The 72,089-nt window shown below is 43.4% G+C and overlaps 1 protein-coding gene across 4 annotated transcripts; it reads right to left on the reverse strand.

The window, feature by feature from the left end:
• Positions 1-32,705: 32,705 nt before the first annotated feature.
• RNF152 (ring finger protein 152) lies at positions 32,706-54,089 on the reverse strand. 4 transcript variants are annotated; one of them, XM_044293809.1, is made up of 2 exons: positions 53,907-54,089; positions 32,706-35,567 (listed from the first exon to the last, which is right to left on the reverse strand). In XM_044293809.1, the coding sequence occupies exon 2, from the start codon at positions 35,471-35,473 to the stop codon at positions 34,862-34,864; it is 612 nt and encodes a 203-aa protein (XP_044149744.1). In that variant the 5' UTR covers positions 35,474-35,567; positions 53,907-54,089; the 3' UTR covers positions 32,706-34,861. The 4 variants fall into 4 exon arrangements, with proteins under 4 accessions (XP_044149744.1, XP_044149746.1, XP_044149745.1 ...); XM_044293811.1 differs by lacking the exon at positions 53,907-54,089 and adding an exon at positions 53,654-53,763; XM_044293810.1 differs by lacking the exon at positions 53,907-54,089 and adding an exon at positions 53,405-53,527.
• Between the last annotated feature and the right edge of the window lie 18,000 nt (positions 54,090-72,089).

Here is a 72,089-nt window from a genome sequence, read left to right on the forward strand (position 1 = left end):
CCCAACCCCCTTACCCCATAAAACAACTAAGTAATATATTTTTTGTAAATTACTGTAATTTAAGCACTTACAGTTTTTGAAGACAGCAGGCTCAGGGATCAGTGCATTGGTGGCCGGGGCCTGGCCTCAGTGTTCACGGTGACTGTGTGCAGCATCCGTTCTGCACTTGGACGGCAACGCGCGGACACAAAAGGCAGGGGAGGTCGGGAGGAAGTCTGGAGGAGGAGGAAGTAAGTCTTTCAACTCCTTCACTATGCGGCGCCGGCGATACCGCTCGCATAGTGAACGATTGGATCGGACAAGGAGCAATAAAAATATTTTGCATATTGTGTAACTATCACTAAGCAAACAAGGCATTTTGCCGCCCCATTGGCAAGTGCCGCCCTAGGCAAATGCCTTGTTTGCCTTGTGATAGATACACCCCTGGGTGCGCATGCGCGGATGCTTCGATTCACTTGCTGACTCGCTGAGTCGGCTCTTGGTACATTGTCTGAGCTCTGACTGAGTGAGTCAGGAATGAAGGGAAGTGGACAGGACGACTCAGAAGCTCTGTGCTGTGCATTGTTGTCTGTTGTGCATGCAATGCATTGTCACCCACAGTGACAGCAGTCTGACAGCAGTACAACCAAGTGAAGTGAATGCACAGGGAAAACTGTATGTGCTAAGGTGATAAGTAAGTAACACTGGCTGATAATAAAATAGTCCACACCGACATCACTCAGGAAAATAACTAGTGTGCAATCTGTGCACGATTTTCTAATAAACCTGAAGAGAGATTGTCACCCTGTCGGATCCGTCCTGCCGCCGCTCCGTCCCCTTTGACTATAATGGGGATGGGGGCGGAGCTCCGGCACAGCACGGCAGTTCGCGGTGAGAGGCCGCCGGACTAAAAAGTTGGACACACTGTTGGACCTTTCTCCATGCACTGCCGTGCTGCGCCAGAGCTCCACCCCCATAGGTGCAACAGACTGATGGGTCCTACAGGGGGTGGCCACGCTGTTACAATATATGAACCAAATTTTTCAAGGGTCGTACGACCTAAGCGTGGCTTGAACCACCCACTGACTAGTTTTTATTTTAAGTACATAACACTTGTATCTTTATTGTTACTATTTAAAAATTGAACTCTAGATTTAATTAAATTTCTCAGAATGAGCGGTGAGACTGTCTTGATATATGTCACTGAATGGGATAGCTCCTGATATACTTCTCAGGACTTGCCCAAATCCCTAAATCTTTATGGCAACTTTATATTTAGTTGCAACTAAATCTCTACTATGAGGGCTCACTCCGCTTAGTCTGATTCTAAAATGTATGCTCCCGCTTCCCTACATGTTTCGCCGAACCTTCGGCGTCCTCAGGGGATATGCATATCCCCTGAGGACGCCGAAGGTTCGGCGAAACATGTAGGGAAGCGGGAGCATACATTTTAGAATCAGACTAAGCGGAGTGAGCCCTCATAGTAGAGATTTAGTTGCAACTAAATATAAAGTTGCCATAAAGATTTAGGGATTTGGGCAAGTCCTGAGAAGTATATCAGGAGCTATCCCATTCAGTGACATATATCAAGACAGTCTCACCGCTCATTCTGAGAAATTTTAATTAAATCTAGAGTTCAATTTTTAAATAGTAACAATAAAGATACAAGTGTTATGTACTTAAAATAAAAACTAGTCAGTGGGTGGTTCAAGCCACGCTTAGGTCGTACGACCCTTGAAAAATTTAGAGCTCCACCCCCGTCCCCATTATAGTCGGATCCGTCCTGCCGCTAGTGTGAAAGTAGCCTTACAATCTCATGGCTTCTGAGCAACAGATCGCGTGGTCTTTACAGTCATCTGTCACTTCTCTTATCTCTCTGCTCCTGTCCCTTAATCTTATCACTGCTGCAACAAAAGCATCAGCCTCAGTGTAAACTGTTCTAGAGTCTGACTCACGGCTCTTTTAACTCAAAGAATCGAATGAGTCTCTAACTAAGTCGGATCTTTAGATTATTTTAATCTGTGACTCATTCCATTCTTTCTTAGACTCCATGTACTTGTGTCAGTGACTCAGACTCAGAGCTGCTAGTGCTTGCATTGCCTCAGCTCTGATTGGTTGGTGGGCGGGGAGGGGAGGGGCTGGCAGAAGCTGGGCCCCCCCCCCCAGGGTCCGGGCCCCTTACTGGGGTATCGGCTGTACCCCCCTGATGGCGGCCCTGCTTCTGGAAATGTATTATTTAAAATCTGACGCCAGCTTTTACTGCTTTCTTGTATGCTTTAACTGTATAATAGTTTCCAGAATATATCCTGTATTGCATATAATTTTTCTTTGATCTGGTATTCCTTTTAATCTGGAACTGTAACTCATTGCTGAGTTTGTTTCCCTTGTATTACCATCAGTGACCCACAAATTATCCTTTGAAGTAATGAATTTCAGAGTTTACATATGAAAGAAAACAAAAGTGCTTTGTGATTTTTAATAAATACTGTACATTATGTATCTAAAAGAAGAGCGATTTGAGCAAAATGGCACAAATCAATTATATTGTGTAATGTAGTTTTCAAGAAGTCGATGAATAAGGAATTCCCAACTACTATTTAAAGTAAGACTATCATGAAATACTAGCTGCAGTACAGGAGATGCAGTATCAGATAGCATGGACCGATTGCTAAGATGACCATATCTCACTCAAATGAGCAGCTTCAGCCATCCTCTGTAGTAGAGACTTCAGCACAATATGCTTTTCTTGGCAACCCAACCACCCAGTCTGATGTTCTGCCAACATTTGCACTTTGGCAGAGGTTCCCGTCTTCTCACTAATTTGGGATCTGAATTTTTTATTTGTTTGTGTTTTTAGAATTATTTTTGCAATTATTTATCTATTTATGATTATATACCACCAACATGATTTGCAGCAGTGTAACACTGACGTTTTCAAGTCACATCATTCTTTGTCCCCTACAGGCTCAAAACACAACTTCTTACAACTTTTTGGAAAATCCTGTTGATTTCAATTGGATCAATCAGTCCAAAGATCAGTCATCTTTAACTTGGCATATATCAAACAGTGACAATACATAGACTCATCATATAAAGCTGGCAAACAGATAAATCCAACACATGACATTAAAGCCCACATACAGTAGGTCTACTTTAAAAAGTCATACCAATGTGTTCAGTGTTAAAATTTTAATTATTTGTTGTCACTAGATGTCACTGTTGTTTTAGAACTAGGGAGATTATTTAAAGAGCCCTTAGTAAGAAGTCAGTGCGTGACTGAAGGCACATGGCTGGCAAAGCTCTTCTGTTACTGAGGAGAGCAAAGAACTAGTCATGGATTAGTTCCCGAGTGGGCCTAACAAAGGAGGTCTTCAGAGGGGTCTGTAAAGTGTGCTGTTGCTGCAGCGAGACATATTAGTGGTGAAGTGATTATTACAGCAAGTTTATTCAGCCCTGAGATGTCCCTGAGAAAATGGAAGCTTATGGTGTGGAAAGACAACCACTGTGAGGACAGTGGGCTGCTTTGTGTGACACAGACTCAGATTTTGTGATTATGGTAGAGAGAATGCCTTCTGTCATCATGGAGAACAGTGCCTGGCAGTGGTGTTTTGTCCTTACTGTGGTTACTGACAGTGGATATAACTTGCTGGCTGGCAAATTGAAGGAGGTCCTGGAATCAGCTCAGCTTGGGTGGAAGGGACAAATAGAAATGTTTTTATGTGAGAAAGGGGAGTGTGCAAAATGCATGGAGAATCATTTTTTTTAGTTTATGGAACTGTTTGGCTTGTCAGAGAAGCATGACGGTCTCAAGGCCAGAGTAAGTGACAGTTTGCTAACTAAAAGCTCTAAGTGGGTTCCTAACCTTTATTCTTAGAGATTTCCTAGACCAGGGGTATCAAATTAGAGTGGAACAGCTTAGCCAGATGATGAGTTGGCTGGGATAAAGTATGCGAGTGTTGCATGAGATCTTGACCCTGTGGTGAGCCTTCAGTCCAGAAGGAGGCAGTGGTGGATGCTGTGGAGGCTGTCCCTATGGGATGCCAAGTCCACAGGGGCTGTGTAAGATTTCAGCCTTGGAAGAGTTAGTAAGCAGCAGATAGTAAGAGATTGGCTTCCATGTGGCCAATGACATCTTTTAGGATTGTGGCACTGATAGACTGGTATAAGTTAGAGGGATGTTGGGCTATTTGTAATAAAAAAATCAAGTGTTTCTCATCCAGTTATGAGCTAAGGTTGACTTGAGTAAAGGTCTGTTGAAGTCAGCTTGTAGAATGTTCTAGTGTTTGTACCACAAACTGTGTCCATCAACCATCTGTGCCCCCTAAAGTGTATTGTAACCGCCAAGTATATTGTGCCTCTGAAAGTGAACTTTAACCATCAAGCATAATATGCCACTGCCACATTAAAAAAGGAAAATTAAGTTGTTTGTTCTACCATCCCAATTTGCAGTAATTTATTTCAATGGAAACAATCTCTCACCGTCAAACACTTTTTATATTTTAGTAAAAACTCTATAGGCCCATGTCCAAATATGTGTTATATACCTGTGGAGCTAAGTTCTTCAATGGACCTCACTGCAGCAGAAATCAGAAATGATTGCAGCTCTTTCCTTAGGCATACCCACAAAAAAAGTTACTGAGATGTCAGAAAACTTGGATATCTTATGTCTATGTCCAGTTCATGTCTGCTTACTCTGAATAAATGCAGATATGTAAATGTGCCTGCACTGATTTACATATGATAGAGAAGTTCCAAAACAGTCGTATGAAATCCCATTTCATATACATAGAATGTAATAAATTAGTTTATTTTTCTGTTCTTGTCAGCACATGCCATCATGTCAAACATAATAACATGTTGGAGAGGGTATACAAAATGTTAGGGCGAGTTTATTAGCGTTCTAGGAAGGTTAGCTAGGGTTTGGTAAAATAAATAGCTTGTAATAAAGACAATAGTAGTATAAAAATGCCCATACTTGTTGAATACTGCTGGTGTGAATGAGAGCACTTTTGACCCTATTGTTATTTGCTTTGGAATTATATATTGGAACACTGTATCAACGTATGCACCTTAATCATTTATAACATCAGTTGTATTGTAGTTTTCATGTAACACATTTTACACATGGCAAATACTTTTATAGCTAAATTTATATTTTATGCAAGTGCAGAACAGTTGGTATAAAAACAAACATTCTAAATAATTAAGCATGTGACACTAGTCTGAGTCAAGATATTGTAGTAGATGTAAAGTCTAACTATTGAAATGCCTTCGTACATGTACACCTTTGGAGGCAATTATTGTTTATGATTGGCTTTTACTCTTTTTTGGCCATTATTATAAATATTGAGCCGTTCTGTCGCAAAGGGTTAACTGTTTTTACTAACTGTGTGACTGCTAGCTTTCACTTTCACTTTGTGCCGGTCATCTAATACAGTAAACCTCATCTCTCATCTAAAGTACTAAGGGGTCATAAACACTTATTTAAGCCACATTCTTATTAGTAAGATAAGAACTGAGCTATATCGAGTGTTTATAATATCAAAGAGCAGAGATAAGAAGCCTGTCAGCTCCCTAACTGATGGAAAAGAGAGAAAATGATTTTCAGCTCAAAATAAGTACAATGCAATAATAATTTTTAAAAAATGGACCCAAAGGTGTGCATAGTGTAAGAAGGTACAAGGAATCATCGTTGATGATAGATATGTCACTGAGGTTCCTGGCCTCAGTGGAGTAGGAGCAGTTTTTTGTATGTGTCAGCAGCAGTTGCTGTTTGACACCTTGATACTTAGTATGGCTATAATAGCTGTGAACCAGGACGGCTCTTACTGGGACTAATCAAAGTGCTGGGTGGGTGACTACTCCCCATGTTCCAGGCTGGGTTTTGCCAGGCATAAAAACCAGCCAGCACTGCCAGGTGGAGGGGATTAGCTTTGTCTGACAGTGGAGCTCAGGAGGTCTGTGTGCTGTGATCTGAGGGCTGTGTTGGGATCCACGGCTTGAGCCAGACTGGAGGGCTCAGACCACTGTGAAGGCGAACAGGCCGCCTAATGCCTGTCTGTGAACTTAAGAAAGCAGAACTTCCAACAGGGTGTGAAGTAACACCCAGGAGAATAGGCAACTGTTTTGTATATGAACTTTTAAGATCCCTGAATCAACGACCTGTATCCAAAATTCTAGTAAGGCTACTTTCACACTAGCGTTTTGGCTTTCTGTTTGTGAGATCTGTTCAGAGCTCTCAAAAGTGGTCCAAAACGGATCAATTTTGCCCTAATGCATTCTTAATAGAAAAGGATCTGCTCAGAATGCATCAGTTTGCTTCCGTTCAGTCACCATTCGGCTCTGGAGGCGGACACCAAACCACTGCCTGCATCGTTTTGGTGTCCGCCTGATGAAGCGGAGCCAAACGGATCCGTCCTGGCACACAATGTAAGTCAATGGGACAGATCCGTTTTCTCCAACACAATCTGACACAATAGAAAACGGCTCCGTCCCCCATTGACTTTCAATGGTGTTCAAAATGGATCCGTCATGGCTATAGAAGACATAATACAACCGGATCAGTTCATGACGGATGCATGCGGTTGTATTATTGTAACAGAAGTGTTTTTGCAGATCCATGACGGATCCGCAAAAAACTCTAGTGTGAAAGTAGCCTAACAAAAACATCAGAAATGCATTTAGGCCCCTTTGGAACTCTTTAAAAGAGGTTGCCTGAAACTGGAAATATCCAGTTTTTTACCCAGGCAGATATGAGCATCCGAGAATTTTATACTCAGAATGTCCTGCTCTCCCATGCCCTGTACTGTATCACGTAGGGCAAGGCCTGTTTGTTTATATTTTTTGCACTGCTAGGCAGAGGCTTTTGCCTAGCAGTGTTGGCGGTGACATCACCAGATCTAATGAAAAAGCCCTTGCCCTGCGCTGAAATGCTCTGATGCTCATATTAGAGGGATTCCTGGTTGAAGGGCAACTCTGAACTTGGACAACCCCTTTAATGAGTTCCAAAGTCTCATTGCTCTTACAGTTAAGGCTACTTTCACACTAGCGTTCGGCTGTCCGCTCGTGAGCTCCGTTTGAATGGGCTCACGAGCGGACCCGAACGCTTCCGTCCAGCCCTGATGCAGTCTGAATGGATGCGGATCCGCTCAGACTGCATCAGTCTGGCGGCGTTCAGCCTCCGCTCCGCTCGCCTCCGCACGGACAGGCGGACAGCTGAACGCTGCTTGCAGCGTTCGGGTGTCCGCCTGGCCGTGCGGAGGCGTGCGGATCCGTCCAGACTTACAATGTAAGTCAATGGGGACGGATCCGTTTGAAGATGCCACAATATGGCTCAATCTTCAAGCGGATCCGTCCCCCATTGACTTTACATTGAAAGTCTGGACGGATCCGTCCGAGGCTATTTTCACACTTAGCTTTTATATGCCAATATAATGCAGACGGATCCGTTCTGAACGGAGCCTCCGTCTGCATTATGATGATCGGATCCGTTCAGAACGGATCCGATCGAACGCTAGTGTGAAAGTAGCCTAAGACCCCCCCTCCCTCAATATTAGTATACAAACCTTCATTCCCCTAGAGCAGGGGTACTTAAGTACTTTTTGTAAAGGTCCACATACCTAAGTCTACTGCCGGGTGAAGGTCAGAGCCGCAAAAAAAATAATGTAAGGAGGGACAACAGTGGCATGTAGTGCTCTATGGAAAGTTGTTTTTTTTCCTCTAAAAATAACAACACCTTTAATTCCACCCAATCCTCTCAGGTCCCCAGCACAATGCGAATGTACTCTTAGTGCCACCTCACAATAGTGATGCCCCGTAATGACTCTTAGACAGTATGATGCCCCTTTAGTGCCCCCTACAGAGATGTGCCTCCTCTCAAAATATGATGGTACCATAGTGCCTCCTCTCATAATTGGATGCCTTCTTAGTACCTCCCCTCACAATATGATGGCTCATTAATGCTACCCCTCCATCTATGATGCCCCTTTAGTGTCTCCTCTCACAATACGATGACCCCTTATTGACTTCCCTCACAGTATGTTGCACCTTTAAGTGCCTCCTCTCACAATATGATGCCCTCTTAGTACCTCCCGTAACAGTATGATGCCCCCAATGGTGCCTCCTCTCACAGTATGATGCCCCCTTACTGCTTCCCCTCACAGTACAATATCCCCTTAGTGCCTCCCTTCAAAGTACAATGCCCACTTAATGCCTCCTCTCACAGTACAATGCCTCGTTAGTGCCTCCGCTCACAGAACGATGCCCCTTTACAGCCTCTCGTCACAGTATGATACCCCTTTGAGTGCATCTTCTCACAATATGATGCTTTCTTAGTACCTTCCCTCACTGTATTATGCCCCCTTAGTGCCTCGTCTCACAGTATGATGCCCCCTTAGTGCCTCCCCTCACAGTATGAAGCCTCTTAGTGACACGTCTCATAATACGATGGCTCCTTAGTTCCTCCTCTCACAATATGATGCCCTCTTAGTGCCTCCCCTCATAGTATAATGCACATTTGGTGCTTCTTCTCACAGTATTATGCCCCCTCAATGTCTCCTCCAACAATATGATGCCCACTTAGTACTTCCCCTCACAATATTATGTCTTCTATAATGTCCTGATGCAGTATGATACCCTTTTGACTTCCATAGAATGATGCCCCACATTGCCTCCACTTTAAATACTTTCCCAACCATCAGTTGTCTGCTCCTTCATCAGTGATTCAGCGCTGGAACGCTTGATGCGATGATGTAATAATGTCTGCTGTACTGAGCCACAGACAACACAGTGCGGAGCAGACCTTCACTCTGTGCTTTGTTGCCCTAAGTGCCTTTCCTCACAGTACGATGCCCCCTTAGTGCTTCACCTTACAATATGATGCTCCTTTATTACCTACCCTCCTACCCTAACAGTATGATGTCCCCTTTAGTGACTCCCCTCACAGTACTATGCCCCCTTAGTGCCTCCCCTCAGAGTATGATGCTACCTTAATGCCTCCCTCATAGTACAATGCCCGATTAGTGCCTCTCCTCACAGTATGATGCCCCCTTAGTGCCTCCTCTCACAATATGATGCCCTTATAGTATCTCCCCTCACAGTATTACGCCTCCTTTAGTACCTCCTCTCACAGTATGATGTCCCCTTTAGTCCCTCCTCTCACAGTATGATGCCACTTTTTGTACCAGCACAAAAATACCCCCATATAATGTGTATCGCCCTGAGGACGGCAATACAGTTGAATATGGAGAGATGAGCACTTCAACAATGGAAGTGCTCATTGCCCACTGTCCTGGTGCTGCTCCCCACTTGTCTCTAGGCGTCGCCGCCTGAGGCAATGGCTTCACCTCACCTCACTGGCAGTGCAAAACAGCAGGGACAGGTGGTCAGGACAGGCGGAGTATGTGCAATCCGATAAACAGTCTGAGGTCAAGTTACATCAGGTAGAAAAGGATAAAATTCAGGAAACAGGCAGAAGTTGGTACACAAGCAAGCTTATGTAAATAGCACACCTTTGCAAAAAAGTAGCGGACTAGAAGCTATTGCTAAGGCACCTTCCCACAATACCCCAAGGTTGCTATCCATTGGCTGGTGAGGATTAGGGTGCACATATGCTCTGGTCCCTTGAAAGCAAGAAGGAGAACATGTGTGCCCAGAGCGAGAGAGGCTTAGCTGGCAAGTAGGTCACAGTGTGCCTGGAGGGACAGACTTATCCCAGTGGCTGCTGGAAAAGCGAGGAGGTCCACACTGCCTGGAACTAGAACGCTGTAACATTCCCAGGTCAGTATAGAGTGCTCTGGAAGCTATGTTGTTGAATGCACTTTCAATTCTGTATAGCATGCCAACAGTGTAGCAAGCAAAGCAACCCAACTCTATCACACAACCTTTGCACGCTTTACTATGGGCACCACAAATCCAGAATCATTTGATTACTTTCTCTTAATCATTTACATTTCAGTTAGATTTGGAAATCTCAAATTTCTCCAATTCCTCAATTCTACCAGAAGGTTCAAGACAGCAAGCGTAGCATTTTCTTATTATTTAGTAATGAACCACTGCCTTTTAAAAAGTTGCATTCCCCATTAAACACTGGATTACTGTTTTGTAGTTTTTTTTTTGCCAGTGCACTTGAATAAAGTTCTAGCAATTTTTTTGCAATGATTGACCTGTATCTCTTAGACTAATTATGACTTGTCATTTGTCTCTGCATAGTTCAGCTGTTCTAGAGATTGTGGACTAATACAAACAGAAAGAATCAAATAGGGCTATTCTTCACACATAACCCAGTTTACCAACATTACTGAAGAAAAGCTTTGAACCTTAATTTCCAAATCACACCTCACCACCTGTGCCCTTGATCCAATCCCATCCCACTTTATCCCTAACCTCACCACTATACTTATCCCCGCCCTAATCCACCCGTTCAGCCAAACACTAACCATTGGCATCTTTCCTTCCTCTTTTAAGCATGCAACCATCACACCAATACTCAAGAAGCAATCCCTGGACCCTCTTTATCCAACAATCTCCCTATATCACTACTTCCATTCGCATCAAATCTCCTAGGATAACATGTCCATCTTGAACTGTCTTCACACCTCTCATCCCACTCACTGTTTGATCCGCTGCAATATGACTGCAGACCCAATCACTTCATTGAAACTGTCTTAACGAAAGTCGCCAATGATCTGTTAGCTGCCAAAGCTAATTGGCATTACTCTGTTCTCCACCTTCTTGACCTTTCCTCTGCCTTTGACAAAGTCGACCACTGTCTCCTTTTGCAAACCCTCCTATCCCTTGGCATCAGAGACCCTGTCATCTCCTGGATCTCCTTTTACCTCACCAACAGAACCTTCAGCATTTCCCATTCATACAAAACCTCCTTACCATGCCCCCTCTCTGTTGGTGTCCCTCAAGGCTCTGTCCTGGGTCCTCTACTTTTCTCCATTTATACTGTACATTCTGCCTATGGCAGCTCATAGACACTCAAATCTACCTCTCTAACCCAGATGTCACTTTTCTGTTATCCAAAATCCTAGCGTGTCTGTCAGCTATATCTTCATTCTTCTCCTCCCACTTCTTAAAAATCTTTCCCCCATGTCACTCAGTCCCCCTACCTGACCTATACATCACAGTTAATAGCACCACTCTTTCTCCAGTCTCACAGGTCTGCTGCCTGGGGATAACTTTTTATTCTGCCCTGTCCTAAAGGCCACATATCCAAATCCTTACCTCCACTGGCAGATTTCAACTCAAGAACATCTCTCATATTCGCTTCTTCCTCACCCCTGAGTCAACTAAAATGCTAGTGCATGCCCTCATCATCTCCTGCCTGGACTACTGCAACATCCTACTCTGTGGCCTCCCATCTAGTACTATTGCACCCCTCCAATCTATTCTCAACTTTGCTGCCTGGTTAATCCACCTCTACACTTGTTTCTCCATCGTCTGTCGCCTCTACCGATCCCTTCACTGGTTCCCCATTCAGTTTAAAATATTTACGGCAATCCTCTTCTTCCTCTTCCCTTGTAGACTGTAAACTCTTGCAGGCAGTGTCCCCCTCCCTCTGTACCAGTTTGTTAAAAGTTTCATGTTTTTCATATTTGTATTTTTTATACTGTATTTTGTATGTGTAACCCCTCTGGATGTGCTTTCAAATTAATAATAAGAATAATTTGAGACCTACCCTACCTTAGTGACAGTGCTGATTGGCATTAGGCATGTATGCAAACCTTTTATAATGACAAAGGGTGGTTACTTTAAAGAATCTAGTTTTGTTTTGCTTCACATATTCTTCCTTTCTGCCATGAAGTCTTTGCTTCAAAACTTTTAACTAGTACTGCACATGAAATGGATTTGAAATGAGTCTTTAGCATTTCCTAAAAGGTTAACATGTATTAAAGATTAGCAGCATAATGGTGTGTTTATGGAATGACTAAAAGAATTCAGAATGCAAACTTAATCCTTGTGTTAGGAAATTTGCCAAGGAGGACCTAATCTCAGTCAGGCATATGCAGGAAAGTAGAATTTCACTGCTAATGCAAGTAAATCTAGCACAGCCTGGTCTGGATTTCTGTGGTTGCATGCAGATGGTGGGGTGAGCATTTGGTATAAACCACAGAAATGTATGGATTCATCTTATTTTATGCTTTACTTAACCTCTTCCCCCAAAAGGAAGTTACAGCCTAACTTTGGTGTTGTAACCACAACAGTATGTAATCGTACTTCCAGGAAATCTTAAGGGTAAAAGAGTTGTGCCCATGCCATCATTAGTTGATACCAGCTGTAGTACAAAGCTGACATCCTGCTGTAATGGCTAGGATTTTCATTATCTCAGATTCCAGTCATCTAATCTTCTGTCGGCTCTTCAGCACCCCATGAGATGATTGTGGGATGCTGATGGGTGATTATGGCAGCCAAGAGCCTAACAAAGACCAGTAATGCATGGGGTAAGAATCCCATATCTAAACCTATGTGCGCCCCCAAAAGCTATATAGTTGGACATTATCCAGAATCAGAAGAAATCTCTATCTGTGTTTTGTGGCAGCCTATTCTAATTGATGAATTCACACAGAACCTGGTATCACATTTGGATAATATTTTGGCTCCACTACTGTATGGTTGACTAATGACTACACAACTGTGAGTAGCCACAATAGTGGCAACAAAACCCCCTCATAATACTGACCCTCCTACTACATATACTGTACTGGTATCTCATTGCCATCCATATGTACCAGATTATTGTTATATGTATTAATGTTTAGTGGGTCTTTTTTTTTTGTAATATCTGATTAAAAGTTATGTTTTAAGTAGGTTCATTACAGTGAATCTTTATAAAGAAAAAATGTAAATGTTTGCTTTATATAGCCAATTACATCCACACATTTGGCTCCCCTGTGTAGGATGTTTCTGTGGTACATGTGGTCCACTGCCGGCATTCTCCATTGTATGCATTATTGCTGGGGATTGCTGTTAGCAACGGATCACATGTGCAGGATTTGCTCCCCCGATTATATATGAGCAACAGCATATGGGGGTTTTGAGCATCTTTCTGCCTTTTATGGCCACGTTATTGTGTTCTTTTTGTCATTACAGTGAATCCCCAAATAATCTACCTACAATAGTAATTGGTCAGTTTTCACTGATTTCTCAACTTTGTACCATGCTTTGAGTGTACTCAGAATTTTCCATGATCCCACTTTCTTATATAGCAAATCATACTATTGTTGAGTGCACATCCACATAAGCTTTAAAGGATATGGACACCTTTGTAAAAAAAAAAAAATGTTTACACTAATTTATTTATTTTGTGGATCAAATCATTTCTCCAATTGGTTCTATTTATCTATCTTCTTTGGTTTTTGTTCTACAGCCACCGGAGCGCGCACTCTCTCCCCCCCCCCCCCCCCCCCCCCCCCCCCCCCCCCCAGGATGCCAGAGCAGTGCAGACTGTCAGCCAGAGGTCGCAATAACGCCTGTACAAGCGTTATAGACGCCTGTTCAGGCCATTTTACTCCCTGTAAAAAGACTCAGCGTATTTTTACGCATGGTCTTTTTCTAGCCAGGAGCGCTGTATCAGAAGCTGCCAGGTCCAGCACACATGAAGCCACGCCCATCTCCCAAGAAGCACCGCCACTCACGAACATCTCTCTCACCAGGAACAGCGCCAGAGTCTGGACTAAACACTACATTGTTGTTAAAGGACCTGTGGTGATGTCTCAGTCATGTGATCAGCCATGTGTGTGGGAGAAGTTAGGGGAACACAGGCTCCCTGTAGGACTGTGCTGGTTGAAAATGCAGAAGTACTTTATGTATGGAAGGTTTGTATAAAGCAGGGCTATGTCAGAGTAACCAGTCTATAGTACAGTTTTCTCTGTGCAATGTGTATATAGTAAACTATCTGCACAAAGGTGTCCATAGCCTTTAATAGTATTTTTTTTTTATTATTGTACACAGTCCCCTGCTCTAGGGCAAATTTGTAAAAAAAAAAAAAAATATTACTTTAAAACGGTTGTCGGTGTAAAAAAAAAGTTCCAAGACAAAAAATGCTACCCAGGTCAAATCACCTGCTCCTTCGCACTGCTGCTCAAGTCTTCTTAGCCAGGCTTTGTTTATTAGTGATGAGCGGTATAGGCAATATTCGTTTTCGCAATGTTTTGCAAATATTTCGCAAAATATTCACAATAAATTAGTGCATTCTAGAAATTGTGATCTCCAGTCATTATTTTTACGATTGCGCAAATTGGCACTAATGATCCGCATATTTTTTGCGCAATATATGCAACTTCACATTTTATCAGGTCTGAGTAGATATTACTGATTGGTGCACTAAGTATTCTTGTGACATCACAGCACTATGTCTGTAGCATGTATGTATGGACAGCAGAGAAACAGTAATTCCTATCACACTACCTAACACCCTGCACTGGAACCTATCAGCTACACTATGTCACTATATAACCTACACTGACTATCTCCCACCAACTATCTGTATTATATATATATGAGCTAACTAACTATCTAATGTAATTGGATAAGGAATAGGATCCAGATGAAAGCACAGAGCACAGCAATGTCACTGCTCTCTCTCTCTCAGAACTGGAAAAAAAACTGTAGAAAATGGCGGCTGGGGAGGTTCTAATATAGTAAGGGGTAGGCAACTTTCCTATTGGTTGCTAGGGATGTTGCTAAGCTCTGACAAAGACATTGGAGCCTTCTCATTGGCCCACAAGCAAGAAGCGAGGTTACTGATGAAAAAAAAATCATCACGATTACGACTATATAGCACTAAATTCTACATCTTTGCAAATTCTCGAAGTGACGATATTCGTGATAAAAATTTGCAATCAACACTATTGTTTATATGTGCAGTGATTGGGTTTGAGATGGCCCCAACACTAAGCTGGATACATCGTTAAGGTGTTACCACGTGTTACTGCTCTCTGGAGGAGATGGTAAGGAATGGTGCCTCCCAATGGGAAATAAGTCCAGAAAGTCAGGGTTTGCAGTAAACCAGTGTGCTTCTTTACTTGAGTAACCCCAGGACAAAACAATATAGGAAACACACTCAGCTTGGCTTCTCCGTTCTCCTCTCTGATATCAGAAGGTTCTGTGCTGAAGAAAGGCCTGACCTGTCTGTGCCACAGTTCCCCCACCCCGCTCTCTCTCAGAAGGCTGATACCCTGGCCAAAGGGTTTGTGACCCAGTCGTAGAGCAGAATATCCCTGTCTCAGTGTCTTCTTCTGGTCATTTGTGCAATGTGACAGAGTCTCTCCTAATAAACACTGGTCCCTATCTATAGACAGCTAGGGGCTCTAACTAGTGTGAAGGGTGAAGTTGGAGAAGCACAGCCTAATAGAAACAATGTTGCAGTTCACAGCTGCCATAAACTTGTATTGTTCCTCAATACAAATCAATGGAAGTGACTAAGCAGTTTCCAGACATAAGCAACTGTATGACAGGGCTAAACCAGATAATCAAACGTTCACTGTGTCTGTTTTTTCCCTCCAAAACATAGCTCTACATAATCTCTTATGGTAACTGGAAAATTTCACACAGGCTACTTTCACACTTGCGGCAGAGTAATCCGGCAAGCAGTTCTGTCGCCGGAACTGCCTGCCTGATCCGGCAAAACGTATGCCAACTGAAAAGAACTGATCAGTTTTATTCCTATGCATTCTGAATGGATAGTAATCCGTTCAGGATGCATCAGGATGTCTTCAGTTCAGTCATTTTGACTAATCCGGCATTTTTTCCATAGGAATGTATTAGTGCCGGATCCGGCATTCAAAATACCGGAATGCCGGATCCGTCCTTCCAGTCTGACCTTTTGGCATGTTTTGGTTTTCTCGTTTTCCTCTGGCGTAGTTGTACTGTGTTGACCATCTTCCTTTTGACCCTTCTTCCATGCAACTACTCTTATTGTGTTTGTACATCTGCTTGTGTGTCCCCCTTCACATATCTCAGTACAGGGACTGTCGTCCAGTTGTTGTTCACTGCCTAAGGTGATTGTGCAAGTAGGTAGGGATAGTGGGTCTGGGCAGTTTAGGGCTGTGCTATCCCTCTTTGTGTGTGACGGTAGTCATTATCCTGACACTAGCATTGTGAATGGAACAGGAAGAACAGTTCAGACTGAAGTGTAGTGGCCTTGCCAGGTTAGTGCAGCTCAGCTCCCATGTAGGAAATGCGCTGCAGTAAACCAGCACACCCATTACACTTAGAACGGAGCTGTGCTTCCTGCTCTTTTCACATTGCTAGTTCCAGCACCAGAGGCTGTAGGGAACAGAAGATAGTTCGGGGAGCAGCATGTCAGACCCTCACTGATCAGATATTAATGACCTCTCCTGAGGATAGGTCATCAATATCAGGAGTCTGAAAAATTGCTTTAATTGTAGATAATGGAAGGATTTTTTTCTCAATAAAAACCTCATTAGTATTCTTCCCATGCAATACCCCTGTTAAAATGTCATGTTTCTGTGATGTAAATAAATGATAAAAGATAAATAATTTCAGAACTTTTTCCACCTTTAATGTGACCTATAAACTGTACAACTCAATTGAAAAACAAACTGAAATCTTTTAGGTAGAGGGAAGAAAAAATGTAAAAATAAAATAATATGGTTGCATAAGTGTGCACACCCTTAAACTAATACTTTGTTGAAGCACCGTTTGATTGTATTACAGCACTTAGTCTTTTTGGGTATGAGTCTATCAGCATGGCACATTTTGACTTGTCAAGATTTGCCCACTCTTCTTTGCAAAAACACTCCAAATGTCAGATTGCAAAGGCATCTCCTGTACACAGCCCTCTTCAGATCACCCCACAGATTTTTAATCGGATTCGGGTCTGGGCTCTGGCTGGGCCATTCCAAAACTTTAATCTTCTTCTGGTGAAGCCATTCCTTTGTTGATTTGGATGTATGCTTTGGGTCATTGTCATGCTGAAAGATGAAGTTCCTCTTAATGTTCTGCTTTCTAGCAGAAGCCTGAAGGTTTTGTGCCAATATTGACTGGTATTTGGAACTGTTCATAATTCCCTCTAGCTTAACTAAGGCCCCAGTTCCAGCTAAAGAAAAACAGTCCCAAAGCATGATGCTGCCACCACCATGCTTCACTGTGGGTAAGGTGTTCTTTTGGTGATGTGCAGTGTTGTTTTTGCGCCAAACATATCTTTTGGAATTATGGCCAAAAAGTTCAACCTTGGTTTCATCAGACCATAACACCTTTTCCCACATGCTTTTGGGAGACTTCAGATGTGTTTTTGCAAAATTTAGCCTGGCTTGGAAGAAAAGGCTTTCGTTGTGACACTCTACCCCAAAGCCCAGACATATGAAAAATACGGGAGATTGTTGTCACATGTACCACACAGCCAGTACTTGCCAGATATTCCTGCAGCTCCTTTAATGTTGCTGTAAGCCTCTTGGTAGCCATCCAAGCCAGTTTTCTTCTCGTCTTTTCATCAATTTTGGAGGGACGCCCAGTTCTTGGTAATGTCACTGTTGTGCCACAGTCTTTACTGTGTTTCATGGTATATCTAATGTCTTGGAAATTCTTTTGTACCCTTCTCCTGACTGATACCTTTTAACAATGAGATCCCTCTGATGCTTTGGAAGTTCTCTGTGAACCATGGCTTTTGCTGTGGAAAGACCAACTAGAGCAGCTGAACTTTATTTGGGGTTAATCAGAGGCACTTTAAATGATTGCAGGTGTATGCTGGCTCCTATTTAACATGATTTTGAATGTGATTGCTTAATTATGAACACAGCTACATCCCCAGTTATAGGAGGGTGTGCACACTTATGCAACCTTGTTTTAGTTTTTTGGGTTTTCTTCCCTCCACCTAAAAGATTTCAGTTTGTTTTTTAATTGAATGGTACAGTTTATAGGTCACATTAAAGGTGGAAAAAGTTCTGAAATGATTTATCTTTGTCTCATTTTTTTTTACATCACAGAAACCTGACATTTTAACAGGGGTGTGTAGACTTTTTATATCCACTGTATATATACGGTGTGTATATATATATATATATATATATCAATAAATACAGTACCCTGCCCCTTTAACAGTGACCTTCACAGCAGCCACCCCTTTATTAGTGACCTCCACAGTACCCTGTCTCATTAACATTGATTTTCATAATAACCCGCCCCTTAACAGTGACCTCCACATAGCTCCGTTCCCTTAAAATGTGACCTCCACAACACCCCGCCCTCTTAACAGTGACTTCTACAGCACCCCACACCTTAACACTGACCTTCACAGCAGGCCGTCCCCTTAACGCTGACCTCCACCATTCCCTGCCCCCTTAACAGGGACCTCCCCTTTAACAGTAACCTCCATAGCATCTTGCCCCTTTAACAGTGACCTCCACAGCATCCCGCCCCCTTAACAGTGACCTCAACAGCAGCCGTTCCTTTATTAGTGACCTCCACAGTACCCCATCTCCTTAACAGTGATTTCCACAACACCCCGTCCCCTTAACACTGACCTCCATAGTGGACCGTCCCCTTAACTGTGACCTCCACAGCAGCCTGCCCCTAGGGGGGGCCAGAGGTCCGGTTTTAGGCCGGACAGTACGGCTTTCAGACTCCCTGTCCCCCGTATATATATAGGGGAGCTCAATTCTGAACATGATTTACCTTCCTACCAATTAAATTTATGGATCTGTTAAAAGAGTTGTGTGATATAAAAATATGTAGCCTGGGCAGCATACTGCAGTGTTATGTCATAGTTGGAATAAGTCTTAATGCCAGTCAGCTCCAGATAGACATGACAAACAATGAAACAAGTTAAATTTATTCTCTGTCTGCACCTGTATAGCAAGTATTTACCTGTCCCAATGACCCAAGGTGTTTCAAAGAATGTGACATTATCTAGGAATATATACTGTACAGTAGCAACCTTATGCATTGGTTTGGAAGTATATGCAGAAAACAATTGGTACCACCATTAACCAAAACTATTTTGCATTTTGTACAAATGCAAGCACATTACTGTGACTAGCTCACAGTTGTCAAATATCATGACTTTCATGCAATTTCTGCTTAGTTTCACTCTACATATTAAGTGATTATTTCTTGTGCTTGTGTGCCGCAGATGCACATACTGTGACTGCACCCTTATAGTTTGTTGCATTCAATATAAATTCATAGAGCATATTAATAAACACATTTTCATACTAGCAAAGTGGGATCCCTTAGATATGTAGAAACTAATCTTCCCATATTCAGTGATAAAAGCAAAGTGTCTCATACGGAAAAAAATATTCATGTAAAAGAACCCTAAGGCTCAATGTCATCCAACTCCATCGCAAAACATCACGTATCCATATTTTCCCATAACTAAATATTTCTCATATTTTTTTATGGTTTTGGCTCATTCAGCTAAAACATTCATTGCTTTTTATTTATACACATAACCTAATGGAATGTTGACACATATCTGGATTTCACATTAACTTTAAGTTTAGTTTTAGCACTGGAAAACCCACTGGGAATCAGTTGGAACACAGCTGAAGCCCAGAGGCCCCACTTCTTTATTCTGACTACATTTGAGATATGCAGCAGATGGTGAATGCATGACCTAAATTATCAGCAGTTTTACTTGTTTTATTAAAACAAAAACAAAAAATTCAAGCAAATAAAAAATATTTATACCTAATAACAGTAAGATAAAAACATAAAAACAGTTATTCATGGCATTAAAAACACACTGCACTGTGTAGTAGAAAGATGTGTATTGCTAGATGGAAAACATGGGAATTGCGGTACCTAAAAAAAACAATATGCAGAGAATATGCATACAAAATAAAAAAAAATCTTATGTAGGATGGGTTACTGGTCAGAAAAGTTTGACTAAACCATTGATGCACAACCCTCCAGCTGTTGCAAAACTACAATTATCAACATGCCCTGATAGCTGTAGGGGCATCCTTGGAATTATAGTTTTTCAACAGCTGGAGGACCGCAAGTTGGGCATCCCTGGACTAGACCAATACAAACACCAGGGAAGTAGCAAAAGAGCTGCATACAGAGGATAGAATTGCGTGTATTGTGTAATGTTTTTATGCCTTATCTAAAGCTTTAATCAGCCCTTTATGGACATAAGAATGACCCTATTGACATTGCAGAAAGCAATAGTTATGAAGCAGGAGGAACACATTTGCACAAAGAGTGTAAAATTATTTTACTTGTCTATGCAAAAAATACAAAAGATCATCCTCTGTTTTTTTTACCTAGTGTATATGTATTATTTAATTTTGTTCATTTTGTTCATGTTGGCATTTATAAAGTGAACTGAAAGGTGACAGGTATGATAAGACACTAGATGCTGTTTTACGGTGGATTCTAAGGTACAGGAATAGGTAGTGCTCTCACATAAGTCTTCCTTGAAGCCTAATTCTCTATTACATGCATAAAACGTTATACCGTCTAGCCCAGTGGCCACTCCTAAAAGGTCTCCAATGTGCAGTATGTTCAGTGACCTCAACCCTTAGGAATTTGGCCTAGTACCAGATACCCATCCTTGTAACTGTAGAACAATAGGGTCCTATATCTGCTCACTATACTAACAAGTAATAATTAAAGGTAAAGAACCACTGAAATAAAACCTTACAACACATTCCACCCCTGGTTATATCAGTTTAATTAATTTCAAGCCATCTTAAAATATCCAAAGTAAAAAGAAATACACTATTAAATTATAACTATTCTACCTGAAGACGTAATGTAATACCACCACTAATGGTTTAACATAAAACCACTTTGGCACCATTGGGAATCTTAACCACTTCACATCCGAGCCATTTGCCCCTTTCCTGACGAGGCCTAATTTAGCAAATCTGACATATGTCACTTTATGTGGTAATAGCTTTGGAACACTTTTACTTATCCAAGCCATTCAGAGATTGTTTTCTCATGACACATTGTACTTCATTATAGTCATAAATTTGAGTCAATATATATTACCTTTATTTTAATTTTTTTTTAAATCCCAAATTTACCAAAAATTTTGAAAAATTAGCAATTTTCAAAATCTCGATTTCTCTGCTTTTATAACAGAAAGTGATACCTCATAAAACATGTATTACTTAACAATCCCCATATGTCTACTTTATGTTGGCATTATTTTGTAAATGTCTTTTTATTTTTTAGAACGTTAGAAGGATTAGAATTTTAGAAGCAATTCTTAAAATTTAAAAGAAAATTGCCAAACCCCACTTTTTAAGGACCAATTCAGGTTATAGGCTTACCCCCATAAATGACCCCATTGTAGAAACTACACCCCTCAAATTACTAAAAACTGATTTTACAAACTTTGTTAACCCTTTATGTGTTCCACAAGAATTTAAGGAAAATGGAGATCAAATTTTTTAATTTCACTTTTTTGGCAGATTTTCCATTTTAATCCATTTTTTTCTTTAACACATTGAGGGTTAACAGCCAAACAAAACGCTATATTTATTACCCTGACTCTGCGGTTTACAGAAACACCCCACATGTGGTCGTAAACTGATGTAAGGGCACACGGTAGGGCGCAGAAGAAAAGAAGCGCCATATGGTTTTTTGAAGGCAGATTTTGCTGAACTGGTTTTTAGATGCCATGTCCCATTTGAAGCCCTTACAGTAGAAACTCCCAAAAAGTGACCCCATTTTGGAAACTACGGGATAAGGTGCCAGTTGTATTGGTACCATTTTGGGGTACATATGATTTTTAATTGCTCTATATTAAGTTTTTTGTGAGGTAAGGTAACCAAAAAATGGCTGTTTTGGCACGGTTTTTATCTGACATGGTAGATCATGTGCTATTTTGAATATGTCTACTTTCTTTGTTTGTTTGTTTTCAGTTTTACATAATGAGGCATTTTGGAAAAAAAATTATGCTTTTGTGTCTCCATTTTCTGAACGCCATATTTTTTTATTTTTCTGTCGATCATCTTGTGCAGGGGCTATTTTTTTGCAAGAAGAGTTGACGTTTTTATTGGTACCATTTTTGGGTACATATGATTTTTTGATCATTCATTAAAACACTTTATGGGACAAGGCGACCAAAAAATTGGTTGTTTTAGCAATTTTTATTTATTTTTAAAGCGTTCACCTGAGGGCTTAGGTCATGTGACATTTTTATAGAGCAGATAGTTATGGACGTGGCGATACCTAATATGTACAGTCAGGTCCATAAATATTGGCACATCAACACAATTCTAACATTTTTGGCTCTATACACCACCATAATGGATTTGAAATGAAACAAACAAGATGCGCTTTAACTGAAGACTGTCAGCTCTAATTTGAGGGTATTTACATCCAAATCAGGTGAATGGTGTAGGAATTACAGCAGTTTGCATATGTGCCTCCCACTTGTTAAGGAACCAAAAGTAATGGGACAATTGGCTTCTCAACTGTTCCATGGCCAGGTGTGTGTTATTCCCTCATTATCCCAATTACAATGAGTAGATACAAAGTCCAGAGTTCATTTCAAGTGTGCTATTTGCATTTGGAATCTGTTGCTGTCAACTCTCAAGATGAGATCCAAAGAGCTGTTGCTATCAGTGAAGCAAGCCATCATTAGGCTGAAAAAACACAACAAACCCATCAGACAGATAGCATGGCCAAAACAACTGTTTGGAACATTCTTAAAAAGAAGGAACGCACCAGTGAGCTCAGCAACACCAAAAGACCCGAAAGACCACGGAAAACAACTGTGGTGGATGACCGAGGAATTCTTTCCCTGGTGAAGAAAACACCCTTCACAACAGTTGGCCAGATCAAGAACACTCTCCAGGAGGTAGGTGTATGTGTGTCAAAGTCAACAATTAAGAGAAGACTTCACTAGAGTGAATACAGAGGGTTCACCACAAGATGTAAACCATTGGTGAGCCTCAAAAACAGGAAGGCCAGATTAGAGTTTCCCAAACGACATCTAAAAAAGCCTTCACAGTTCTGGAATAACATCCTATGGACAGATGAGACCAAGATCAACTTGTAAAAGAGTGATGGGAAGAGAAGAGTATAGAGAAGGAAAGGAACTGCTCATGATCCTAAGCATACCACCTCATCAGTGAAGCATGGTGGTGGTAGTGTCATGGCGTGGGCATGTATGGCTGCCAATTGAACTGGTTATCTTGTATTTATTGATGATGTGACTGCTGACAAAAGCAGCAGGATGAATTCTGAAGTGTTTTGGGCAATATTATCAGCTTATATTCAGCCAAATGCTTCAGAACTCATTGCACGGCGCTTCACAGTGCAGATGGACAATGACCCAAAGCATACTGAAAAAGCAACCAAAGAGTTTTTTAAAGGGAAAGAAGTGGAATGTTATGCAATGGCCAAGTCAATCACCTGACCTGAATCCGACTGAGCATGCATTTCACTTGCTGAAGACAAAAGTGAAGGGAAAATGCCTCAAGAACAAGCAGGAACTGAAGACAGTTGCAGTAGAGGCCTGGCAGAGCATCACCAGGGATGAAACCCAGCGTCTGGTGATGTCTATGCGTTCCAGACTTCAGGCTGTAATTGACCCATTATTTTTGGTTCCTTAACAAGTGGGAGGCACATATGCAAACTGTTGTAATTCCTACACCGTTCACCTGATTTGGATGTAAATACCCTCAAATTAAAGCTGACAGTCTGCAGTTAAAGGGATTCTGTCACCAGGTTTGGGGCTATAGAGCTGCAGACATGCACGGTTAGATCGCCGCTAGCATGTCCGCAATATATGTGTCCTATAGGGCTGTGTGGTTTTAATTTCTTTAAAAAAGGATTGTATAGATATGTAAATGAGTGTTGAATGTGTCCAATGGGCTGTACGAATCTTACTTGTGCCCAGCTATGCCCAGCCATGCCCGTCAGTGAAGGAGCCAAGCACCGCCTATGTCTCCTCCTTTCATCAACGCATGTGCAGTTCTTTCCCTGAGGCTGATGCCAGCACAGGGAAGGAACACTATACCGACACTGCGCATCGCGAGATTACAGCTATCGTTGATGAAAGGAGGAGACATAGGCGGTGCTGGGCTCCTTCACAGGCGGGCATGGCTGGGCACAAGTAAGATTCGTACAGCCCCTTGGACACATTCAACACTCATTTACATATCTATAAAATCCTTTTTTAAAGAAATTAAAACCACACAGCCCTATGGGACACATATTTTGCGGACATGCTAGCGGCGATCTAGCCGTGCATGTCCGCAGCTCTATAGCCCCAAACCTGGTGATAGAATCCCTTTAAAGCACATCTTGTTCATTTCATTTCATATCCATTGTGGTGGTGTATAGAGCAAAAAATGTTACAATTCTGTCGATGCTCCAATATTTATGGACCTGACTGTATACTTTTTCTTATTTAAGTTTTACACAATAATAGCATTTTTGAAACCAAAAAAATTATGTTTTATGGTCTCCATAGTCTAAGAGCCATAGCTTTTTTATTTTTTGACCGATTGTCTAGGGTCTCATTTTTTGCGGAATGAGGTGACAGTTTGATTGGTACTATTTTGGGGGACATACACCTTTTTGATCGCTTGGTGTTGCACTTTATGTGACAAAAATGGCTTTTTTGGCACAGTTTTTTTTTTTTTATGGTGTTCACCCGATGGGTTAGGCCATGTGATTTTTTTATAGAGCTGGTTGTTACGGACGCGACGATACCTAATATGTATACTTTTTATTTATTTATTTCACCTTAACACAATAATAGCATTTTTGAAACCAAAAAAATTGTGTTTTAATGTATCCATGTTCTGAGAGTTATATTTTTTTTAGTTTTTGAGCGATTTTCTTATGTAGGGGCTGATTTTTTGCGAGATGAGCTGACAGTTTTATTGGTACTTTTTGTGGCACATTCGCCTTTTTGATCATTTGGTGTTGCACTTTTTGTGATGTAAGGTGACAAAAATGGCTTTTTTTGACAGTTTTTTTTTAATGGTGTTTATCAGATTGGGTGGATCATGTGATATGTTTATAGAGCTGACCATCACGGAAGCGGCAATACCAAATTTGTCTATTTTATTTATTCTTTTCTAATTAAAAAAACTAATAAATCTCCTTAGGGCTCTTTCACACTTGCGTTCTTGTCTTCCAGCATAGAGTTCCGTCGTCGGGGCTCTATGCCGGAAGAATCCTGATCAGTTTTATCCTAATGCATTCTGAATGGAGTGAAATCCGTTCAGGATGCATCAGGATGTCTTCAGTTCCAGAACGGAATGTTTTTTGGCCGGAGAAAATACCGCAGCATGCTGCGCTTTTTGCTCCAGCCAAAAATCCTGAAGACTTGCCGCAAGGCCGGATCCGGAATTAATGCCCATTGAAAGGCATTGATCCAGATCCGGCCTTAAGCTAAACGTCGTTTCGGCGCATTGCCATTTCCGACGTTTAGCTTTTTTAGAGTGGTTACCATCCCCGGGAGCCGCGCGGACTGTAAGTATACCGCTCCCCCGCTCCTACTATGGCAACCAGGACTTTAATAGCGTCCTGGCTGCCATAGTAAGACTGAAAGCATTTTGAAGACGGATCCGTCTTCAAATGCTTTCAGTACACTTCCATTTCTCTGGATCCGGCGTGTAATTCCGGCAAGTGGAGTACACGCCGGATCCGGACAACGCAAGTGTGAAAGAGGCCTTACTTGGGGATTTTTTTTTTTTTACATGTGAAACCTTCTTTTTTTTCTATTTTAACACTTTATTTTTTTTATTTTACACTTTGCGTCCCCCATAAAGTCATACAAGACCTTTGGGGGACATTAACTTCACTCCCCCCCCCCCCCCCCCTATTGATTTCTCCTGTAACTGGAGCTGACATAGTAGCCCCAGTTACAGGGGAAATACAACCCCCAGAGAGGCTGTACAGCACTATACAACGCTGTACAGCCTCAGTGCAGGGCTGATCGAGGTTTGTAGAAGACCCGTCAGCTCCTGCACTCTCCTGGCCAGGAAGCGCATAGCGCTCGTTGAGCGCTGTGTCTGACAGCAGGCAACCCGCTCTGCAGCTGCCTGATTAGCGTGCAGCTGCCATCTCTGAATGGACGTTCAGAAACGTCCATTCAGAGATAGAGATCCACCTGCCAGACGTTTATAGTCCAAGGGCAGACGGGAGGTGGTTACAAACAAATAATAAAGAAACTGTGTGTGTCAGACTAACAATATGCAGAAATATACAAGGTCCTTTTCTAGAGATCTTTTTTTCTTCTTATCATCTTGCATCCTAAAATTACAAAATCTCTGGTGCTGTAAAACATAGGGATCTGTGTGATCTACTTGAGGGGATTACAGGTGTATTCAATATCCAAAGTGCAGGTTTTAGAGTCTCTTTTCTGTGGTGGCTATGATTTAAGACAGTCCATAACCTTGTCTGAGGGACTTTGACACTCAGTGATTTCAAGGATTTAAACATATTGATGGTCTGTTCTCAGGATAGGCCAACAACATCAGGATTGGCGATAGGTCAGACTACCAGCACCCCCATTGATCAGCTGATTTGGGCAAGCTAGATAATTGCTTAGACACTGTTGTCTAGTGTAGTATACTGAAGGAAGAGGTGGCAGATGTGCGGTTCTCTCCATTCTGCTCTGTAGGAGTTTAGGAAACTTTACAGCATATGTACCAACTTACCATTCATTTTCATTAAATGTCTGATGGGAATATTTCTTTAAGGTAACAAGCAAACCATTAAATGTCAATAGTTGTATGTGTTTGGAATCCTTTTTGATCCAGTATTGGCCCATCCTTTCTATTCAATGCCACATATTTAACACATTGGTTCATTCACCAGCGGTCTCCGATACCCAACTCTAATGTTAAGATTCAGATGGAACCAAACTTCAAGACACATGTATGACATTCTCTAGCTGTCGTCAACATAGACAATGGGTTATCTGCCACTGCATTACTTTCATAATGATGTTGAAACTGGCTAAAGAGTATCTGCAGCTATTTTACATTAGCCTGAATAGTCAGAATGGTAAAAGCGTTCTTTAACTGTGACAGAAAGGAGTACGCATGAATGTGTGAACTAGCATCCATGTAAATCTAGGCATCGTCTCAAAGCAGGAAATTGTACTGCAATGTAAATTTGTTCTTTTTGCAGAAATATTACAACGCAATAAATAAAATCACTGCCATTATTCTATTTTTGTGTATTTTATTTTTTTAATGTAATGGAAATTGGGCAGTATAATTTGTTACAAACACCCCCAGAAATGAGAACTGTATAGCAGAAATCAATGCCAACATTACAAAGCATCAAACAGGCATGTGTTGTGTACAACAAAATCCTGAAAAAGACAATTTATCAGGTATGGTGGCAGGCCCGAAATGCTAAATAACAAGGTTACACTTACAAATAACATTATGGAACCTTAATACCATGGGAAAATGTTCGCATAGACAACAGGAAAAACAACATATGCTGAGCACCAAGGAGTAGAAGAAGAGCAGTAACATGCCAACGATCAATGTCAGGGACAGACACAGACAGCATAAAATCCCTGTGCAAGAGCAATGTATGGACCCTTTGCTATTAAAGAGGACATCACCACACAATACAGTGTAATCTGCAGGCAGCATGTTATAGAGCAGGAGGAGCTGAGCAGATTGAGATATTGTTTTTGTGGGATAAGATTTAGCATCACTTGTAATTTAATAAAATCTCTGCTTTCTGCGCTCAGTAGACATGTGGGTGGTCTTATCAGTGATTGATAACTGTCTCTGTTTTACATTTATACAGGGAAGGCGCCAATTACTAATAAGACCACCCACGTGTCTATTGAGCTCAGAAATGGCAGAGATTTGAATGCTTAAAGGGGTTGTCCAGGTTCAGAGCTGAACCTGGACATACCTCCATTTTCACCCCGGCAGCCCCCCTGACATGAGCATCGGAGCAGTTCATGCTCCGATGCTCTCCTTTGCCCTGCGCTAAATCGCGCAGGGCAAAGGCATTTTTCTGAGTTCCGGTGACGTACCGGGCTCTCTATGGGGCTGACAGGCAGCCCAGGTGACGTCACCGGCACTGATGGGCGGGATTTGGCTCTGCCCTAGCCAGTAAAACGGCTAGGGCAGAGCTAAAGCCCGCCCCTCAGAGCCGGTGACAGTCACCGAACACACTGCTGGGCGGAAGTTACCGCCCGGCAGTGTGTTATTGAAAACACAAGAGCCTGTGCCCTGCGCGATCTAGCGCAGGGCACGGGAGCGCATCGGAGCATGAGATGCTCCGATGCCAGGCTCAGGAGGGCTGCCGGGTGAAAATAAGGGTATGTCCGGGTTCAGCTCTGAACCCGGACAACCCCTTTAAATTACGTTAAGTTAAATTAAGTTTTATTAAAGGGGTTATTCAGGCAAAGATAATGATACTATAATAATAGCAAAGACAGGTGCACTCTGCAGACTTACTAAGCCCTCAAACTGATGATAAAACTGAGAATATGTCCTACTAGGACATTGGTGGGGGTCCCAGTTCCCGCTCCCCCTGGTGATAAGCTGTTTCAGGGAGCCAATGCGCTCACCAGAGCTATGGTGAGCAATACAGCACAGCATCTTAAAGTGGCAGTGCTTGGTATTGCAGCTAAGCCGCATTGACTTGAAAGTGGCTGAGCTGCAACTAGGCCAAGCAACCGATGCAGAGGGATGTCACATGGCCTAGGAAGAGACTGCGGCGCTCACAGAAAGCCAGATCTCTCCTAACAGCTGATCGTGGCTGATCAGGGGTCATGGGTGTCGGACCCCCGCCAATCTCATATTGATGACCTTTCCACAGGATAATTTTCCGACAAAGTTATATATCAATCTACTCAGCTTCTTCTACTCTACAATATGCTACCTGCAGATTTCGGATTTGGTTCGCTTTATATGGAATTTGTCACCACGCTCTTAGACTGTTATCTGCAGTAATAAGTGTGTAGTACTGCAGATAAGGAGCCCAGAATTGTGGTGACAGACTCAAAAATTTCTCTAATAATCCACCTGAAATAGTGAGCAGCTCATACAAGCAATCTAAGAGGTGAAATGTGCTTCCTTACCTGCTGGGCCCCTATACAACTCCACAGGTTTCACATATGGTATGTCTGTCCCTGGAAGATGTACAAGTCTGCTACTGTTGGAAATGTTGATGAATACTGCTAGATGTTGTAGGATATATGGTTGGATATAGTCTAATACAAGTAACCTGATGGTGGATGCATAAAGTAAAATTAGCTAATCATAACCAACAAGTCATGATCTAAAGAGAAAGGTGGGATTATATCCACAAATAGGGATAGCTCCTATGACCCAGCGAGTGCCCTGGTTTAAAGGGTTTCAAATAACTGAGACTGGCATACAAAGTGACTAAAGCCATCCTTTAAGTTCAGGGAACCAAAGCTGCAGCTGTGTAATGGAAGAGAGGGAATCCACATCCTGCACCCACCAGCACTGGTTCTTTATTTGCAAAAGGGCGCAGTGAAATGTAGATAAGAGGACAGAAAATGGCTGGCTCTTCTAAATTCCATCAGCAGGTGAAACATGATGCGGAAATGGGAACATTGGTAAGAGTAGTGAATAAAAGATCTCAACGGCACTCCATTCACGGTCTATGGAGCTGACAGAAACAGCCAAGCTCTAGTATTTTCATACTTCACCAGCACAATGTGGTTTCCATCTGCACCACCTGAGCTTTATATGTACATGTGATCCCCCAAGATTTGTGGGATCTCTTTAACAACAGATCATTCATAACTATCATGGATCTTATGAGTAAAGGCCATATAGGCGGCGTGAACAGAAGTTGGGAGACACTCCAGACTGGACGCTCTGATTCAGAATATGACTCTTGAGCGATGAACTAAATGTTGGAGTCACCTTCTATCAATGAAAAGAAATATAAAAAAAGGAAATGTCCAGCAACTTGTCATTCCTTTGAAGCATTACATAAAATCAAGAAGTTTGGACATACTCATTGAGAACATTTTTAAAGCAGTTCTGCATACTGGCTAATAGAGTGTCAAGACCCCTCCGTCTAGTCTAGGGCACCTGGAAAGGGGGTTTCTACTTTAAATGGTCCTATCAAATACCAGTCCAAAATGTTCATTATACAGATTTCAAACAATGCTAGAAAACTTGAAAACACACGTTTCATATAAATCGTAACTTTTCCAAGTATCTGCAGCTTAAACTAAGAGAGAGCTACAATTTCCCAGTAATGTGATGTTCTGCAACACTGCAATATCGCCCCATCACCCCTTGGGAATTAAGAATTTTTAGAATTCTGTTTACAGTGTTTACAAGTACTGAAAAGATTCCTCTTGGTACTGCCTTAGGAAATGCTTAACATATTTCAAGAACCACATTTTGCTAAAAATATAGCACTCATAAATGAGCTCGGTTTACTATTCAAACAAAAATTTATGCTAAAATGTGCATTTTTAAACAAGATATTTTCTATCAAGTAGGTAATGAAGTATTGTGTTTAAACTGCCCATATAACATCTATCAACAGAGGATTAAATGGAATGTGTAGAAACAGGCTTGATGTTTATATCAAGTTTTTTTATGTTAAACATAGAGTTTTTGGGTGGATTTTTTTCCCATGTCACCATCTATATTAAAAAAAAAAACTAATAATACAATCCAGCAGTTTTCACACCAGCCACTAAGACTGATAATATGCAGACACTTCCTCTTCTATAGAGGTCTCTACTCAGCAGTCACCTCATTATCATCACAGGCAGGAGTACAATGATAGATACAACTTCTATATTATACACAGGAACATCCACAATAGTTCACAACAGCTTATCTACTCCCCCTCCCTGCACATCAATGAACTTCTCCTGTCTTTTGTGTTTATAGTTCATGTGGCTACTGTAAATGATACCTATAAATGCTCAGATAGCTTATATACTCCCCTTCACTCCACAGTGACCTCTGCACAGGTGACAAAACATGCCTAGAAAACTCTCTCAAACGTGCCAATGAACATTTCCTGTCTATTGCGTCAATGGTCCTTTGTGGCTGCTGTAAAGCATATCCATAAATGCTGTTAGCAGCCCAGACAAGGCTGCCCACCATCATTATAACTGAGAGCAGTGCTACAGTAACCAGCTGTGGTGCTCCAGTGCCTGGTTCCAGCCACAGTAGCTCCTTAAAAACAACTAATCCTTATACAGGTCCTTCTAAAAAAATTAGCATATTGTGATAAAGTTCATTATTTTCTGTCATGTACTGATAAACATTAGACTTTCATATATTTTAGATTCATTACACACCAACTGAAGTAGTTCAAGCCTTTTATTGTTTTAATATTGATGATTTTGGCATACAGCTCATGAAAACCCAAAATTCCTATCTCAAAAAATTAGCATATCATGAAAAGGTTCTCTAAACGAGCTATTAACCTAATCATCTGAATCAACTAATTAACTCTAAACACCTGCAAAAGATTCCTGAGGCTTTTAAAAACTCCCAGCCTGGTTCATTACTCAAAACCGCAATCATGGGTAAGACTGCCGACCTGACTGCTGTCCAGAAGGCCATCATTGACACCCTCAAGCAAGAGGGTAAGACACAGAAAGAAATTTCTGAACAAATAGGCTGTTCCCAGAGTGCTGTATCAAGGCACCTCAGTGGGAAGTCTGTGGGAAGGAAAAAGTGTGGCAGAAAACGCTGCACAACGAGAAGAGGTGACCGGACCCTGAGGAAGATTGTGGAGAAGGACCGATTCCAGACCTTGGGGGACCTGCGGAAGCAGTGGACTGAGTCTGGAGTAGAAACATCCAGAGCCCCCGTGTACAGGCGTGTGCAGGAAATTGGCTACAGGTGCCGCATTCCCCAGGTCAAGCCACTTTTGAACCAGAAACAGCGGCAGAAGCGCCTGACCTGGGCTACAGAGAAGCAGCACTGGACTGTTGCTCAGTGGTCCAAAATACTTTTTTTGGATGAAAGCAAATTTTGCATGTCATTCGGAAATCAAGGTGCCAGAGTCTGGAGGAAGACTTGGGAGAGGGAAATGCCAAAATGCCTGAAGTCCAGTGTCAAGTACCCACAGTCAGTGATGGTCTGGGGTGCCATGTCAGCTGCTGGTGTTGGTCCACTGTGTTTTATCAAGGGCAGTGTCAATGCAGCTAGCTATCAGGAGATTTTGGAGCACTTCATGCTTCCATCTGCTGAAAAGCTTTATGGAGATGAAGATTTCATTTTTCAGCACGACCTGGCACCTGCTCACAGTGCCAAAACCACTGGTAAATGGTTTACTGACCATGGTATTACTGGGCTCAATTGGCCTGCCAACTCTCCTGACCTGAACCCCATAGAGAATCTGTGGGATATTGGGAAGAGAAAGTTGAGAGACGCAAGACCCAACACTCTGGATGAGCTTAAGGCCGCTATCGAAGCATCCTGGGCCTCCATAACACCTCAGCAGTGCCACAGGCTGATTGCCTCCATGCCACGCCGCATTGAAGCAGTCATTTCTGCTAAAGGATTCCCGACCAAGTATTGAGTGCATAACTGAACATAATTATTTGAAGGTTGACTTTTTTTGTATTAAAAACACTTTTCTTTTATTGGTCGGATGAAATATGCTAATTTTTTGAGATAGGAAATTTGGGTTTTCATGAGCTGTATGCCAAAATCATCAGTATTAAAACAATAAAAGGCTTGAACTACTTCAGTTGGTGTGTAATGAATCTAAAATATATAAAAGTCTAATGTTTATCAGTACATTACAGAAAATAATGAACTTTATCACAATATGCTAATTTTTTTAGAAGGACCTGTAGTTGCCGGGAGCTGGACCCCGACAATCTGACATTGATGACCTATCCTATGTATAGTTCATTAAATCGTACACTCCCAGAAAACCCCTCCCAGGAATTGATTCAAGACAAAAATAAATAAATCTCTATTGGAACAATCAACACATTTCTCCAGGTATTGCAGAGCAAATACCCTCTTCGTGAGCAGCTCTTTAGAATGGCCAATAGTGGGGGTCCTACCCAGGAGACATGCCTCTATGACACCCATATGACCTAGCAAGACATATTTAAAGAGGTTATCATTTTGGGGCAATCCCTTTTATTATAAACAGTTCATCGTCTTCCGTAATCATTGTGCCTGTACATACGTAGTAAGACTGTGTACCATTCATTTTTTACTTTATATTTAATGCAACAAAAAGAAATAAATGTAGATAATACGAAAGTAAATCCACTCAGAGAAGGTTTCATGTATTTGGGTTTAATGTATACTTGGAAAATAAAAATTATAATAATAAAAAAATCTCACCTTTATGATGCCTATTGGACCATTAGCAACTTTTATTGTAACAAATGGTTAACTGTATCTCTTATAACATTATCCATACATAGCAATTGTATATGCAAACCCACATATCACTGACCAAGCAACAAAACATGTTGGATATCATAAGCTTCATTAGAAATATAAAAAGATAGTCTATGTGAAAAAATGTAAAATATAGAAAAACAAATCCTTTTAAAACTGTATTGATTTCATTGCTATATATAGACATATATGAAACGCAATTAAAAAAATGAAACATAAAACATCACAATAAAATGTTAAACTTAAAAATTCAAAGAAATAACCTATCATCCACAATGGCAATGTACCGGTATACCCTGAACATGAGTCGCAATCAGAAGAGAGGTGAATAAAAAAAAAAAAGTTTAATTTGAAATAATTTTATTTTGGGGCGGATCATCATTTTATATGCTCACGGTTATCCATAAAAAAAAAAAAAAAAAATGTATGTCCATCGTGCTCATGTAATAATATAGAACTTCTGATAATCTAAATTTATGGGATGTCAGATTGAATATCTACCTAAAAAAAAACAGGTATTTGTGATTAAAGGAACCTATGTGGTCGCATAATTTTTTTTCTAACGCAGACTATTCTATTGCACCCTCAAACAATTTACATGACTTGGAACCTATCAAAGTTCTCCTCAAATTTTCAATAGTGTACACAATGTTAAAATATGGAAACCATGGCACCTGTAGTTTTGGCACATAAATATTGCTGGTCTAAGGATGTGACATGACATACCAGGAAAATAAATATTGCAGTTGGTGCAATTAGGAAGAGGAATGTAGAAAGTGGAAGAAGGAAACTAGAAGTAGAAATTACAGTCAACCCCTAATTCCATGTAAAATGTTGTCTCTTTTAGTACAGTGACGCACCAATAATGGTAACAGGGCTTTTTTATTGCAAGGTGGTGGGTATTTTTGCATCCATGTTTTTTACGTGCATCACCATGATACAATTCAGTGACATACATCTGCAAAAGTCAACATTGATAAATAACATTCAGTCTCACCTGCATTGTAGGCACCTAAAATATACAAGATATTGATGGACATAATATGAGACAATCAGTTTAAAGAGCAAATGAGAAAAATGCTATCTTCATACAAGAGCCATGTCATTCTAAGACCTGAGATGTATGTAGATACATGTTGGTGAAGTTCTAAAGATGCAACATAGAATGTCCTACCTGTCTGATAGCAAGACTAAAAAATACTGTTCTGCCTAAAAACCAGCTTCTATCATCTCATAGTCATTCTAAATGTGTTTCCTAAGGAAAGTACCACTTGGTCACAGTCTGGTGAATATGGCCATAGCACAATGAGCTAGAATTAAGTCATCTTACTATCCTATAGTCAAATGTACCACATAAGTCCCGTGAAGGAATGATGACCGCATGCAATCTTCATTAGTTCTAACCGCACTGTAGAAGGGTGTTCAAACAACACTTTCACAGGTCTTCCAAAATGAAGGACACTGTCAAGTTCCCACCCCTTGGCAGATGATATTTCTTATGTTTACAAGGCTGCTGTGTACATCTGCTTCTATATTTTGCCAAACATGTACATAGAAAATCCCCAGGATTCATTTCAGCCACATGAGATCACAGTGAATCGCTTTGAAATGCAAGACATGTTATGAAGGACAATTCCAAGTAGGAAGACCAAAACACATGCAACTAATATGACAGTGCAAACTCCAGACCAGGTAGAACTTTTAACAACTCCTCTTCTCTCATGTTCCTCCTCTCCAATATCTTGTGTCATTGCACCTTGCAGTGGTTGTTGTTCCATAGGCAGAGTCACTACCGTGACTGGTTTTTGCTGGCTTCCTGGTAGTAATCTGCAGCCTATATCACCAGGCAATAAAGCTCTTTCTTTGGTGACAGGAAGAGGCCACATGTAACATCCGTTGCTTGGCAATTTAATAAAGACAGGGGTGTTTTCTGAAGTGTGAGGGATTGCGATAACTGCAACAACATCTGGATCATCAGGCAATTGTGAAACAGAATATCCAGGGGGTAGCCTTGTCACACCTCGGCACCAGGGGCATCTAAGGTCTTTCTGACTAGCCCTCATTTGCTGTAGACATACTGAACAGCATGTATGTTTGCAATCAAGCAGCTTGGGTCTTCTTCGAGGACTATAGTAATTAAAACAGATTTGACATTCTAAGAGAGAATCCTGGGACAGAGTTTCCATGATGAAACTGGCCTAATTATTCGGGCAAATGGTTATTAGCCTTAATTTCTGTACGAAGATACGTTTCAGGTAATATGCAAGACGTCAAAAATATCTGTAAGAGGGTAAAAAAAGAACAATTAGAAACTGAAGCTCAGTTATTGTCAGAGAACGTATGACAGGTTAAACTGCCCCATACACATTAAAGAGGACCTTTCATCTGTTTTGACATAGGCTAATTATGGTATTACCTTGTAGGGCAGCCCCCATTGATGCCATGGGTGTATGTTTTTTCTTCAAACCCCCCCCCCCTCCCCCCTGTTCATCCGCTGTTGCCCCACCAATGATTTTTCGCGCTGTATTATGAGCATTAAACTCGCAACGGGGAGGAGAAGCAGTCTTCTGCTGTGGGTATCTCCTTCTCCCTGGCTGTGAGCGCGATCCAATCAGAGCGAACCGCTCACAGTAAAAAAAAAAAATAAAATACACCCATGGCATCAGTGGGGGCCGCTCTAAAGGTAATACCATCATGAGCCTATGTCAAAACGGATCAAAGGTCCTCTTTAACAAGGGGTTTTAACATTTTAGCAATCACCAACATGAGGCAAAAAAGGTTGCACATAACTGCTTATACTTTGACTTATGATCAAACAGCAACCATAAAGCATCTGTCATCTGACAGTGGTGTATATTTTAGGGAATCTATAAAACACCCTTGGAAAGGGTAGTGAAGGGTTGGGTCAGGGAACCGCACGCAGTCATGTGCATGGAGCATGTACTGTACCTGTCCACAGCCATATGGTCTCTGCGCACTGCTATGGAGGCTCCATTGCGCCCCTTATATACAGAGGTATTCTCCCCCAGGAAAAATGCCTTAGGTGAATATACAGTACATGTGCCATCTAAAGGAGTGCACTATTATATTTCTTACAGAATTAGACAGAAAACAATAGCCCTGTGTACCTCTATATTGTCCAAAAGTTAAAGGGGGATTTCAGTTGTTAAAAGTTAACTATTAGATTGGTGGGGCTCCTTTCACCTGTCATGTTAGTTAGGGAATAGTGCCGTCCTTCTTTCACCTACGCCACTATCCCAACCTACTTGGACAATTCTTCCTAAATGATGGCCCCCAATTGGTCGATGGTCCCCAACTTAACTGATTGAAGGGGTCTAAACAAAAAGAGTTACAAATAATGTCTGAAAACCAAAGACAGAAACTAAAGGTAAAATGTCAAAGCCAAAACAGGATATAATCACAGAGTCAAATAACAGGCAGGGTCAATACCAGAAGATAATGTCAGAAATATAATCGGCAGTCAGAGACAAGGTCAAAGTCAAGATCCAGGAGTTCCAAAATGTTCAAAGGCTAGTGTGGCAATGAAGACAAATGGTATCCTCAGGACAGTGTTGGACTGGGGTACCTAGGGCCCACCAGTAAAATTTATTTTGGGGACCCACCATACGGATACATTCAAATATAATAAATAATTAAACAAGTTTTTTATATGAACATAGACTGGTTGAGGTGCTGTACATTGAATATATGTATGTAGTGCAGTAAGTCTACTGTGTTATGTGCCACTTGTGTAGGGGGTGGGAGACTAGGGGCCCACCTTGCTCAAGGGCCCACCGGGGGATTCCCCTGTAACCCTGTGGGCCAGTCCAAGCCTTCCTCAGGATAGGTCATCAATATCTGATTGGTAGGGGTTTGACTCCCAGAACCCTGACAATCAGCTAGAATCAGTTAGATGGAGCCATGGTGGTTGGGCAATCACTGCAAATCAGTCTCATATGGTGTGCAGTGCTCTTCTTAGTACACAGAGAAGGGGCCACTTACCTGAATGATGCAGCTGCTTCAAATAGCTGATCAGTGTGGATACTGGGAGTCTGATACTGACAACTTATCTTGAGGACTATACTTCAACTTGTGTGGTCTAACTAGTCATGGGTTGAACAATCCAACTGTGTAATGAAGTGTAATACTTGAAAGTTTTCCAAACGTTATAGAAACACAGTTCAACTGAAAGCACGGGGCTTCCCATGTAAGGATAAACTAAATCCCACATTTGTCTTTTTTAACATACATTTTGAATTCCGTGACCTTTTCAATCTATCTCTATTGAATGCAAGCGACGGCAAATATGTATTTGCTTATATCTGCTTTCCTCAGATCTAGCAGGAAGTTTTGTAGGGGATCACAAAAATCTGAGTATTACTGTGAACCAAAATAATTTATAATAACTCACATTTTCAAGCTTTTTACATCTAAAGATCATGCATGAAAACACAAATGAATACATATTAATGGTCTGGAGGCCTGCAGCCCTAAAAATATACCCACTAAATATGCTTGGAATGTTACAGGAAATTCTTGAACTTAGAGATATTTGAAGACATGTTATTTTGTCCAGCAGTACTAGAGTTTCTATAAGACTTTAAAGGGAATGTGTCATTGAATTATACATATTATTTAAATGTGGGATTATGGAAAGTTTTTAAGAATGTTTGTGGATGTTATTTATAATTTTGCATGTTAATTTTTTTTTTTTTTTTTTTTTTACAAAAATCATTTTTTTAGACTGGCCGCTAAGTCTAATAATAGCTCACAATCGCTTTTCTGTACATACCACTTTTCAGCATTCATCCTACCATTTATAATATATAACACCTATACAGAGCTAACACAGAATGGGCCATTTACAATAGGTGAGGTCGCCGCCAAAAGAATAATAGAAGAGCAGTCGATAACCTGTCTCACAAATGGCAGGGTATTTTGGAACCGGTGCGGCAAGACTTTTGGGACTCGGCTATACAGGCAAAGAATAGGGTTTCAAAGAACTTCTCCTATAGAATAATCCAATTTAATATAATGTATCGTCTCTACTACTCTCCTAAAAAGTTAATGAAGTATTATGGCTCTAAAGTCTTTACTTGTCAAAAGTGTGGCGAGATAGGGGTGGACGATATACATATATTATGAACATGTATAAAAATTCAAAACTACTGGGTGAAGATAATTGAAAAAATAGAGGAATATCACCAGTTCATAGTGCCTAGACATTTTGAGGAATGTATTTTAGGGTTGCTGGATAATGTCGAAGGGCCTCAACATAGGGAAATTGCAGCTAAACTATTGTTTCAAGACAGGAAATGTATAGTTGGGCACTGGGGGTGGGATTGAGACCCCCACAGTTAAAGAATGGGAAAATCGCACAAGGATGTCGCTAGCTAGTAAGGAGTTTCACTTGACTGGGTTGAAGAAAAAACATAGATTTGCCGGGCTGTGGTGGAGGTGGTTGAGGGGATGGGGGGGGGGGAGGGGGAAGGTGAGAACAAGGAGAAACTGAGGGGTGGTGGGGGGGAGGGGCAATGGAGGGAGGACGGTATTAAGTAATTTTAATTTTTTATTTTTTTGCGACAACCGACATACCAGGGGTGGGGAGGAGGGAAAATAATGATGGGTAAATAATTTATGCTATTATGTAAAAACAAGATGTATTTGTAAGAAACAAGATGTATTTGAAATTTGTAAGAATTGAAAATTGAAAAATTGTAATAAAGATTTATAAAAAATAAAAAATACCACAGCTAAATGGATAGCAGGGCCCTGTGTCTTGACTGATAGCTATTCCTCCCAACTCCCCCATACACAGGCATGCTTGATTCAGTGGAGGAGAAAGTCGTTGCTAGAGGTGGGCTGATCTCCTGCCAGAATAAACGGATTGAGCATTCAAATTTCAACTTGTTCAATCCTTCTTTCCCTGAAAAGTCAGGTGTGCGTCTCTGGTTAGTGAGAGAACTGGGGCTGCTGCTTAGGCCTCATTCACACGACCGTTATGTGTTTTGCGGTCCGCAAAACACGGATGGCGTCCGTGTGCGTTCCACAATTTGCGAAACAGACAGCCATTAATATAACTGCCTATTCTTTTCCGCAAAACGGACAAGAATAGGACAGGATATTTTTTTTTGCGGACCACGGAACAGAGCAACAGATGCGGACAGCACACGGAGTGCTGTCCGCATCTTTTTTGGCCCCATTGAAGTGAATGGGTCCGCATCAAAGCTGCTGCGGCTCGGATGGGGACCAAAAAAACGGTTGTGTGCATTAGGCCTTAGGCAGCAAGTATTCCGAAACATAGTACACTTACTGTCAGCACTGAGCGATGCAGCCCCACATCCCTCTATCTACCCACTGTGTCTTTTTAGCTCTGTGAAGATAGAGGGGTGAGGCTAACTGTATATATGCAGGAACATGGTACACTTACTGGGAGAGCTGAACACTGGAGCCCCACCCTTTTCCCTATCTTCCCAGAGCTAAAGAGACTCAATGAGAACACAGAGGGGGGAGGGGCTGCAGTGTTAAATGCTGATATTAACCACTTCAGCCCCACTTCGGCACTACACTCCTTTCACCGTTTATCGCTCGGTCATGCAACTTACCATACAAATGAATTTTACCTCCTTTTCTTCTCACTAATAGAGCTTTCATTTGGTGGTATTTCATTGCTGCTGGCATTTTTACTTTTTTTGTTATTAATCAAAATGTAACGATTTTTTTGCAAAAAAATGACATTTTTCACTTTCAGCTGTAAAATTTAGCAAAAAAAAAACGACATCCATATATAAATTTTTTGCCAAATTTATTGTTCTACATGTCTTTGATAAAAAAAAAAATGTTTGGGCAAAAAAAAAAATGGTTTGGGTAAAAGTTATAGCATTTACAAACTATGGTACAAAAATGTGAATTTCCGCTTTTTGAAACAGCTCTGACTTTCTGAGCACCTGTCATGATTCCTGAGGTTCTACAATGCCCAGACAGTAGAAAACCCCCACAAATGACCCCATTTCGGAAAGTAACATGGCGAGTTCCTAGAATTTTTTATTTTTTGTCACAAGTTAGCGGAAAATGATGATTTTTTTTTTTTTTCTCTTTTTTCCTTACAAAGTCTCATATTCCACTAACTTGCGACAAAAAATAAAAAATTCTAGGAACTCGCCATGCCCCTCACGGAATACCTTGGGGTGTCTTCTTTCCAAAATGGGGTCACTTGTGGCGTAGTTATACTGCCCTGGCAATTTAGGGGCCCATATGTGTGAGAAGTAGTTTGCAATCAAAATCTGTAAAAAATGACCGGTGAAATCCGAAAGGTGCACTTTGGAATATGTGCCCCTTTGCCCACCTTGGCATCAAAAAAGTGTCACACATCTGGTATCAGCCGTACTCAGGAGAAGTTGGGGAATGTGTTTTGGGGTGTCATTTTACATATATCCATGCTGGGTGAGAGAAATATCTTGGCAAATGACAACTTTTCCCATTTTTTTATACAAAGTTGGCATTTGACCAAGATATTTTTCTCACCCAGCATGGGTATATGTAAAATGACACCCCGAAACACATTCCCCAACTTCTCCTGAGTACGGCGATACCAGATGTGTCGCACATTTTTGCTGCCAAGGTGGGCAAAGGGGCACATATTCCAAAGTGCACCTTTTGGATTTTGCAGGGCATTTTTTACACATTTTGATTGCAAAGTTCTTCTCACACATTTGGGCCCCTAAATTGCCAGGGCAGTATAACTACGCCACAAGTGACCCCATTTTGGAAAGAAGACACCCCAAGGTATTCTGTGAGGGGCATGGTGAGTTCCTAGAATTTTTTATTTTTTGTCGCAAGTTAGTGGAATATGATGATTTTTTTTTCTTCTCTTTTTTCCTTACAAAGTCTCATATTCCACTAACTTGCGACAAAAAATAAAAATTTCTAGGAACTCGCCATGCCCCTCACGGAATACCTTGGGGTGTCTTCTTTCCAAAATGGGGTCACTTGTGGGGTAGTTATACTGCCCTGGCAATTTAGGGGCCCAAATGTGTGAGAAGTACCTTGCAATCAAAATGTGTAAAAAATGGCCTGCGAAATCCGAAAGGTGCACTTTGGAATATGTGCCCCTTTGCCCACCTTGTCTGCAAAAAAGTGTCACACATCTGGTATCGCCGTACTCAGGAGAAGTTGGGGAATGTGTTTTGGGGTGTCATTTTACATATACCCATGCTGGGTGAGAGAAATATCCTGGCAAAAGACAACTTTTCCAATTTTTTTATACAAAGTTGGCATTTGATCAAGATGTTTATCTCACCCAGCATGGGTATATGTAAAATGACACCCCAAAACACATTGCCCAACTTCTCCTGAGTACGGCGATACCAGATGTGTGACACTTTTTTGCAGCCTAGATGCGCAAAGGGGCCCAAATTCCTTTTAGGAGGGCATTTTTAGACATTTGGATCCCAGACTTCTTCTCATGCTTTAGGGCCCCTAAAAAGCCAGGGCAGTATAAATACCCCACATGTGACCCCACTTTGGAAAGAAGACACCCCAAGGTATCCAATGAGGGGCCTGGCAAGTTCATAGAAATTTTATTTTTTTGCATAAGTTAGCGGAAATTGATTTTTTATTTTTTTTTTCTCACAAAGTCTCACTTTCCGCTAACTTAGGACAAAAATGTAAATCTTTCATGGACTCAATATGCCCCTCAGCAAATACCTTGGGGTGTCTTCTTTCCAAAATGGGGTCAGTTGTGGGGTGTTTGTACTGCCCTGGCATTTGAGGGTCTCCGCAATCATTACATGTATGGCCAGCATTAGGAGTTTCTGCTATTCTCCTTATATTGAGCATACAGGTAATGAGATTTTTTTTTCCGTTCAGCCTCTGGGCTGAAAGAAAAAAATGAACGGCACAGATTTCTTCATTCGCATCGATCAATGTGGATGAAAAAATCTCTGCCAAAAAAAAAAATGGAGGGGAAAGGCGTCTGCCAGGACATAGGAGCTCCGCCCTACATCCATACCCACTTAGCTCGTATGCCCTGGCAAACCAGATTTCTCCATTCACATCAATCGATGTGGATGAATAAATCATTGCCGGGATTTTTTTTATTTTTTTTTATATATATATACAAAGTGTTTGCCAAAGCATAGGAACGCCGCCTCCTCCTCAGCTCGTATGCCTTGGCAAACGTATCTGTCACTGCAGAGGAGAAAATCCCGTCTTGCAGCGCCGCATACACCGACTTGCGTGTAATCTGACAGCAGCGCAATGCTTCTGTCAGAATGCACATCGGTGCTGCAGCTAGTAGATCGGTTGGTCCACCTGGAAGGTAAAAAAAGAAAAAAAAGAAAAAACCAGGCCGCAACGCAATAATTTTATTAACTTTGCAACAGAACATATAAACTTTAACTTTTTTAACTGAACATTAACGTGTTTGCTTACTGGTGTGTTTTTTTTTTTTTTGTTTTTTTTTTTACCTTTATAGAACAAACCTCTCCTTCCCCATGGGTCAATGTGCAAAGCGCAAATCGCCCAAAGATGTGGCGAAGTGCGTTATGCACTTTGTCCCATGTGAAAGGAGACGTTTGCAGCAGCAGTGAGTGAATGGGCCCTAATAGCCCTGTGTGCCTGTCCTGGTGAGATGATCCCTATGCTAATAGTGTACCTGTGAGTGGTACTTCCGGAAACACTCTCCAAAGCATAGGGCAGGGTGGTCCGGACAGTCAGGACAGAAATAGCGGGTGTCACGCCTTATTCCACTCCTGCTACAGACACGACATCTTTTTCGGGGTGACTGTTGGGTTGAGGTACCAGGAACGACATTGGGGAAATGTCGCTCGTGTAGACGGCTAACTACACTGGTGGTTGGGGCCACGGAACCTCCTGGATACAGGAGGTTCTCGATGATCTCTTCCTGAAATTTGAGGAAGGATCCAGTTCTCCCAGCCTTACTGTAGAGAACAAAACTATTGTACAGAGCCAATTGAATTAAATATACAGACACCTTCTTATACCAGCGTCTGGTGCGTTGGGAAACTAAATACGGAGACAACATCTGGTCATTGAAGTCCACCCCTCCCATGTGGAGGTTATAGTCGTGGACTGAGAGGGGCTTTTCAATGACACGGGTTGCTCGCTCAATTTGTATTGTCGTGTCTGCGTGAATGGAGGAGAGCATGTAAACGTCACGCTTGTCTCTCCATTTCACCGCGAGCAGTTCTTCGTTACACAGTGCGGCCCTCTGCCCCCTTGCAAGATGGGTGGTAACGAGCCGTTGGGGGAAGCCCGCGCGACTAGTTCGCGCGGTACCACAGGCGCCAATCCGTTCTAGAAACAAATGCCTAAAGAGGGCCACACTTGTGTAAAAATTGTCCACATAAAGATGGTACCCCTTGCCGAATAAGGGTGACACCAAGTCCCAAACTGTCTTCCCACTGCTCCCCAGGTAGTCAGGGCAACCGACCAGGCTCCAGGGTCTGATCTTTTCCCTCATAGACACGAAATTTGTGGGTATAGCCTGTGGCTTGGGCTGTGGGCTTGGGCTAAAGGACCTGTGGTGATGTCAGATCACATGCTCCATCACCATGGTGATGGACCATGTGATTGGAGCATGTGATCTGACGTCACCACAGGTCATTCAGCCCAAGCCCACAGCTACCACCCAAATTAATTTTACCTCCTTTTCTTCTCACTAAGGCCCCTTTCACACGAGCGAGTATTCCGCGCGGGTGCGATGCGTGAGTTGAACGCATTGCACCCGCACTGAATCCTGACCCATTCATTTCTATGGGGCTGTTCACATGAGCGGTGATTTTCACGCAGCACTTATGCGTTGCGTGAAAATCGCAGCATGCTCTATATTGTGCATTGCGGTGCGATAATCCACGCAACGCAGGCCCCATAGAAGTGAATGGGGTTGCGTGAAAATCGCAAGCATCCGCAAGCAAGTGCGGATGCGGTGCGATTTTCACGCATTGGTTCTAGGTGACAGTCTATTCACTGTATTATTTTCCCTTATAACATGGTTATAAGGGAAAATAATAGCATTCTGAATACAGAATGCATAGTATAATAGTGCTGGAAGGGTTAAAAAAATAAAAAAGTTAACTCACCTTATCCTCTTGTTCGCGTAGTTCGTTCCCGGTCTGTTCTTTGCTAGCTGTGGGCTTGGGCTAAAGGACCTGTGGTGATGTCAGATCACATGCTCCATCACCATGGTGATGGACCATGTGATTGGAGCATGTGATCTGACGTCACCACAGGTCATTCAGCCCAAGCCCACAGCTAGCAAAGAACAGACCGGGAACGAACTACGCGAACAAGAGGATAAGATGAGTTAACTTTTTTATTTTTTTAACCCTTCCAGCACTATTATACTATGCATTCTGTAGTCAGAATGCTATTATTTTCTCTTATAACCATGTTATAAGGGAAAATAATATAATCTTCAGAACATCAATCCCAAGCCCGAACTTCTGTGAAGAAGTTCGGGTTTGGGTACCAAACATGCGCGATTTTTCTCACGCGAGTGCAAAACGCATGACAATGTTTTGCACTTGCGCGGAAAAATCGCGCATTTTCCCGCAACGCACCCGCCTCTTATCCGGGCAAAAAACATTGCGTGTGAAAGAGGCCTAATAGAGCTTTCATTTGGTGGTATTTCATTGCTGCTGACATTTTTACTTTTTTTGTTATTAATCGAAATTTACCGACATTTTTGCAAAAAAATGAAATTTTTCACTTTCAGTTGTAATTTTTTTTTTTTTTAACTACATTTTTATTTAAAAAAAATCTCTAAATTAATTGTTCTACATGTCTTTGATAAAAAAAATGTTTTGGTAAAAAAAAATGGTTTGGGTAAAAGTTATAGCGTTTACAAACTATGGTACAAAAATGTGAATTTCCGCTTTTTGACTTTCTGAGCACCTGTCATGTTTCCTGAGGTTCTACAATGCCCAGACAGTAGAAACACCCCACAAATGACCCCATTTCGGAAAGTAGACACCCTAAGGTATTCGCTGATGGGCATAGTGAGTTCATAGAACTTTTAATTTTTTTGTCACAAGTTAGCGGAAAATGATGATTTTTTTTTTTTTCTTACAAAGTCTCATATTCCACTAACTTGTGACAAAAAATAAAAACTTCCATGAACTCACTATGCCCATCACAAAATACCTTGGGGTGTCTTCTTTCCAAAATGGGGTCACTTGTGGGGTAGTTATACTGCCCTGGCATTTGAGGGGCCCTAATGCGTGAGAAGTAGTTTGAAATCAAAATGTGTAAAAAATGCCCTGTGAAATCCTAAAGGTGCTCTTTGGAATGTGTGCCCCTTTGCCCACCTAGGCTGCAAAAAAGTGTCACACATGTAGTATCGCCGTACTCAGGAGAAGTCAGGGCAATGTGTTTTGGGGTGTCTTTTTACACATGCCCATGCCCATCTCTGTCAAATGACAACTTTGTATTAAAAAATAAAAAAAAAGGGAAAAGTTGTGTTTTAGAGAGATATTTCTCTCACCCAGCATGGGTATATGTAAAAAGACACCCCAAAACACATTGCCCAACTTCTCCTGAGTCCGACGATACCACATGTGTGACACTTTTTTGCAGCCTAGATGTGCAAAGTGGCCCAAATTCCTTTTAGGAGGGCATTTTTAGACATTTGGATTCCAGACTTCTTCTCACGCTTTAGGACCCCTAAAATGCCAGGGCAGTATAAATACCCCACATGTGACCCCATTTTGGAAAGAAGACACCCCAAGGTATTCAATGAGGGGCATGGCGAGTTCATAGAAGATTTTTTTTTTTGGCACAAGTTTGTGTTTTGCGGACCCCATATAGACTCCCTGATCACCCCCCTGTCATTGATCACCCCCCCTGTAAGGCTCCATTCAGAGGTCCGTATGTGTTTTGTGGATCCACGGATCCATGGATCGGATCCGCAAAACACATACGGACGTCTGAATGGAGCCTTACAGGGGGGTGATCAGGGAGTCTATATGGGGTGATCACCCCCCTGTCATTGATCACCCCCCTGTAAGGCTCCATTAACGTCCGTATGTGTTTTGCAGATCCGCGGATCCGTGGATCCGCAAAACACGGACACCGCGGATCTGCAAAACACATACGGACATCTGAATGGAGCCTTCCAGGGGGGTAATCAATGACAGGGGGGTGATCAGGGAGTCTATATGGGGTGATCAGGGGGTTAATAACGGGTTAATAAGTGACAGGGGGGTAGTGTAGTTGTGTTTGGTGCTACTTTACAGAGCTGCCTGTGTCCTCTCGTGGTCAATCCAAGCAAAAGGGCCCACCAGAGGACCAGGTAGCAGGTATATTAGACGCTGTTATCAAAACAGCGTCTAATATACCTTTAAGGTGTTAAAAAAAAAAAAAATCGCATCTACAGCCTGCCAGCGAACGATCGCCGCTGGCAGGCTGTAGATCAGCTACTTTACCTGCACTTCCTGTGAACATGCGCGCCTGTGTGCGGGCGTTCACAGGAAATCTCGTGTCTTGCGAGATGACGCCCCGGCGCGTCCAGGAGGAATAACAGGGCCGCCGCAAAGACGCAATCCTGCATGCGGCAGTCCTGTACTGGTTAAAGGGAACCCATCACCTGGATTTTGTGTATATAGCTGAGGACATGGGTTGCTAGATGGCCGCTAGCACATCTGTAATAACCAGTCCCCATAGCTCTGTGTGCTTTTATTGTGTAAAAAAAACGATTTCATACATATGCAAATGAACCTAAGATGAGTCAGGGACAGGACTCGTCTCAGGTTCATTTGCATATGTATTAAATCGTTTTTTTACACAATACACATTATAAAGCACACAGGGCTATGGGGACTGGGTATTGTGGATGTGCTAGCGGCCATCTAGCAACCCTTGTCTTCAGCTCTATACACAAAATCCCGGTGACTGGTTCCCTTTAAAGTAGAAGGGAGAGCAGGCAGCAGATTATCTGCAGGGTCACATCAATTTTAGTAAACTCTATTACACATTTAGGGAGGAAAGGCTTAAGTAAAAAGGCTGAGGCTAGGGCAGGGAGACCAGAGGCAGGCTGAGAAGCCTCTGCATTATACAGGTATCCAGTCTCTTCAGCCTTCAGGAGCCTGCTGAAGATGGATTCTCCTTAGCAACCAGCCAGGGGGAGACTTTACATACAGTTTTCTAATAAAAATTAACATAGTTCTCTAATCAAGTCTATTACATTAACACACTCACTGGCCATGCACATTAAAAACAAAGCTGTTACACTGTAAAACAGTGGAGAGATGAAGACTAAACATAAAGTAAAACTTTCTCTTTGTAGGTGGGGTGACAGAACTCGCTCTGATCTCCCTCTGCATTCACGTCCTCTTATCAAGCACAGCAGAGCGTACCGAACCAGCTCTACATACTTCCTTCGCTTCTCTATTCATCATCCACACACCATAGAGACGTACTGTAAAGCCAAAGCCAAAAGTGCTGACAAGGCAAAAATTGATTTGGCTTCCCTTGCAGAATCATCAGATCACTCCAGATTATAAAGGGAGCTCCAGATATAGAGAATTTCTATTTAAACAATGTCCTAAAATATACTGTACGTAGATTCATCACTCAAGAGGGCTGTAGCCTCTTCAAACAGCTTAGGGAGGGGGTGCCAAAAGTCAGACCCACACCGATCAGATACTGATCACCTATCCTGAGGATACGACATCAATATTCTAGTCTTTTTTCACCTCTCATCATATGATATTAGCTAGTTTCTGCAGAATTTGAGGAACAGAGATACCGTCAGGGTCTTGTAGCTGGAAATCACTGGTATAGTTATTGTCCAGGAGCTGACTGTTAGGGTCCATTCGTTAGCAATTTGATACCGGGATTTGCCTTTTTTTATCGATACTAGACTGCGCAGCCAAGTATCACTGAACATGGCACGAGCTGCTCTTAGCGCGCGCCATGTTCCCTCAGCAGCACAGGGGAGAAGGAAGCAGTCCCTGCCACTAATGAGAGGGGAGGGACTGTGACCACTGCACCACCAATAAAGATAATTAACGTTTAATTAATACAGATACAGGAGGCGGGTGCTGGCGACAGAATTACATAGCTGGAACCTGACCTCTACGACAGGGATCTGCAATCAGCGGCAGTTAACCCCTCTGACTGCAGTTAACCCCTCTGCTGCTGATTGCAGCTCCCTGTCATAGAGTTCGGTTGCCAACTTTGTGATTCTGTTGCCAGCGGCAGAATTACATAGCTGGCACCTGCTTACTGTATCTGTATTAGACGTTAATTATATTGATTGGTGGAGCAGTGTGCCCCCCCAGTATTAAAAACATTGGTGACGCAGTGCGCCCCCCCACCCCAGTATTATAATCACTGGTGGCAGTGGCCACAGCAGTGAAGTCATGGGGCTCCGATCGGTTACCATGGCAGCCAGGATCCTACTGAATATTCAGAAAAGTCCAAACTATTAAAATATTTTAAAAATCTCCTATGCAGTAAACGCTGTAACAGAAAATAAATTAAAAAAGCGAGATTCGCAATTTTTTTGTCACCTTGTCCCCCCAAAAATAGGTTAGGACTGATCGATTATGGACCGTCCGGCCCATAAAATGCAGAATGCATGCAGCTTTTTGGGTGTTTTATTTTTTTTTGCGTGGTATTGAATGGTATTGAGTATCGAAATACTTTTTTATGGTATTGAAATCGAATCAAAATTTTGGTATCGTGACAACCCTACAAGGGACATTAATGAAAGCTGTTATATAGTACTGTAATTACAGGTCTTTTGCCAATCATTGACAGACTAACTCAGGTATACATGCATAGCTCTAATAAACTACCAAATAAAAAAATAAAAATGAGTTACACTTTAAGTACATTTTTTAGCATTGCACATTTAGGACATATTATCAATACAGTTTAATAGGATACTTGGTAGTTATGGGTTCCAATGTTTTTCATAACTCTATGCTGTGAAATTCCTCTTTTATTCCTGCTAGAAGTTTATGAATGAAATTCAATCAGTCATCAATAAAGGTTCACCTGAATGTTACCCGTTGGGAGTGTGTCCATGCACAGTCTGACAGTGGCAGCACTGATTGGATAGTGGCAGATTGTACAGGGACACACCCCCAAGTGGTAACACTCAGTTGCACCTTTATTTAATACTGCACTAGCAGTCAATCTCCGTGACATCGTGAAAACTAAGATCCGATGGTATATTCTAACCCCCTCGCATTCCCATGGTGACGGGGACGTTTGCCTGGGGGTTAGAATATACAGAGCCCCGCCGCTCACAGGAGTATACATTTATAAACTGTAATCCATAACTTTAACTTTAAATCAGCGCTCATCTCTTTACTACCTTACACTCAGCTCCGGTAACGGGCAGTGCGGGCGGCAGTGCTCACTCACTGACGTCACACGCCTGCGCCACCTAGTGGGAGGAGCTGCCGCATGACGTCAGTGAGTGAGCGCCGCCCGCACTGCCCGTTACCAGAGCTGAGTGTAAGGTAGTAAAGAGATGAGCGCTGATTATAACTTAAAGTTACTGCAGGATATGTTATGGGGAGGGGGATCTGTGGATGACACACTGTTATGGGGAGGGTGTTCTGTGGATGACACACTGTTATGGGGAGGGGGATCTGTGGATGACACACTGTTATGGGGAGGGGGATCTGTGGATGACACACTGTTATGGGGAGGGGGATCTGTGGATGACACACTGTTATGGGGAGGGGGATCTGTGGATGACACACTGTTATGGGGAGGGGGATCTGTGGATGACACACTGTTATGGGGAGGGGGATCTGTGGATGACACACTGTTATAGGGAGGGGTATCTGTGGATGACACACTGTTATAGGGAGGGGTATCTGTGGATGACACTTATGGGGAGGGGGAATCTGTGGATGACACTTATGGGGAGGGGGAATCTGTGGATGACACTTATGGGGAGGGGGAATCTGTGGATGACACTTATGGGGAGGGGGAATCTGTGGATGACACTTATGGGGAGGGGGAATCTGTGGATGACACTTATGGGGAGGGGGAATCTGTGGATGACACTTATGGGGAGGGGGAATCTGTGGATGACACTGTTATAGGGAGGGGGATCTGTGGATGACACACTGTTATAGGGAGGAGGATCTGTGGATGACACTGTTATAGGGAGGGGGATCTGTGGATGACACTTATGGGGAGGGGGAATCTGTGGATGACACTTATGGGGAGGGGGAATCTGTGGATGACACTGTTATAGGGAGGGGGATCTGTGGATGACACACTGTTATAGGGAGGAGGATCTGTGGATGCCACTGTTATAGGGAGGGGGATCTGTGGATGACACCTATGGGGAGGGGGAATCTGTGGATGACACTGTTATGGGGAGGGGGATCTGTGGATGACACTGTTATGGGGAGGGGGATCTGTGGATGACACTGTTATGGGGAGGGGGATCTGTGGATGACACTGTTATGGGGAGGGGGATCTGTGGATGACACTGTTATGGGGAGGGGGATCTGTGGATGACACTGTTATAGGGAGGAAGATCTGTGGATGACACTGTTATAGGGAGGGGGATCTGTGGATGACACATATAGACATGCCAATAAGGAGAGATGACTTCTGTATGTAAATGCAGGTCACACAAGTGAGCAACGGTCAAGGAACGAATAGTTAATTCCCAATCATCGCCTTTTGTATTGGCCCCTGTAAATGGGCCCCTAGTCACATTCTTTACTGGCCAACATTGGCAGTTTCCTGGGAACCCCAATGGCACAGGCCCTTCACCCCTACCTCTGTACACAAATAGTAAAAGGGTTGTGAGGCCTTGGAGCCAACACCTCGTTCCATAGTCAGGGGCACTGCCAAGTTCATAAGCCTGTGGGGTAATAGGAACCAAAAGGTAGGACACACCTTTTTAAGGGTCATTATGCCACCTGATGACTACTAAAACATCTTATATGTCCATACCTTGTCTTTTCTGACATTTAAAGGGAACCTGTCACCGGGATTTTGTGTATAGAGCTGAGGACATGGGTTGCTAGATGGCTGCTAGCACATCCGCAATACCCATAGCTCTGTGTGCTTTTATTGTGTAAAAAAAACAACGATTTGATACATATGCAAATGAACCTGAGTTGAGTCATGTCCCTGACTCATCTCATATACAGGACTCATCTCAGGGTGATTTGCATATGTATCAAATCAGTTTTTTTACACACTAAAAGCACACAGAGCTTTGGGGACTGGGTATTGCGGATGTGCTAGCGGCCATCTAGCAACCCATGTCCTCAGCTCTATACACAAAATCCTGGTGACAGGTTCCCTTTAAGGGTGGTTCAACACTGGTGGTCTTGGATGGCCTATGTAGGGTAAGGCTACTTTCACACTGGCGTTTTTGGCTTTCCGTTTGTGAGATCCGCTCAGGGCTCTCACAAGCGGTCCAAAACTGATCAGTTTTTCCCTAATGCATTCTGAATGGAAAAGGATCAGCTCAGAATGCATCAGTTTGCCTCCGTTCCATCTCCATTCCGCTTTGGAGGCGCACTTGGTGTTCGCCTGACGATACGGAGGCAAACTGATCCGTCCTGACACACAATGTAAGTCAATGGGGACGGATCCGTTTTCTTGGACACAATAGTGTTAAAGATAATGGCTATGTTAAAGATAATACAAACGGATTATCTGGACGGAAGCAGACGGTTGTATCCTCTGAACTGATCCGTCTGTGCAGATCCATGACGGATCCGCACCAAACGCGAGTGTGAAAGTAGCCTTAAAGGTTCACTGTCAATATTCTCATGGTCCTAGAAAGTGCAGGAGATAATTTCTACCTAGTTCTCATCGGTTACTTCTCTCTTGGTTCCTGTGTTATCCACCTATGACAGAAATCTGAATGTGACCTGCGGGCCATGTTCAGCTTCCTCTTCCTCCACTGTACTTGATTATTGAGACAGTAGGATGATTAGATCAGGAAATGATCTCTATGATCGGGTAAATCAGTTCATGGTCGCTCTGTCTGATCACTAACTGGTCTGGGGTCTCTTGCACATACATGCCCTTCAATGTTGACCTCCTGCACTAGATGTGGGTTCTGCTCAAGTGCCACCAGGGCAATACTGAAATGCCAACAGACCAATGCCCACAGCACCAAATATCCAGCTGACACAAAAACTAAACCTGTACAGACACACCTCTGTGCTTCCTTTTAGACAAATTTTAATAATCAGTATTGGCATATGGTCATTCTCCCCAGCTTTGAAGTCAGTATGAAAAACATATCAAATATGGAGTAGCCGGGTGAAAAACTACCTGTGAACACTTCACAAAAAAATTAATAAATAAAAGAACTATGTGAATGTGTAAAATACATTACATAGCTGTGTGGCGACATAGGAAAGACTAAATGTTACTGTCTGTCCTGTAACTGGGTTCATCTTGTAGCTCCTTACAATCCTATATATGTTCTCACAATGGCCTAGGGTAGGGGTTTACACTGCATTTGAATGCCAATGCAGCTGATTTAGCAAATTATTTGCACATTTGACATCCTATCTGACAAGCCAACCATGAAAAAGTAAATCTATTTAATCAATCAAGCAACTGGGCTTAATGAGCCACCAGAACTATCCGTAGATGTGAACTCAACTCTGCAGAATCAAATGAGAAAAAGGGTTAAGTATTGAGATGTTTATCCAGGTCTACATCAACATCTACACAGGTTTTAAGAAACATCTGTATGGTATGTATGGCATCTCCGCTAAGCTGTTACATTGTCACTGCCACCCACAGGCATTACTGGAAACAATAGGATAGCATTATAAAGCAGACTCTATAGTCCACCTGAAAGTAGTCCACCCTGAGCTGACATCATAGCCAGCCTACAGTATAACGACGCGTGTAATAGCCAACAACACATATGGGGATTGAGATGCCTACGGGTTTGCAATGTTACATCGACCAAGGAAAATGTGCAGAATATCTCAATGCTAGCAACAAATATAACTAAAATACATAACAAATGTGCACAGCACTGGATTCATTAGTCCACATCGCTGCCAAAATCCTCCAGCATGACATCAGGCAAGACTCTGTGCCTTGAGCTATACCTCCAGCCCCATGTGTACACCTACCTCCTCTAGACATGCAGGAGCAAGTCTTGGTTTCTAGCTCCAGATACAAGCCTCTGGATGTCCCACAGGGAGTCTAGCTGTCCATGCCAGGCTCCCCAGTGACCATTACCTGGATGCTCTCAGCTGCTGGTGCTCAGTGTTATGCAGGCAGGAGGGGACAAGCTCAGGGCTTTGTTCTGCCAGACAGGCAGCCAACCCAATCCCAACATCCCTCTCACAAACTCAATGCATTGCTTCTAAGATACCAACCAGGGTGGCATTCGGTGGCCCCAGCTCTGCTGCTCCTAAGGACAACAGGCTACAGCGGATCCCTGCTGCAACACAACAGCTGGGCACGTCCGGCAACATTGTGCCCATACGTGACAATGCAGCAGTGGCATCCTCAGCACAGGGCATGCACTCACTAGAGAGACATCCAGAGAGAAACTCACAGAGACACGGGCACACAGGGGTCCATAGTGGCAGTGCCAGCACAGCACCCTGCAGAGGACGAGCCACTCACCTGGTGATGAACACACTGCCCCGGAATCCCAGCGCTGACAGCTCCAGCACTGCGCTATGTTGTGTCTGGGCTGCTCCCTCCTCGTCACGCTGCTGAGCTGGGAAAGGAAGGGGAGTTCCTTGTGTCTCTGCCTGTTACAGAGGACTCATAGAAAGTAGTGGCTCCAAGCTTCCCCTCACCCACACAGCCCCTAAGATCCAGTGTGCCCAGTCCAGGCAGTACTGGGAAGATCACTGTGTTCATAGCCCAGTAACAAACAAGTGAAGCACCACCCCACCAGTGCCATATGGTCCTGGTTAAAGGGACCAGCCAGGATTGCTGGTAATTGTCTGGATAGCTCTCCTAATGTCAGTCACAATTTAGGGTTGAGCGAATCCAGCTTCTGATCATAGATCCAAAGTCAATTTGTCAAAAAACTTCTGGCATCATTTATCAAACCGGTGTAAAGTAGAACTGGCTTAGTTGCCCATAGCAACCAATCAGATTGCACCTTTCATTTTTCACAGCTCCTTTGCAAAATAAAAGGTGGAATCTGATTGGTTGCTATGGGCAACTAAGCCAGTTCTACTTTACACCAGTTTGATAAATGACCCTATTCGTTTGTAATGCTGTTTCCGTTCAGCATTTACAATGTATTTGCTCCGTGTAGGAAAACTTCTTCTCGTCCGAAGTTGCGTGATACCTTGGTAAATGACTTCAGTATTCCTATCTGCGGATTTCAAAACATTTTAAAATCGGAATCCAAAGTCGGCTTTGGTACAAAGGTACCCGCCAGCAGTGATGGCCAGTTCGCCGTATTCGCCCACGAACGCATGCGAGCTGCCATCTTAACTCACAAGTCCGGCGATGCACAGGTAAGTCCTTACCTGTGCCTGTGCGCGAGCCGGTCTGAAATGAAATGCGGTCTCCGGGTGCAGGCAGTTCCGAGAATAGCCCGATGAAGGCCCCCGGAGGCTGTTCTCGGAACTGCCTGCTCCCTGGACCGCATTTCATTTCAGACCGGCTCGCGCACAGGCACAGGTAAGGACTTACCTGTGCATCGCCGGACTTGTGAGTTAAGATGGCAGCTCGCATGCGTTCGCGGGCGAACACGGCAAACTGGCCATCACTGCCCGCCAGTATCGAAGCTGACTTTGGAATCTTATTTTAAAATGTTTTGAATTCCGCAGATAGGAATACTGAAGTCATTCACCGAAGTCTCGCACCACTTCAGCGGAGGGCGAAGTTTGGCTTCATGGAGCAGATACATTGTAAATGCTGTACGGAAACAGCATTACAAACAAATGGGGTCATTTATCAAACCGGTGTAAAGTAGAACAGCATCACAAACAAAGGGGCACATATATTAATACCAGTGTTTTAGTCACCGTTCTTAAAAAAGCCCTAAACTGGCGAAGGATCCGCTGAAGTTATGAAGAGGCGCAGGCCTCTCCATAACTCCAGCATGTCCAGCGTCAGCTCTAAATGTAAGACAACTTCCAAGCGGTCTCATATTTAGATGTTTTTCTGCGCCTAAAACAGGCATAGAAATTGGTGAATGAGACAGGCCTGCCATCCCGTCCCGTTCCTAGCCCATGCCACGCTCACAATTTAGCTCACAAAGTTAGTTGCGCCGCTATCTGCTCCTGAAATACGCCTAATTTAGGCGTATTTTACCATAGTAAATGACCCCCAAAGATTTTTAACAAATCAACTTCGGATCTATGATCAAAAGCTTGATTCGTTCAACTCTAACAATATGCCTAAAGGCCTTTTTCACACGGTCAGTATTTGGTCAATATTTTTGCATCAGAATTTGTAAGCCAAAACCAGGAGTGGGTCCAAAACACAAAAGAGGCACAAATATTTCTATGGCTACTTTCACATCTGCGCTTTGGTTTCCGCCCTTGAGATCTAGCAGAAGATCTCAAAACCGGACAAAAATTGTTCTGTTTGGCTTAACACATCAGGATGCTTCCGCTCCGTTAGGATGAGGTTGTATTAAATTGAGATGAAGTTGTATTAAACCATGTAAGTCAATTGGTGACAAATCAGGTTTTTTTAGGATCCGAAAAAAAACTGATCCAGCACTATTGACTTACATTTTTTTTTGTAATGGATCCACAGCTTGCAGCAGTTTTGTGTCCGGTCCCAAAATGGAATGCTACCGCAACGGAAGACATCCTGATGTATCCTGAACAGAGCATACCCCATTTACAATACAATGGCCCTAAACTGAACCATTTTGGCCCGGTTTTGAGATCCTCTGCCAGATCTCAAAACCCAGAATGCCAAAAAGTTGATGTAAAAGTAGCCTATTATAGCTTCTCTCTGTAGGTCACACTCCTGCCTTTGGCTTACAAATAGAGTTGAGCGAACACCTGGATGTTCGGGTTCGAGAAGTTCGGCCGAACATCCCGGAAATGTTCGGGTTCGGGATCCGAACCCGATCCGAACTTCGTCCCGAACCCGAACCCCATTGAAGTCAATGGGGACCCGAACTTTTCGGCACTAAAAAGGCTGTAAAACAGCCCAGGAAAGAGCTAGAGGGCTGCAAAAGGCAGCAACATGTAGGTAAATCCCCTGCAAACAAATGTGGATAGGGAAATGAATTAAAATAAAAATTAAATAAATAAAAATTAACCAAAATCAATTGGAGAGAGGTTCCATAGCAGAGAATCTGGCTTCCCGTCACCCACCACTGGAACAGTCCATTCTCAGATATTTAGGCCCCGGCACCCAGGCAGAGGAGAGAGGTCCCGTAACAGAGAATCTGTCTTCATGTCAGCAGAGAATTAGTCTGCATGTCATAGCAGAGAATGAGGCTTCACGTCAGCCACCACTGCAACAGTCCATTGGCATATATTTAGGCCCAGCACCCAGGCAGAGGAGGGAGGTCCCGTAACAGAGAATCTGTCTTCATGTCAGCAGAGAATTAGTCTGCATGTCATAGCAGAGAATGAGGCTTCACGTCAGCCACCACTGCAACAGTCCATTGGCATATATTTAGGCCCAGCACACACACAGGCAGAGGAGAGAGGTCCCGTAACAGAGAATCTGTCTTCATGTCAGCAGAGAATTAGTCTGCATGTCATAGCAGAGAATGAGGCTTCACGTCAGCCACCACTGCAACAGTCCATTGGCATATATTTAGGCCCAGCACACACACAGGCAGAGGAGAGAGGTCCCGTAACAGAGAATCTGTCTTCATGTCAGCAGAGAATTAGTCTGCATGTCATAGCAGAGAATGAGGCTTCACGTCAGCCACCACTGCAACAGTCCATTGGCATATATTTAGGCCCAGCACACACACAGGCAGAGGAGAGAGGTCCCGTAACAGACAATCTGGCTTCATGTCAGCAGAGAATTAGTCTGCATGTCATAGCAGAGAATGAGGCTTCACGTCACCCACCACTGCAACAGTCCATTGGCATATATTTAGGCCCAGCACCCAGGCAGAGGAGGGAGGTCCCGTAACAGAGAATCTGTCTTCATGTCAGCAGAGAATTAGTCTGCATGTCATAGCAGAGAATGAGGCTTCACGTCAGCCACCACTGCAACAGTCCATTGGCATATATTTAGGCCCAGCACCCAGGCAGAGGAGGGAGGTCCCGTAACAGAGAATCTGTCTTCATGTCAGCAGAGAATTAGTCTGCATGTCATAGCAGAGAATGAGGCTTCACGTCAGCCACCACTGCAACAGTCCATTGGCATATATTTAGGCCCAGCACACACACAGGCAGAGGAGAGAGGTCCCGTAACAGAGGATCTGGCTTCATGTCAGCAGAGAATCAGTCTGCATGTCATAGCAGAGAATCAGGCTTCACGTCAGCCACCACTGCAACAGTCCATTGTCATAAATTTAGGCCCAGCACCCAGGCAGAGGAGAGAGGTCCCGTAACAGAGAATCTGGCTTCATGTCAGCAGAGAATCAGTCTTCATATCATAGCAGAGAATCAGGCTTCACGTCACCCACCACTGTAAGAGTCAATTTTCATAAATTTAGGCCCAGAACCCAGGCAGAGGAGAAAGGTCCCGTAACAGACAATCTGGCTTCATGTCAGCAGAGAATCAGTCTTCATATCATAGCAGAGAATCAGGCTTCACGTCACCCACCACTGTAAGAGTCAATTTTCATAAATTTAGGCCCAGAACCCAGGCAGAGGAGAAAGGTCCCGTAACAGACAATCTGGCTTCATGTCAGCAGAGAATCAGTCTTCATATCATAGCAGAGAATCAGGCTTCACGTCACCCACCACTGCAACAGTCCATTGGCATATATTTAGGCCTAGCACACAGGCAGAGCAGAGAGGTCCCGTAACAGACAATCTGGCTTCATGACAGCAGAGAATCAGTCTGCATGTCATAGCAGAGAATCAGGCTTCACGTCAGCCACCACTGCAACAGTCCATTGTCATAAATTTAGGCCCAGCACCCAGGCAGAGGAGAGAGGTCCCGTAACAGAGGATCTGGCTTCATGTCAGCAGAGAATCAGTCTGCATGTCATAGCAGAGAATGAGGCTTCACGTCAGCCACCACTGCAACAGTCCATTGTCATAAATTTAGGCCCAGCACCCAGGCAGAGGAGAGAGGTCCCGTAAAAGAGGATCTGGCTTCATGTCAGCAGAGAATTAGTCTGCATGTCATAGCAGAGAATCAGGCTTCATGTCAGCCACCACTGCAACAGTCCATTGGCATATATTTAGGCCTAGCACACAGGCAGAGGAGAGGTTCATTCAACTTTGGGTAGCATCGCAATATAATGGTAAAATGAAAATAAAAATAGGATTGAATGAGGAAGTGCCCTGGAGTCCAATAATATATGGTTATGGGGAGGTAGTTAATGTCTAATCTGGACAAGGGACGGACAGGTCCTGTGGGATCCATGCCTGGTTCATTTTTATGAACGTCAGCTTGTCCACATTGGCTGTAGACAGGCGGCTGCGTTTGTCTGTAATGACGCCCCCTGCCGTGCTGAATACACGTTCAGACAAAACGCTGGCTGCCGGGCAGGCCAGCACCTCCAAGGCATAAAAGGCTAGCTCTGGCCACGTGGACAATTTAGAGACCCAGAAGTTGAATGGGGCCGAACCATCAGTCAGTACGTGGAGGGGTGTGCACACGTACTGTTCCACCATGTTAGTGAAATGTTGCCTCCTGCTAACACGTTGCGTATCAGGTGGTGGTGCAGTTAGCTGTGGCGTGTTGACAAAAGTTTTCCACATCTCTGCCATGCTAACCCTGCCCTCAGAGGAGCTGGCCGTGACACAGCTGCCTTGGCGACCTCTTGCTCCTCCTCTGCCTTGGCCTTGGGCTTCCACTTGTTCCCCTGTGACATTTGGGAATGCTCTCAGTAGCGCGTCTACCAACGTGCGCTTGTACTCGCGCATCTTCCTATCACGCTCCAGTGCAGGAAGTAAGGTGGGCACATTGTCTTTGTAGCGTGGATCCAGCAGGGTGGCAACCCAGTAGTCCGCACAGGTTAAAATGTGGGCAACTCTGCTGTCGTTGCGCAGGCACTGCAGCATGTAGTCGCTCATGTGTGCCAGGCTGCCCAGGGATAAGGACAAGCTGTCCTCTGTGGGAGGCGTATCGTCATCGTCCTGCCTTTCCCCCCAGCCACGCACCAGTGATGGACCCGAGCTGCGTTGGGTGCCACCCCGCTGTGACCATGCTTCATCCTCATCCTCCTCCACCTCCTCCTCATCCTCGTCCTCCTCGTCCTCCAGTAGTGGGCCCTGGCTGGCCACATTTGTACCTGGCCTCTGCTGTTGCCAAAAACCTCCCTCTGAGTCACTTCGAAGAGACTGGCCTGAAAGTGCTAAAAATGACCCCTCTTCCTCCTCCTCCTCCTCCTCCTCCTGGGCCACCTCCTCTTCCATCATCGCCCTAAGTGTTTTCTCAAGGAGACATAGAAGTGGTATTGTAACGCTGATAACGGTGTCATCGCCACTGGCCATGTTGGTGGAGTACTCGAAACAGCGCAACAGGGCACACAGGTCTCGCATGGAGGCCCAGTCATTGGTGGTGAAGTGGTGCTGTTCTGTAGTGCGACTGACCCGTGCGTGCTGCAGCTGAAACTCCACTATGGCCTGCTGCTGCTCGCACAGTCTGTCCAGCATGTGCAAGGTGGAGTTCCACCTGGTGGGCACGTCGCATATGAGGCGGTGAGCGGGAAGGCCGAAGTTACGCTGTAGCGCAGACAGGCGAGCAGCAGCAGGATGTGAACGCCGGAAGCGCGAACAGACGGCCCGCACTTTATGCAGCAGCTCTGACATGTCGGGGTAGTTGTGAATGAACTTCTGCACCACCAAATTCAGCACATGCGCCAAGCAAGGGATGTGCGTCAAATTGGCTAGTCCCAGAGCTGCAACGAGATTTCGCCCATTATCACACACCACCAGGCCGGGCTTGAGGCTCACCGGCAGCAACCACTCGTCGGTCTGTTGTTCTATACCCCGCCACAACTCCTGTGCGGTGTGGGGCCTGTCCCCCAAACATATGAGTTTCAGAATGGCCTGCTGACGTTTACCCCGGGCTGTGCTGAAGTTGGTGGTGAAGGTGTGTGGCTGACTGGATGAGCAGGTGGAAGAAGAGGAGGAGGAAGCCGAGAAGGAGGAGGTGGCAACAGGAGGCAAAGAATGTTGCCCTGCGATCCTTGGCGGCGGAAGGACGTGCGCCAAACAGCTCTCCGCCTGGGGCCCAGCTGCCACTACATTTACCCAGTGTGCAGTTAGGGAGATATAGCGTCCCTGGCCGTGCTTACTGGTCCACGTATCTGTGGTTAGGTGGACCTTGCCACAGATGGCGTTGCGCAGTGCACACTTGATTTTATCGGATACTTGGTTGTGCAGGGAAGGCACGGCTCTCTTGGAGAAGTAGTGCCGGCTGGGAACAACATACTGTGGGACAGCAAGCGACATGAGCTGTTTGAAGCTGTCTGTGTCCACCAGCCTAAATGACAGCATTTCATAGGCCAGTAGTTTAGAAATGCTGGCATTCAGGGCCAGGGATCGAGGGTGGCTAGGTGGGAATTTACGCTTTCTATCAAATGTTTGTGAGATGGAGAGCTGAACGCTGGCGTGTGACATGGTTGAGACGCTTGGTGACGGAGGTGGTGGTGGTGGTGTTGGTGGTACATCCCCTGTTTGCTGGGCGGCAGGTGCCAACGTTCCTCCAGAGGCGGAGGAAGAGGCCGAGGCGGCAGCAGCAGAATAGGCCGAGGCGGCAGCAGCAGAAGAGGTAGCAGGGGGAGCCTGAGTGACTTCCTTGGTTTTAAGGTGTTTACTCCACTGCAGTTCATGCTTTGCATGCAGGTGCCTGGTCATGCAGGTTGTGCTCAGGTTCAGAACGTTAATGCCTCGCTTCAGGCTCTGATGGCACAGCGTGCAAACCACTCGGGTCTTGTCGTCAGCACATTGTTTGAAGAAGTGCCATGCCAGGGAACTCCTTGAAGCTGCCTTTGGGGTGCTCGGTCCCAGATGGCGGCGGTCAGTAGCAGGCGGAGTCTCTTGGCGGCGGGTGTTCTGCTTTTGCCCACTGCTCCCTCTTTTGCTACGCTGTTGGCTCGGTCTCACCACTGCCTCTTCCTCCGAACTGTGAAAGTCAGTGGCACGACCTTCATTCCATGTGGGGTCTAGGACCTCATCGTCCCCTGCATCGTCTTCCACCCAGTCTTGATCCCTGACCTCCTGTTCAGTCTGCACACTGCAGAAAGACGCAGCAGTTGGCACCTGTGTTTCGTCATCATCAGAGACATGCTGAGGTGGTATTCCCATGTCCTCATCATCAGGAAACATAAGTGGTTGTGCGTCAGTGCATTCTATGTCTTTCACCGCTGGGGAAGGGCTAGGTGGATGCCCTTGGGAAACCCTGCCAGCGGAGTCTTCAAACAGCATAAGAGACTGCTGCATAACTTGAGGCTGAGACAGTTTCCCTGGTATGCATGGGGGTGATGTGACAGACTGATGGGGTTGGTTTTCAGGCGCCATCTGTGCGCTTTCTGCAGAAGACTGGGTGGGAGATAATGTGAACGTGCTGGATCCACTGTCGGCCACCCAATTGACTAATGCCTGTACCTGCTCAGGCCTTACCATCCTTAGAACGGCATTGGGCCCCACCATATATCGCTGTAAATTCTGGCGGCTACTGGGACCTGAGGTAGTTGGTACACTAGGACGTGTGGATGTGGCAGAACGGCCACGTCCTCTCCCAGCACCAGAGGGTCCACTAACACCACCACGACCATGTCCACGTCCGCGTCCCTTACTAGATGTTTTTCTCATTGTTATGGTTCACCACAACAACAAATATATTATTTGGCCCAATGTATTGTATTCAAATTCAGCGGGATATAAATTTGAGGCCTAGTATTTAGGCGCTGGGTGACCGGTATGGATTTAGTGACAGAATTAGACTTGGAAATGCACAGAAGCGTGTGTGTGAAGTTATTCTGAATGACCCAATGTGCACCTTCAATATTATATACCCTTTTTGGGATAGATTTCAAATAGCTCTGATATAGCAGGAACCACTAAATTATGAAATTGCTAAATTGGGAATTGTACTTCAACCCAGAACAAAAAATGTGCTTTGACGGACACTAAATATCTTGCCCAGCAACAACAGTACAGCGGTGGGTAACGAGAGATTTAGAGGGATTTAAATTTGAGGCCTAGTATTTAGGCGCTGGGTCACCGGTATGGATTTAGTGACAGAATTAGACTTGGAAATGCACAGAAGCGTGTGTGTGAAGTTATTCTGAATGACCCTATGTGCACCTTCAATATTATATACCCTTTTAGGGATAGATTTCAAATAGCTCTGATATAGCAGAAACCACTAAATTATGAAATTGCTAAATTGGGAATTGTACTTCAACCCAGAACAAAAAATGTGCTTTGACGGACACTAAATATCTTGCCCAGCAACAACAGTACAGCGGTGGGTAACGAGAGATTTAGAGGGATTTAAATTTGAGGCCTAGTATTTAGGCGCTGGGTCACCGGTATGGATTTAGTGACAGAATTAGACTTGGAAATGCACAGAAGCGTGTGTGTGAAGTTATTCTGAATGACCCTATGTGCACCTTCAATATTATATACCCTTTTAGGGATAGATTTCAAATAGCTCTGATATAGCAGAAACCACTAAATTATGAAATTGCTAAATTGGGAATTGTACTTCAACCCAGAACAAAAAATGTGCTTTGACGGACACTAAATATCTTGCCCAGCAACAACAGTACAGTGGTGGGTAACGAGAGATTTAGAGGGATTTAAATTTGAGGCCTAGTATTTAGGCGCTGGGTCACCGGTATGGATTTAGTGACAGAATTAGACTTGGAAATGCACAGAAGCGTGTGTGTGAAGTTATTCTGAATGACCCTATGTGCACCTTCAATATTATATACCCTTTTAGGGATAGATTTCAAATAGCTCTGATATAGCAGAAACCACTAAATTATGAAATTGCTAAATTGGGAATTGTACTTCAACCCAGAACAAAAAATGTGCTTTGACGGACACTAAATATCTTGCCCAGCAACAACAGTACAGCGGTGGGTAACGAGAGATTTAGAGGGATTTAAATTTGAGGCCTAGTATTTAGGCGCTGGGTGACAGGTATGGGTTTAGTGACAGAATTAGACTTGGAAATACACAGTAGCGGGTGTGTGTGAAGTTATTCTGAATGACCCAATGTGCACCTTCAATATTATATACCCTTTTTGGGATAGATTTCAAATAGCTCTGATATAGCAGGAACCACTAAATTATGAAATTGCTAAATTGGGAATTGTATTTCAACCCAGAACAAGAAATGTGCTTGAACGGACACTAAATAACTCGCCCAGCTACAGCACTAGGGACAGATTTAGCTGGATATAAATTTGAGGCCTAGTATTTAGGCGCTGGGTGACCGGTATGGATTTAGTGACAGAATTAGACTGGGATATGGCCAAAAAATGAACAGACTATTGCTGGTTAAATGCACTTGGTGTGACAGCTTCACCCTGATGTAGGCTTTAGCCAAAAAACAACCACACCATTGAGGGTTAAATGCACTTGGTGACAGGCGCAGCTTGCCCCTGATTTTGTATATGGCCAAAAAATGAACAGACTATTGCTGGTTAAATGCACTTGGTGTGACAGCTTCACCCTGATGTAGGCTTTAGCCAAAAAACAACCACACCATTGAGGGTTAAATGCACTTGGTGACAGGCGCAGCTTGCCCCTGATTTAGTATATGGCCAAAAAATGAACAGACTATTGCTGGTTAAATGCACTTGGTGTGACAGCTTCACCCTGATGTAGGCTTTAGCCAAAAAACAACCACACCATTGAGGGTTAAATGCACTTGGTGACAGGCGCAGCTTGCCCCTGATTTTGTATATGGCCAAAAAATGAACAGACTATTGCTGGTTAAATGCACTTGGTGTGACAGCTTCACCCTGATGTAGGCTTTAGCCAAAAAACAACCACACCATTGAGGGTTAAATGCACTTGGTCGCAGCTTGTGCTGGCGCACCACAAGACACAAAATGGCCGCCGATCACCCCAGAAAAATGAGACTGACAAACGGTCTGTGCAGCCTAAAAACAGTGAGCAATTGAGGATCAGCAGCTCAATGATCCACAGCTGCAGATCGATCAGTTAATCAAGTCCTTTGGAGGAGTTAATCTGCCTAATCTCGCCCTACTGTCGCAGCCGCAACCTCTCCCTACGCTAATCAGAGCAGAGTGACGGGCGGCGCTATGTGACTCCAGCTTAAATAGAGGCTGGGTCACATGGTGCTCTGGCCAATCACAGCCATGCCAATAGTAGGCATGGCTGTGATGGCCTCTTGGGGCAAGTAGTATGACGCTTGTTGATTGGCTGCTTTGCAGCCTTTCAAAAAGCGCCAAGAAAGCGTCACAAAAGCGCGAAGAAAGCGACGAACACCGAACCCGAACCCGGACTTTTACGAAAATGTCCGGGTTCGGGTCCGTGTCACGGACACCCCAAAATTCGGTACGAACCCGAACTATACAGTTCGAGTTCGCTCATCCCTACTTACAAATACTAATGCAAAATACTGAGCAAATACTGACTGTGAAAGAAGCCTTGATGTGATTATCAATCTCTTCTAGCCCCTAAAAAAAACTTTGTTATAATTATGCATATAAATTGAAAAGAGCTCAAGTGGCTGGACTTACCTGTGCTGGAGCCCAGCTGCGCCCATCTGAACGGAGCCGACCAGAGGGCCCCTTTCACACAGGCAAGAATTCCGTGCGGGTGCAATGCGTGAGGCAAATGCATTGCACCCGCACTGAATCCGGACCTATTCACTTCAATGGGGCTGTTCATATGATCGGTGATTTTCACGCATCACTTGTGCGTTGCGTAAAAATCTCAGCATGTTCTATATTCTGCGTTTTTCACGCAACGCAGGCCCTTAGAAATGAATGGGTCTGCGTGAAAATCGCAAGCATCCGCAAGCAAGTGCAGATGCGGTGTGATTTTGCACATGGTTGCTAGGAGATGTAAGTAAATGAACATGGTTATAAGGGAAAATAATAGCATTCTTAATACAGAATTCTTACTAAAATGTGGCTTTACGGGTTAAAAAATAAAAGAAAATTTACTGGCCTTATCCTGTTGTTCGCGCAGCCGGCATCTTCTTATTTTTTCAGGACCTGCGATGACGTAATTTGAGCGCTCACCACGTGGTGAAGTCCAGGTTCGGGTCTGAGTACCACAATCAGTTTTTTATCCAGCGCATGCAAAACACGTTGCACCCGCACAATAAAAACTGAACATCGGAACGCAATCACAGTAAAAACTGACTGCAATTGCGAACCTACTCGCACAATTTTCCATGATTGCAGATGCAACGCATCCGGACCTAATCCGGACACGCTCTTCTGCAAGGGACCATATTCTTTCCACCTCCTTACCTTGGCAACGTCATCATGGGGCCACTTGAAATCTCGGTAGGCGCTCATCTCCTTTTTGTGTGCGCCTGCAACATATTTTACCTGCTGCTAGGAGTGGCTTCAAAAACTGTGCATGCTCCTGCAACGTCCTACTAAGCCATGCCTGGGGTATCCCTTGCCCCTTGGGAGGTTTCTATGAAATATGTCCCTCTTATAGAACAAGTAAACGTGACGCCACTTTGTAGATGGTAATGTTGGTACCCAGAGGTAGGATTGCCAGTGTGGTGCAGGGTGACCTACAATCTCTGTAGATGTTATATACACGTGTCACGGTGTTCCTACCTTGATATCTGTGGATCCCAGATGTGATGTGGTCCGAAGCAGTGCAAAAAGGGGGTAGTTGAACTTGGATGGTGAATAAGTAGAACAAAGTTTAGTCCAGACTTGGTAAACAGTTGAACAGTTGCTTTTACTTTGCATACACGGTATTCCATACAGTTTCCAGATTTTATCTTGGTTATCAATAGGTTTCAGCAGACAAATGGCTGCAACAAACTCCTCTCTCCTGTATCCTCTCTGTAGCTCTCTCAGCCCAGCTATGTCAGTAGTCAGTTTCTTACTGTAGATAATCCTAGGAACTTCTTGTCCTGGCTTTGGAGTACCTCAAGCTCTTGCTTTAGCTTGGTGTTGCGCAACCTCCAGTGATAAGGCTGGCATAGGACTAACAGAACCTGTCCAGGGAAGATCAGGCCTGCTGCCTTCCCCTAGAAGGCGTTAAGTCAGACAAGACTCCTCACACACAACCTTTCCCCAGGAGGGGTAGGCTAGAACTGACCTAACTAGCTAATCTCCTCCTTTCTTTTTCTCCCTCTAGCTGGAGAGAGAGAATGGACAATCCAGTCCATACCCTGGAACTAGCACTGCCACATGTTGCTGCCTAGTGGTAGACCAGATAATTACACGTGAACATAGTAATTATTGAAACTACATTGCAATACATATATACATTATAGGAAATACATCAGGTGATATAAATTAGCACATGGAAAGTGGTAGCAAGGTGTAGAAGGAGTAGTAATGGCACTCCGGGACATTACATTCCCCCTTACTTAAAGGCAAGTTGCCTGCCAGAGATTTCAAGCTGCTTCATGACACCACAGAGAGAACAAGAGAGGAAGCCACAACTGCTACCCAATACTTCTCAATTTTCTGCAATTCGGGGGTTGTGCCACAACCAGTGGCATACCTCCTGTGAGTAATATGGATTATTATATACTGTCAGCCATGTCCCCACACCAGCCATAAGCTAAAAGGTAGCAGAGGTAGTGAGCTCCACAGGGGGGCCCTGCCTTAAAGCCAGCAGATGACAGAGGACCTCTAGCAGTCCACCAGTGTTTGCAACTTTTCACACTTCCATTCACCCAGCCAGGAACCCCAGCTAATAGAACAGGAAAGACTTCTCTGCAGAAGGTCTAGTCTATTCCCCAGTTCAATAGAAATTCACAGATTTTCTGGGGACGGCAGTTCATAAGGAACTATGAATCGCCCGGCCATCACAGGCACAAACCGGATACATATTTGTGTCTCTGTGACCACAATGAACAGGCCCGTGGTCATAGTCTGGCGGTGGGAGGCCAGGAAAGGGATATATACATATTTCTCCACAGAAACAAAATAACGGTACCAGGCTTGGACTCTACTGATAGCCGGAACCCAGGTGGGTCTGTTGGTCCCAGAACCATCTCCCTGTGACCTTCTGGTCTGAAGCTATGAACCCTAAAGTGTTTTGTGGGTCATTGAGCTGCCAGGATCAGCAGGGAGGGGGGGACCCTTCCCAGAGGCGGGAAGTGGAGGGGCCGGCTACAGTTTAAAAGGCTTGTGCCAGCAAGTGGGCGTGTCTTTTCTCGGAAGGAGGGTCACATTGTGTCATGTGTTTAGAGGGACCTGCACCGGCTGACATCACTGCCTCCGATGTGAATACAGCTAAGAACTCATCACAACCCAAAGGACTCATATATCTGGTAAACTGACTTATTGTTCTGCTTAACCCTGTCTTACCCTATTACCCATATTTGTAACCTCAGACCACTGTATATATTCTTAGTGTGTATAGTGTCATTTCTAGTGAGCCCTTAAGGCGATTAAATATATAAATTAATCTTGTGCTGTCTTGTATCTCGATCACGAATCCCCACGTCCGTGTTTCGGCCTAGTAAAACGCTACCGCGGGTTGGTTTCTTACCCTGTATAATCCCGTTAGCGGACCCGGCTTATTTCAAACAAGAAACTGGTGGCAGTCTTCCTGGGCTGAAAACGCACTGTTTCACTGGGGCATTGAAAATGGTCTCTCAGCTTGTTGCCTCTCTGTGCCCATGTGGACAGAAAGAGTCTGTGAAAACTGTACCAAGACTGACCTTACCCGCTCCTCCAGGAGGGTTTAACGTCACGCCTTGGTAACCAGTGACCATACCGTATCTCATGAGCTTGACGTCTGACATCAACAGGGAACGAGGTGTGGTTTCGTCCTCCAATACAGGCAGACCATGCAGTTGCTACGTGGCCCGTGGGGGAAGGCGGCCCAGCCATGAATGGAAGGCCCCGCCCCATATTTACACTAACTAAAAATGGTTGCTCTGGACAGAATCCCTGTCTATGGTTGGGAGCATGTCTTCTTGCTCCCTGCTTCCCCTGTGCTCGGGTTGGAGAGGGGGGCAGGCCCCTTAAACAGTCCGAGGGGTAAATGCCTCACTGGCAGTCACGGTCCCTGCTCGCAGCGTTGAGCGATCTGTGTCCTGGGTGCAGGTTGACTTGCCAATCGGCGATTTGCAGTGCTGTACTAGGACTAGCAGAACATGCTGCTGATTGGCTAGCTTACTGGCGCACCCAGCAGGGAAACTTAAGCTAGCCGTGCTGCGGGACTACTGTTGTTGCTGGCCTTGCTGTGACCTGACCTGACTGGCGTGACCTGGGACCAGCATAACCCTCCAGATACCAGTCATCCTGCAGAGATAGTCTAAAATATGTTGCACAGAAACAGTGGCAGGTCAGTAGGGTGATGCACCTCTGTGAACAGCGTTTTTGACTGTGGAAACCAGGCCCAAAAATATTAACCCTTCCCAATTGACTTCAATGTGAAACACAGCTAAAATCCACTTAAAAAAGCAGCATGCCTTTTTTCTAAAGTGAATTTGAAAAAAGCAGCAGAAAGCACTTTATGGTGGTGTTTTTCCCGTTGAAATCAATGGCCATTTTGCACAGCGGACTCCACAACAGATTCTGCCGGTGACCAGACACATTACTCAACCTCCTCCATTCAAACACACTGCACCTGCAGTAAAGTCTGACCAGTGTAGATGGCATGTCAGTGTGTATGAATGGAGGAGACTCCCCATACTCCCGGGCCCCTGACAGAGGTTATACTTACTCTGCTCCCCAACACCCGCATCGCTTATGACGCCCGCACAACCACCGTTGCATCTCCCTGCACACAGATGAAAACATATGATGTAGTTGGGGAGGGCAAATAATAGCAGGCCACGACGAGAACGAGCCTCCCTAGTGTCACCCGTGATGGTATTGCCTGCCAGCCCCCCCCCCCCACCCCAACGCCGGATGTTTTCATCTGCGCAACCGGGAGATGTCGCGGCGGACCAGGAGCAACTTGGGTGCTGGGGAGCCAGATAAGTATAACCTCTGTGAGTGAGCCTAATATCTATACTTTTTTTAATTTATTTTAGTTTTTCACAATAACAGCATTTTTTAAACCAAAACAATTATATTTTAGTGTCTCCATATTCTGAGATCCATATATATATTTTTTGGGGGCGATTGTCTTAGGTAGGATCTCATTTTTTACGGGATGAGGTGACTGTTTGATTGGTACTATTTTGGGGGCATACGTCTTTTTGATTGCTTGGTGTTGCACTTTTAGTGATGTAAGGTGACCAAAAAGTGGTTTTTTTTTGTTTGTTTGTTTTTTACAGTTTTCACCTGAGGGGTTAGTTCATGTGATATTTTTATAGAGCCGGTTGTTACGGACGTGGCAATATCTAATATGCTTACTTTCCTTTATTTATTTAAGTTTTACATAATAATATTATTTCTGAAACAAAAAAAAATGTTTTAGTGTCTCCATAGTCTGAGAGTCATAGTCTTTTTTATTTTTTGGGAGATTGTCTTAAGTAGGAGCTCATTTTTTGTGGGATGAGATGACTGTTTGATTGGCACTATTTTGGGGACTTTTTAATTGTTTGCTGTTACACTTTTTGTGATGTAAGGTAACAGAAAATGGCTTTTGACACCGTTTTTTTTGCGGTGTTCACCTGAGGGGTTAGGGCATGTTGTATTTTTATAGTGAAAGTTGTTACGGACGCGGCAATGCCTAATATGTATACTTTTTTTATTTATTTAAGTTTTACACAATAATATCATTTAAAAAAATATATAAAAAATCATGTTTTAGTGTCTCTATAGTCTGAGAGTCATAGTTATTATTTTTTGGGGTGATTGTCTTAGGTAGGGTCTCATTTTTTGTGGTTTGATTGGCACTATTTTGGGGTGCATATGACTTTTTGATCACTTGCTATTACACTTTTTATGATGTAAGGTGACAAAAATGGCTTTCTTGTGGCACTGTTTCATTTTTTTTTTTTTTACGGTGTTCACCTGAGGGGTTGGGTCATGTAATATTTTTATAGAGCTGGTTGTTATGAACGCAGCGATACCTAATATGTCTACATTTTTTTATTTATTTCACTTTAACACAATAATAGCATTTTTGAAACAAAAAATTATGTTTTAATGTCTCCATGTTGTAAGAGCTATCGTTTTTTTTTTACTTTTTGAGTGATTTTCTTATGTAGAGGCTTATTTTTTGCAGAATGAAATGACTGTTTTATTGGTACCATTTTGTGGGACATACACCTTTTTGATCACTTGGTGTTGCACTTTTTGTGATGTAAGGTGACAAAAATGGCTTTTTTACACAGTTTTTATTTTTTATGGTGTTTATCGGGCAGGGTGGATCATGTGATATATTTATAGAGCCGGCCGTCACGGACGCGGCAATGCAAAATATATCCATTTTATTTATTTTTTTCCTATTTTTAATTTTTTTTTATTACTTAATTGGGGATTATTATTTTTGAAGCCTTTTTTAATTTTTTTATAAAACACTTTACTTTTTACTTTTTTAATTTTTAATTTTACCTCTGGGGGACATTTAAATTCACTTTTTTTTTTTTCCACCTTTGATTTCTCCTGTAACTGGGGCTGACATAGTAGCCCCAGTTACAGGGGAAATACATCCCCCTGCAAGGCTGTACAGCGGTATACTGCACTGTACAGCCTCAGTGCAGAGCTGATCGAGGTCTGTGGAAGACTTGACAGTTCCTGTACTCTCACGGCCCCAGTGATAACATGACCACCGGACCGGGACAGGAAGCGCATAATATTGTTGAGGGGGCCCTGACAGTAAAATATTTTAGTCCTTTTACAAGATGGGCCCCTTCTGAATTCGGGCCCCAAAGTAGCCGCTTCCAATATAGCTATGCCCCTGGCAAGTGAGCGTGTTTTCATATCTGCTTTACAGTACAGTAAATATCATTGTGTTTAACGTCTGCATAGGAAATGGGTGTGGGCTGCTCTCTGCTACACGTAAAAGAGGTTGTCTGACATACATCACTGCTATCTGCTCTGAACATAGAAAGCAAAGTATTTTCTATGAACCTGTTAGTTACTTCCATAATTAGTAAGTGCCATATAGTCAGGTTGCATACTGTACACACTGGACAACAATAACTAGAAAGTGTCCAACTCCTTTACCCAGAGAATATAGATATTAAAAATGTACAATAAAATAAACTTTTTACATTTCTTCCAGTATGTCTCCTGTACAGCATCTCGTGGACATGTCTCCTACTCCATCAACCTGCTTTGCAATGAACACATTTAACGGGCCTGAGCCTCTGGGGACATTGTCTTGGTATCCCGGTTATATGAACTAAGTAGCAGGGTTTTCCTTAGTTCCTGGTACTGTGTTGCTATTGTGCACAGTGGTATGGGACGGTATCAGTCTTACGGCTCATTCATACTTCCATATTAGGGTACTTTATTGATGGCATTTTGAATGCACAGAGATACAGTGACGAGATCCTGAGGCCAATTGTTGTGCCATTCATTCAAGACCATCACCTCGTGTTGCAGCATGAAAATGCATGGCCCCATATTGCAAGGATCTGTACACAATTCCTGGAAGCTGAAAACATCCCAGTTCTTGTATGGCCAGCATA

The sequence above is a fragment of the Bufo gargarizans genome, chromosome 5, assembly GCF_014858855.1.
Source record: "Bufo gargarizans isolate SCDJY-AF-19 chromosome 5, ASM1485885v1, whole genome shotgun sequence".
NCBI lineage: Eukaryota > Metazoa > Chordata > Amphibia > Anura > Bufonidae > Bufo > Bufo gargarizans.

Coding starts and splice junctions, on each gene's coding strand:
- RNF152 (XM_044293809.1), bottom strand. CDS start 35,473: ATGGAAACTCTGTCCCAGGATTCTCTCTTAGAATGTCAAATCTGTTTT.